Source organism: Macaca thibetana, chromosome 13, assembly GCF_024542745.1.
Source record: "Macaca thibetana thibetana isolate TM-01 chromosome 13, ASM2454274v1, whole genome shotgun sequence".
NCBI lineage: Eukaryota > Metazoa > Chordata > Mammalia > Primates > Cercopithecidae > Macaca > Macaca thibetana.
The window spans coordinates 52,576,842-52,643,334 of record NC_065590.1 but is presented as its reverse complement, the minus strand read 5'-3'; the positions used below and the strand labels follow the sequence as shown (position 1 = coordinate 52,643,334).

The 66,493-nt window shown below is 38.3% G+C and overlaps 1 protein-coding gene across 3 annotated transcripts; it reads left to right on the top strand.

Moving 5' to 3' along the window:
- Window positions 1–25,052: 25,052 nt before the first annotated feature.
- On the top strand, window positions 25,053–55,548 carry C13H2orf73 (chromosome 13 C2orf73 homolog). 3 transcript variants are annotated; one of them, XM_050753764.1, is made up of 5 exons: window positions 25,053–25,192; window positions 29,007–29,211; window positions 37,900–38,053; window positions 53,807–53,922; window positions 55,026–55,548. In XM_050753764.1, the coding sequence occupies exons 1-5, from the start codon at window positions 25,167–25,169 to the stop codon at window positions 55,383–55,385; spliced, it is 861 nt and encodes a 286-aa protein (XP_050609721.1). In that variant the 5' UTR covers window positions 25,053–25,166; the 3' UTR covers window positions 55,386–55,548. The 3 variants fall into 3 exon arrangements, 2 of the variants coding, with proteins under 2 accessions (XP_050609721.1, XP_050609722.1); XM_050753765.1 differs by lacking the exon at window positions 29,007–29,211 and having other exon boundaries at window positions 25,123–25,192; XR_007718712.1 differs by lacking the exons at window positions 29,007–29,211; window positions 37,900–38,053 and having other exon boundaries at window positions 25,070–25,192; window positions 55,026–55,051.
- Window positions 55,549–66,493: the final 10,945 nt, after the last annotated feature.

The window sequence follows — 66,493 nt, the reverse complement described above, 5'->3', positions numbered from 1 at the left end:
AGTCTAAATGAATCATACAATACTGTCCCCTAAATTTGGCCTATCACTTTGGAAGCTTCACATGTAACTGATAAAGCAACGGAGAATATAAAGGGGTAAGTTTTTTTCTATAGCATAAAATTATATTAAAAGAGGCAGACCTTTAATGCAAAAGACTGGGGAATTTCCAGTGTTGTAGGCATATACTTGCACATATTCCATGATTCTCAAACTTTTTATAGCAATGGAATCCTTCCTTAAACCAACATTTTATATAGAATTGAATACACAAGTTTTTAGAAAAGCAAAAACAAAGCACAGCTGGTGTAATTAAAGTGGGGATAGGCATCCCCAGAGCCTTGCACACTTGGTGTCCCTCTCTCTACTTGGACAATTTCAAATACCTTGCTAGTACACTTTGAAAACCACTGTTCTATTTAAGGAACAAATCTCTATTGCTATCCTCCATGGCCTGGAGAACGAATGCAGGCCTCTTTCTCTTCTACCTACTGCAAGATAAGAAATGAGGAGAGATGAAGGGGGCGGAGTGAGTTTGTTCATTGGAAAGGTTAACTCCTTGATGATAATATTGAGATCAAATGTATATAAAACAACATGACATTAGGGAATGACTTTCCAAATAAACAAAGGACTAAAGAAGTTTCCTATTATTTTAATACCATCATCATGTTAAGTATTACATGTGTGAAATGTCACACAGGAGAATCTATTTAAATATTATTTGGATTTTGCTCTCCTTCTGTTTCCCCACTCCTGATTCAAGAAAGGTTGACAAGTCTTTGTGTTCCCTTATTTCAGGGAAAGCTTTGGGTGCCAGATCCCCCTGAAGACAACCTTTCTTCTATAATTTCATTTTAAAGAGGGCATTATCCTGTGGGTCGAAGAGAAAGACAAATGCTGGGCTCTTAGGGGGTAAAAGAGAAGCAGAAGTTGTGAGAACTAAAGAAGACAAGGAGATTATCCAAGACTTTGGAAAGGAAACAAAGGCTGTGGATTTCCCAAGTCCTGGAGACCTGCACCTTTCTCCCCAGTGGCACCTCTACCTATAGCTAAACCTGAAAAGGAAGCAGCTGTAGTTCCCAGAGAAGCCAGATCCCAGGCCCAGGGGCTCTCAGCATTAGCAAGATTCCTGTCCCCATAAATGCTTCAAAGCATCCTACAAACACCAGGGTGGTTACAAGGGGCCACGGTGGTTTGAACAGTGATCATAGCAACTGGTATGCGCTGGACACCAAGAGGTCTTTCCTTAATATTTTCTCTGCATATGACTCTTTGCATGTTCTTTCTGAGAGAGGGAACAAAGCACCAGGGATGACTAAGTACCCACCTCCAGATAGGATGAGGTTTGAAGCAGGCTCGCTTTGGAGAAAATAAAATAGACATTTTTTTCCCCCGCAAGTTTGAAAACAAAACCTATATCTCTCTACACAGAGAAAGGCTAAGTGATTGAAAAAAATGTATGATCTCAGAAGTGACACCAATATGTTACTTCTTATTATCCTGATATCCTTTGGTAGTTCCCTTCCCTGCTCTCTCTATAAGAAAATCACACATCGCTAGAACAATCTTCTAACTACACCAAATGAATCACACTAGTCAAGATTACTTAATGATTAGTACATAACTAAATTCTATTATTGGATGAAAAATGTACATTATAATTGAAAAATAGGTGTTCAGGAGTGGGTAGAAAGCAAGAGAAATCAGGATAAAGCAATATAAAAATATGGGGACCAGGTAACACATCTCAATGGTAAACTTAATATGTCAAATTTCATATTGAATTTATAGTGAATTTTTAATTTACATATATTTTAGATAACAAATTTTTATACATTTATTTGTATCAGAATTAGACATTTTAGAAACCAAGAAAACAATTAAGCAAAAACAGATACCTACATTTTAGTGACTATCAACCAGCGATATCAACACTCCATGTGCCCATGCTGTTCCTCTGAAGATGCAGTGTATCAGAATTAGGGGAGAAGTGTGATTTCTAAAATCATATTATTTTTCACATTTATACAAAAATATCTATCTTTTTGTTTTTGAGACAGGATCTTGCTCTGTTGCCCAGGCTGGAGTGCAGAGGCACAATATTGGTTCACTGCAGCCTCAACTTCCTGGGCTCAAGTGATCCTCCCACCTCTGCCTCCCAAGAAGCTAAGACTACAGGTGCATGCCACCATACTAGCTAATTTTATTTTTTGTAGAGGCGAGGTCTCACTATGTTGCCCAGACTAGTCTCAAACTCCTGGACTCAAGTGATCCTCCTGCCTCAGTCTTCCAAAGTGCCAGGATTATAGGCGTGAGCCACTACTGTGCCCGGCCTTTTTTAAAAATTTTGAGATAGAGTCTCGCTCTGTTGCCAGGCTGGAGTGCAGTGGCACGATCCCGGCTCACTGCAACCTCTGACTCCTGGGTTTAAGCGGTTCTCCTTCCTCAGTCTCCCAAGTAGCTGGGACTATGCGCACCACCACGCCCAGCTAATTTTTGTATTTTTAGTAGAGACGAGGTTTCACCATGTTAGCCAGGATGGTCTCGATCTCTTGACCTCGTGATCCACCTGCCTCGGCCTCCCAAAGTGCTGGGATTACAGGCGTGAGCCACTGCACCTGGCCAAAATGCTGAGTTTTTAAATCAAGAAGTTCAACAGAATCTTCTCGACTGGAGGAAATGTGCCAGAAAAAAAAAAAAAAAAAAAAAAAAAGACTCTTTACCGGTAGGGCACATAGGAAAAACAGGGGTGTAGGAGGAACGACAGGGGTGTAGGAGAGAAATGAGATTTTTATCTGAGGAAGGGTGTGGGCCTCTCAGGTTGAGGAGAAGCAATGCAAATTTCATCCGAGAGTGGGAATCGTTAAGTTCAGGGAGTACCCTCTTGCCTGAAGAATGCAGCATAGCACCTCACAGCACAAAGGCAGAAAACACTGAAGAAGGCACGAACAGGCAGTGGGTGGAGACAGACAGCAGTTATCGCTTAGTTTGACTTTGCTGCAAGCTGGTCACCATTTTTTATGACTAAGTATTTTTAACTTTGTCTACTGAAGGAATTTTTCAAAAGCATGTATCACTAAACTCATAATTAGGGACAACAGAAAAACAGAATTCACTTCTAAAAATTAGCTTGTAGTTGAAAGTATACAGGCCACAAATGTATTTTATACAGTTTATCTCCTTTGTGTTGATAAAAAATGTTCTCTGTTTGGTTAAAAGGAAACATTTTAATGTCTGGAACTAATTTGAGGAGCTCAAAACAGGCAGCATGGTATAGTAGAGAATGCTCTACTCTAGGAAGCAGAAGACTGCATTCTGGCCCAGGCCATCCATTGATTACCTGTGTGTCTCAGGTTCCTCAACTGCAAGTCAAGAAGTTAAACTAAATCAGGATTTTGTACAGGATTCCACTGAGCCACAGGACTCCCAGGAGGTGGTACCAGGAGGGCTACAGAAAGGTAGTCAGAAAGATGGGCAATTTGACCTTGGCTCAGGACCCCGATCCCTGCTCCAATCAGAGTTGCTCCACCCCCATCGCTTCCATACATTAGGATTGTCCATAAGACATCTTTTGAGAAGAATTCTGCCTCAAAGAAATCAAAACAACTACAAAGACACTGAATTTAATATCTAGGGTCTTCTTTTCTAAATGTCTATAAATGCTGAACTCAAATGCAGTTCCTATTCTCTTCATTACTTCTGTCAAGCCCATGTGGTATGTATACTTTACCTTAAGCTATTTTTGTTGAAAACATGCATAATTCATGAAAAGTACTATTGGAAAAAAAAATTCTTCTTCATAATGGCTCCCATAAAGGTCCACAGTGGCTAAGGTGGTTAAAGTCTTTTTTTTTTTTTTTTGAGACAGAGTCTCACTCTGTCACCCAGGCTGGAGTACAGTAACATAGTCAGGGCTCACTGCAGCCTCAACCTCCTGGGCTCAAATAGCCTTCCTGCCTAAGCCTCCTGAGTAGCTGAGACTACAGGTGCCACCAGTAATCCAGCCTACTTTTTTAAAAGTTTTTTTTGTAGAGACAGTGTCTTGCTATGTTGCCCCAGCTGGTCTCAAACTCCTGGCCTCAAGCAATTCTCCTGTCTTGGCTTCCCAAAATGCTAGGATTATAGATGTGAGCTGCCATGCCCTGTCAGCTAAAATATTTCTGAAATTAATTTTCTGTTGTCTTTCATTCCTATTCTTATCTTACTGTGATAAAAAAAAAAATGCAAGAGGAAATACACATATATAATTTGTGGGTTAATCAAAAAGTGTTTTATAAGCATGTCTTGGAGATCTTAACCTAACATTTAGAATCATACGTAAGAACTACTTTTCCTTTCCTTAACTAGTTCAAATGGTTTTGAATAAAACTGACATCTGAAAAATTTTTAATTTTAGAATTAAAAATTCTAGTCACTGTGTGATCTCTTTAGCTGGTTTTTCTATAGAAATAGAGTGTTTTTTATTTGCCTTTTAGAGAGCCTGACTTATGCTTTATTCTCTGCTGGAAATATCAGTATACATTTTTGGTTGGATGTTCAAGGTACTTCTTTCATCCTCAAACCACATATTTCTTTTATTAGTTTTATTTTCCATGTTGGCAAAATGGACTTTGCAAGTAGCAGTGAATACAAGCCTGTAGTACAGCTTTTTCTCTCATTCCCATTTTTTACAAAAATTAGAAGACCTATAGAGAAAATGAGAAGAGGCAGGAGATTTATTGTACTGAAAATTTAGTTTTATTTCAAAACCATTATAAAGAGCAAGAGTCATAGTCATTTCATCATTTGTAAACATCAAGGCAGAATTTCTACCAAATTCAGTGCAGATTAATCTGCATTAAAAATATGCCTGCAACGGTTAACCAGGAAATTGACAAAGTGAGCAGATATTGTGTAATATTACATCAACCAGAAAAAAAAAAATGGAGCAGAAATCATTCTACTCATCAGGGATGATTTTCTGAGGCAGCAAAAGAAGAATCAACCATCCTCTCTCTTCCCACATCCCAACTACCCCTGCTTCTCCACTGAGTGGGCTGACATGACTCGTAAGTCACAGCACATAGGAATGAGGTCACAGGTAGTGGGATAGTGGGTAGTGCCTTTTCTCAAAGCACGGAACTGGAGGCACAGAAAAGAGCCTCAGTGGCAGAGCATGCTAGAAATTGCATTGAGAGATGCTAACAGCAATAACAGAACTATAAACAAAAGCAAAGGGGTGATTATCACAAAACAAGGATAATTGTTATTCTGGGTTAGAGGAAAGGTGTTGTGTTCCAGGACAGGTACATGACGGCTTCTCAACTAGCTGGTGGTCTTATGTTTCTCCACTTGAATGGTAGCTCCATAGGTGTTCACTTTATAATTATTTAAACTCTACAAAATATTTTACACATCCTTTCATATGTACATTTCATAGTTTTTTAAAAAAAATGTTAAGGCTCCTAGAAATCTCATAGCAAAAAACCTCTAAAACACTGGATTACAGTAGATAGACCATTCTAAGGTTTTAGACCTCAGGAATACTCTCTATTGGCAAATGTCAGTATATTATCAGTCTCCTCATTAAAAGATGAAGAAACAGCAAACAAAAACCAGCCTTGTAATTCACAAAAAGCACTATACAGCCCAAGGTAAAGGGTGCATTTTCCTTTAAAATCAGAGGAAGTACATACCTCTAAAAATTACTACACAAAAAATATTTCAGGAAACATCTGCTGATGTCCATTGTATATCCTGAAATGCATACAATAAAAGTTGATCTCTGTGAAACAAGAGAAGGAAGACTTTAGGAAGAAAACGTGCAGGTTAAAATATATAGATGAAGGAATATTAGTTGAGATGTGAAGAGCATAGACTGAAGAACAGGCAACACACACATACACACACACTTAAAGACAAACTGTAGGAAATACTAAAGAGAATAGAATTACAACCCATTCTGGAATTAGCAGCTGATAAATTGAATTAGTGTACATAGAGCTCTGGCTGCCAAACCCAGTTGGTTTCAGAATTACCTGGGGAGCATTTTAAATATGTGTCTTACCAAACCCCACCCTAGACCTAATGAATAAGGATCCTCCATTGTTTTTGTCTCTAAATCTCGATGCTAAAAAAAAAAAAAAAAAAAAAAAAAAAAACCCAAATAACTGACAATCAGGCAGGCTTAGAAAACAATGGTGTAGAGAATAAACTTTAAAAGTTCATCAGGAGAGTAGAAGAAGGAACAAGAAATAAAAGTGTGAGAGGAAATAATTTGGAAGAGAGAGTACGTATCTAAAGCACCAATAAATCAGTGATAGACGCTCCTGGGGGAAAAGTCAGGATAATTGAAACAGAAGGAGAAACTAGCTGTGATAGAAGAGAAACTTCCTTGAGTTAAAGTATATGGCCTTGACAAGGCTGGGCACAGTGGCTCATGCCTGAATCCCAACACTTTGGGAGACTGAGATGTATGGATCACCTGAGGTCAGGAGTTCAAGACCAGCCTGGCCAACATGGTGAAACCCCGTCTCTACTAAAAATATAAAAATTAGCTGGGCATGGTGGTGGGCACCTTTAGTAGTCCCAGCTACCCAAGAAGCGAAGTCAGGAGAACTGCTTGAACCTGGGAGGCAGAGGTTGCAGTGAGCTGAGATCGTGCCACTGCACTCCAACTCGGGCAACAGAACAATACTTCGTCTCAAAAAACAAAACAAAAGAAAAATAAAGTATATAGCCATAAAGTAAACAGTACAGTATTAAATTACACAGTATAAACAAAAATGCTTTAGGCATTCCACCTCAAGAGGAACCTAACTTCTACCCAGGAACTGCTGTTTCTCTAATCCATTCACTCCCCGCCCTTTTAGACTGCCATTTCATGCTTTCTCCTCACTCCTCAAATCTCCACACCCTCTCCTTGACTCGACGTGACCTTACTTCCTACTTCCATCAGAAAGAACTTCCATGAGCACCTTGCATTGCATCTGCCCACCTACCTCCATCTGTGCCTCAGTTCTTGCTCTATCATCCTATTACCATAGATGAATTATTTATGATCCTAATTAAGGCAATGCCTGGATCCCATATCCTCAAAGACTCTGCTCCAGCAGTCTCCCCATCGCTCCTCCATCATCAGTTTTTGTTTCTTACTGAATGCCTCTCTCCCCTCATACATGCTATTATTTCTCCCTGTCTTGGCCCATCTGGCTATGGCCACATATTTCTTCCTTTTACAGATGAAATCCTCAAAAAAGCTGTCTACACTTGCTGAGGTCTAACTCCTCCATTCTCCTTGAACCTGTTCCCATCATGCTTTTGCTCTCCCACACCCACCAGTCTACCAGCCTCCTCTTCCATCATGATTTCATTTCAAGGCTGCTAACTCCACTGACCAATTGTCTTGTCTTCCTCTTACTTAAACTTATCAGCACTTTTTTCACTTGGCTTCTCGGACATCACACTTTCTTGGGGTTCTGCTTTCCTCAGTATTCGTATCTTTTCAGTCTTTTCTGGTGATTTCTCCTCATCTCTCTAACTTCATAATGTTGGAGGGCCACAGAGGTCAGGCTCTGGACACCCTCTCTCCTTCACCTATACTCATGCCTTTGGCAATATTATCCACCTCATAACTTTAAATACTACATGCATGTTGACAACCCTAAACTTTACATCTACCACTTAGGCTTATTCTCTCAACTCCAGATTCAGATAACCAACAGCCTACTCAACATTTCCAATTGAACATCTAATAGGCATCTCAAATTTCAATGTTCTACATTGTGCCACACTTCCCTCCTTAGCTGATGGCCCCTCCCACAGACCTCACACCTCAGCTGATGGTCCCTCCCACAATCTTCCCACCTCAGCTAACGGCCCCTCCCGCGGACCTCCCACCTCAGCTGACGGCCCCTCCCACAATCTTCCACCCTCAGCTGATGGCCCCTGCCACAGACTTCTCCACTTCAGTTTATTGTAAACACCCCAACTTTTGAGATGTTCAAGGCAAAAATTTTGAAGGTATCTTTACCTTTCTCTTGCTTTCATGCCCCTGTTGTCTCTATCTTCAAATGTCCATAATTTACTTAAAAGTAATCCAGTGGGGTAGAGGGAAGAGGTAGGAGGAGAACGGGACAGAAAATAGAGGTATAGATGAAACAAGATTGAACATGAGTTGAGAACTCATGTTCTAAAATGGGTACATGGGGATTTATTAGACTATTCCCTATTCTTTTATGTTAATATTTTTTATAATACAAAGTTATGCTGACTCTAACCATTTCTGATTACCTCTAAGGTGGCAGCACTGACCCCATCACCATCATCACTGTCATAGCCTTCATTATAATTAAACCCCTTGCCTCTGCCCTTCTTCTGTCTATTCAACACAGCACACATGTGATGCTGTTAAAACGGAAACCAGATCATGCCACACCCCAGCTCAAAACCTCATTGCAATCTATTTTACTCTCAGTAAAAGCCAAAATCATTACAATTGCCTACCAGGCCATGCACAATCTGGCCTCCCCTTATGTCTTTGGACCCATCTCCTTCTACTCACTCTCTCTTGCTCACTCTGCTCCAGCCACATGGAACTCCTTGCGCTTCCTTGACCATACCAGGCAAACTCTGCTCTTAGGCCTTTCCACGTATTATTTTTCTCTCACTTAAATGCTCTTCTCCTAGATATCCACAGTTATCACTCCCCCACTTCCTTCTTGTCTTTGGGTGAATGTCACTTTATCAGCAAGTCCTGCCCTGATCACCCTATTTAAATTGTCAAACATTTACTCCCCAAACTCCCTATCTACTTTTCTCCTTTACTTTCCCTATGGTGCATATCACCATCTAATGAATATGTTTTACTTATTTGTCTTTCATTCCAACGTAAGCTACACTGGGGCAGGAATTTTTATAAGAATGTACCTTACTACGTCTGTAACACTGAGAACAGTGCATGAACATAGGGAATGATCACTAGTATCTGTTGAATTAAATAAAAGAAATACTCCTCCAAGAGCTTAAGCTGACAGAAGTCAGAACCCATATTCATGATAAATTTAAAATGATTAAAATTATACTATAATAATTCCTCACATAATCCAAGCATATGCTGATTACAAGAGACAGACTTAAAAGTGACAAAAATGACGATCATTCATAATCTAGTGACAAACCCTGGACTGAATCTTCTATGGTAAATAACTAAAATGTTGAACAAAATACATGGAACAATTGTTTTTGGACACAGGGCAATAGCTAGCACAAGACTGTGGTCCCCGAGAAAAGGGAAACAAAATAAAGAGCCCTACAAGTGCCCTAGTTTTCTGGACAGAGGCAGTTTCCACATGGCAGGAGCAGGAAAGGAGAATTAAAACAGTGCCTCCAAACTGCAGGAGCAAGAAAGGAGAATCGAAACAGTGCCTGGAGATGTTGCTGAAGAGATAGAGAATGGTGCTAAAAGAGACTGAAATCCCACAAAGTTGTGCAAAGAATGCCTGGAGAACTGTAAAAAGAAGAAAATCTCACAGCTAACAGGGAGCTAAGAGAAGTTCAAGCCAGAAGTAGATAGTTCTCTGTGACCATTCTAGATCCACCCTAGGGAAGATGAAAAATAGCACTTTAAGGGATCAAACTGATTAACCAGTAACTGCTGGCCAAAACAAAGCACAACATTCCTTACAGAAAGATTTTTTTAAAAATCTGGATTCTAAAGAATATTGAAAGTATCTAGCGTTAAATTTCTGAATGAAAAAACTGAAAACTGGCAATGTAGAATTCTATATCCACTGAGATATGAAAAGGAAGACAAAATTTAAACTTGAGCAGATAAACCAAATTTGGAAAAAACTGTCAGACCTGCACTACAAGAAATGTTATATGAAGTTCTTTCAGTAGATGGAAAATGACACCAGATGGAAACTCAGATTTACATAAAGAAATAAAGAGTACTAGAAAGGGTACATATGGGAATAAATTAAGAAGACATTTTCTTCTCATTAAAGAAAATTGAAGACAGTAGACTACTCACAACAAAAATAACAGCCATTTATTGATGGGCTTATAATACATACAAAAGCAACATGTATGACAATAATAGTGTAAATGATAGGAAGGAGAAATGTAAGTATTCTGTGGTAAGGGTCTTGCACTATACATAAAGTAGTATAATTTGAAGGTAGACTATAAGTTAAATTTCTACATTGTAAGCCTTAGAGCAATGACTTTATAAAAAGTTACAGCTATATGTTCTATATCTGCATTGAGGTGAAGTTTACACAGGTAGGTGTGTGGGTTTGTGTGGACACACACATAAATATTTGTCAAAATTCATTAACTTATAATCATAAACTAGGTACATTTTATTGTATGTGAATTCTACCTCAATAATGTTTGATTTTTTTTTTTTTGAAGTGGTCAGGCAGATTTGAAAACCAAATAAAATTTTTTAAATGTTTCAAAAAACATAAATGCTAAAGTTATAAAATTAGACATCATGTTAAACAGATTAGATACAGCCAAAGAGAATATTAGTGAGCTGAAAACAAATTTATGAAAATTGCCAAAATACTATATAGAGAAACATTGAAAAATTGAAATAAAGTAGAGACACAAAAGATAGAAGGAAAAGTCTTAAAAATGTCTTATCAAATTCGAAGAATAAAAGGGAAGAAACAGGATAAGTAATCATGGTGATGACAGATAATTCTGCAAAACTGACCCAAAAAAACTAGAATCTGCACAGAAAGCACAACATATTCCAAGATAACACTTTTAAAATTCATAAACATGTTATAATAAAATTGTAGAGCTTAAATAACAAAGGCAAAATATTTAAAAGCAGCCAGAGAGAAAAGATAGATTACCAAACAGCAATTGGTTTTATAGCTGATTGTTCAACAGCAACAATGGAAGCCAGAAAAAAGTGGAATAATATCTTCAAGATCTTACTATAGAGTAACTATCAACCAAAACTATCTTTTTAAAATGAGAGAGAAAAAAGAATGAAGACGTTTTTGGCAAACCAAATTGTGTGTATGAGAGTCTTCATGGAAACTATAGTTTTACTCTCTGCAGCTTTTTGCATATAGTTTTGTGCATCTAGTTTTGTGTGCACTTGTAGTGTTACATATATGCATAAAATGTTTATTACATAAGATACAGAATATATAGAAATAATTCCATATATGTACATAGAATTATGTTTCATATGTATATATAGTCTAGGTATAAGTATACCTCTAAATAGCTCTACCAATAGAACTTTCTGTAATAATAAAAAATGTTTTATATTTGGGCTAATACCATTGCCACTAGCCACATGTGGCTATTGAGCCCTTGAAATGTGACCTAAATTTTTAGTTTTATTTAATTTTAATTAATTTAAACATAAATAGTTACATGTGGCTAGTGACTACAATACAAGAAAGCACAGCTATAGACTGATGGTGGGAAATGGAAGCAAATCCACTGAAACTGGACAGTGATTGTTTCCAACTGGTAGAATTTTGCTTTATATCTGTATTTATGCATTCCTTTTATAATATGAAAAAACTTATTTAAAATTATGCATTACATTTCTAATACCTAATTTGAAATAAGTAGTGATTTTACCAGAAAATTTTAGAATTAAACTTTAATAGGGTAGAAACTGAATTAGCACTTAATCCTTATAGTGTTTTATCTCTGGATATTTTCATGCCAACAAGGAGTCTTGCAATGGAAACTTCATTTTTTTACATTCTTTTTTCTTTTTTTGGTAGAAAAGAGACATGTTGTCCAGGCTAATCTCAAACTCCTGGCTTCAAGCCATCCTCCTGCCTCAGCCTCCCAAGGCATGAACCACCATACCCAGCCAGAAACCTCATTTTAATTTAAGTAAATCAGCTTTGAGTTTTCACATTACAATAAAATCAGTAGTTTCCTTACAACAATATTTCTTTTGCACTATGATGGATCTAGATAGGATTATTTGTGAAAAATGCAAGAAAAGATATTCTATCTCAGAGACATAATGGATTTATACTCTGAAAATATAAGTTAAAATGATGAAACTTTCACTCATTCATCTAATTGTATATCATAATTTTAAAAAAGAAGGATCTTTGGGTTTGTGGTTGCATACAATCTAACAAATATTTTAATAAAGTCAAAAATAAAATTAGTTTAACGGTTAAGATGAAGAAAGCATTTAATATTAGATTTTTAGGAAATTGGGAGGACACACTCTAAATTCTTCCAATTTGCCTATGACCTCCTTACCATCCCTCTCCCACACCAATTTGCTTGAATTTAGCAAGAGTAAGAATTATCTTAATGGGTCCCATTAGTGCCTACAATATGCAGTCTGCATAATACATTTGAGACATCAGCATTCTGGTATTTAGGCTGTAGCTTAACTCTGATTTTAAAAAGAATGCCAATGTTCCATTCATTGTTTCACCCATTGTTTGAAAACAGAGTGGGGGAAAAAAATGAGCTATTTTCAAATGTCAGCAAACCCGGGTAACTGTAAATGTTTAGAGCTGTCAATCCACGGCACATCACAGAGGTTTAATTCAGCAGTATGTGTATAAGCAAGATCACTGCCAGCCATGAGTTCAGACTACTAATGCAAGTTTAATTTCTACTTTGCATATCCTTTAGTACTACAAGTTTCACTACATTTAAAAAATTAACCATATGCAAGGAAAAAACTTGGGTATGTTAAAGGCTCTCTTCATTCGATCACATTTGAAAGTATCACTTTGAGATATTACAAAACAGATCATTTTCATGATAATCATGTTTTTCCAAACCATAATGTGCATTATTTTTTAAGTGGAAGACTTAAATGCTAGCTGTCCTTAAGTAGCCCACAATTTGACTGGGACACAAGATAGTCACAAACACACATCTAGAGTAAAATTCTGAGGTAATAAACAAATGATGCTATGATACTATAATCTGTGTGGTGTAAATCCTAAAATTGAGGGTCAATATTGTGTGTTGCCTTGACATCTGGTGTAATTGGGAGGGCCTCAAATGGTTTTCCTGAAGTTCCCTAGCCCCCAACTCTGTTCCCATGAAAAAGGTTCCCTACCCAAACAACCCTCCCTGCTTATCACTAAATTCAGTTCCTTACCAGCCTGCAGAATTATTTAAAGAAGCCAATCACATCCTTGGGCGGAAACTGCAGGTCATCCCATTTTCTTGATACCACACAGCCTGCTTCCCACAGCTTCTGGTTCCTCATTCTGTTTTCAAATGCAATCCCCATGTGGCCCTGCACGGCGTCCTCTTCCCCTTGGCTATTAGTATGTGTGATTAATAAACTGCTGCCAATCACATCTGCTCAGTGTCAGGTGTCGTGAGTTTAACCATTTCCCCTAACACTAGGGCAGGAATCTCTCCCTCATCAGCAGGGTGGATAGGAGGTGATTAAAACAGAATATACCTCATAATTCTGTAAGAGGTGTAGTTTTAGAAAAAGACCCTTATAATGGCTGTCTGAAAGGTTTTGTGAAAGAGGTTGGTCTGGATGGAGATTAGTATTAGGATCTTACCTCTGGGATTCTCTGCTGAAGGAGCATACAGGCAAGAAATGATGACAAAATAGTCAACAAAACACTGATTTCATTAACTAGACAAAGACCCATTGCAATACTAAAAACTTGAGTAAAAACTAACTACAGAAATTGATTTAGGGTAGGAGGTCAAGACGAACTATCTTATTTCTTATACTCTCTGCCTTGAAGTCTATACCCTCTCTCCAAATAGTTGTGTGATTATGGATGACTGGTCCATCAGCTCCCCCAAGGTGCAGGTAGGACAAAGAAAGTTGAGATGAGGAGGCCAGCTAAGACAGGCCCTGCCTGCTTCATCTAATCACTGGACACAGGAAGTGAGAAAGGGCAAGATTGTGTACCATCCCTGAGCACAGACCTTTAATACAATGAAAATGGTCCCAGTCAAAATCTGCTTCTTAATATCTGATTAGCAAGTTCGTTCTCCAGTGGAATGAAAGTGGGTAAAGAGAGGGATGCCAGAAATGAAGTGACAGTTTCCTTCTAATCCATGAACTAAGGCAAAAATAAGTCCATTCCCCACAAATAGGATAGAACATACCCCAGAAAAGTTAATTAGATCAACAAACAGAGTAAAGCAGAAATGAGGATTGTTTGTGGAAAACCAAAGTACAGTTTGGAGCAAGGAATCCAAACTGTGGAGGTGTGGAACCAATGGAACCAGTGTTAAGATATTCGTATCTTTTTGACTGTGTGAAATCCAAAGCCAGAAGAGAGCTAAAAAACCACCCAAGAAAAAAACATGAAGTCTCATCATAAAGATGAAATCTTTTTTGCCTATCACCAACGTCTCAGGATACCCTTGGTAAGTCCAATCTCTGGCACTCACAACTTCAAGTGAACAATTCCAGAAGCAGGGGGATACCAGTGGGCTGGAGAGGAAGAGAGGGGTCTGTATAAAACTTAACGAGATGCTTTTGCCATTCATTCAGGAAATATCTACTGAGAATATGCCAGGTACCAGGTACTCTGCATGGCGCTAGGCACAACAGAGAGGAGTAAAGACAATCTCAACTTTTAAAACACTTATATTCTGTGAAAATACTGATGGATAACAAGTCAATGAGCACTTGCTTTGTGCCAGGAAGTATACTATGGACCACCTTATTTTTATCCTCACGAAAACTCTATGAGGAAGGCAGGGGCTATAATTATTATCATTTTATAGATAAGGAAGTATCAGAAACATACAACTTGCTCAAGGTCATGCAGCCAAGAAGTGGCTCCAACTCCAGAGCCCAGCTTGTAACTATTATGCTATAGTCCTTCAAATACTGAATGAGAAGCAAAGAGAATATTAAAAATAGGAAGTAAAATTCAGTTCTAGCTATATTCAGTTCAGAAAAAAAGACTAAGAATCTAGGTTTAAAAATGTTCATAGAGAAGGTAAAAATAAAAAGTTTCAAGAGTAGTAGCCATAAGAAGTAACATAAGCCTCATGTTACTATATATGAATAGAAAGTGATAGACGATAATAAGTTTGGAATATGACCTATGAAATATGCGCAAGATAAAATTAAATAACTTAAGTTTCCACTACTTACATAACTTCAAGCATTCATTAGGAAAATAACATACTTACAATCATTATATTTTACTCTTGTGAGGTTTTCTGCTCTCATCCAAATTAACCAAACCACAATCAAGTTAAAGCAAAAGTCTAAAATTAGTTCTTTGGTCCTATATTCTACATTATTCAGGCTCATGTTTAGAGAGACAGATATGAGTTTGGAATAGCTGAACTCATGAGTGGGCTCCTCAGCCTGATATTCTTACAGAAATGAAATGTGGTTTAAAATAAGGATTAATAGCAGGCTCAGCAAACAAACAGAATCTAAAATATAAACAAAAGAGCAAGGGCAAGCAACAGTTTTGCAGGGGAGGCTGTTACCAAAGTGCATGCTGATGGAAACATAGTTTACACACCGGAAGTTGTCTCCTCCTGGGAAACTAATCCCAAGAGGGTGAGGTTAGGACATTAGCATAGCCAGCTACTGGATTTCATAATGATGACGTCTCCCACTTGTTAAGCAAGGGCAGTTTAATAAAGTTCTTTCGTATGTAACTGTTCCTTCAAGCTTGCTATGTAGGTAGGGTAAATGGTAGCATCCCAGTCTACAGATAAAGACAGAGGCTCAGAGAGTTCAGACTTGCCAACTGTCTCAGGGATGATAAACAAAAAGCCAGCCCCAAATCTGGATTTCCAACAGGAGAATCTCCTGCCCTTGTTCACTGTGGTGGCTTAGACAACAACAGCTTGCAAGGCTTAGACCTGAGGCAACAATAGCCCCCCAGGCTTTCCTGTAGTCTCCATAAGGTTGACTAGCCATGACCTAGGTGAAGCAAGGTCTGTGATGCTTTCCATATCTATTCTCTACATGACAAAAAATTGTAGAGATGCTGCATTTCTTTCTAATGGTCATTTCTTTTATAAATAGAAAAGGTTTTCTAAGATTTCTTTTCCTGAATCTTACAACTCATTATTGAAGTCTTAGAGGTTGGCAGAGAAAGCAAGAAAAAGAGAAGCTCATATCAGCTAAACAGTTGGCTCCCAGGCTTACTATAAGAGGATAAAAAATATGGCTAAGTTTCCAAACTCTTGAAAAGCTTATAAATGCTGCAGTAATTACCTATAACTTAATGCCATTATAATTAAATGCCATCATAATTAAATAAGGGGAAAAGTGTAGGCTAGAATAATAGTTTAAAAGAAATGACTTGCAAAACCTTTATTTGCCACACCATTTTGAAAAGAATGGCATAGGTCTAGGAGATACTTGAGGTAAACTAAACTAACACTTATTAGTGTTATACTTTTCTTTTTAAAAGTTATAATTGACAAATATTCATGGGGTACATAGTGATGTCTCAATACATATAATATATAGTATGCACTTTTCTACTTAAAACCTCAACTGTGATTTCTTTTTAGGCATATTCTTTTAGGTCAAAACCCTCATTGTCCTTTAAATGAAATCTTACCTCCTTACTTCACTTTTTCTACAGAAGGAAAGAATTTTTAAATTTATCATAAAGTCCACCCATCCATATCAATATCACTACCATTGTTTACCAGTTCAGTGGCATAGTCTCAAAATTGTGGCACCATAAAAAGTCATGAGTCAGATTCATGGTGATTTGTGATTATGTGCTTATTCTTGGCTTGTTATTGTCTGTTTTACAAACCTTGCAACCTAAGCTGCTGCATGTGTGTCAGAATGCACTGTGTATGACATTTTGCAAGCAGATGGAGCACACTCACTCCTCCCAACAACCCCATCATTGAATGACTATCATATTCTCCTCCCCTATTACAGCCTTCCTATCTCAAAGCCTTCCACCTATCATCCATGGACTCCTATAACATTGCTGACTTCACTTTATCTACTTATTTTTACCCAATTTCATACCATAGTGTTCCTAACCTTTTCTAGTCTACAGTAAAAAGACTCTATTTAGGATTTTATGTTAATTTTTTTTTTTTTTTTTTTTTGAGACAGAGTCTCGCTCTGTCACCCAGGCTGGAGTGCAGTGGCACAATCTCAGCTCACTGCAACCTCCATCTCCTGGGTTCAAGCAATTCTCCTACCTCAGCCTCCTGAGTGGCTAAGACTACAGGCACCTGCCACCACACCCAGCTAATTTTTGTATTTTTAGTAGAGATGGGGTTTCACCATATTGGCCAGGCTGGTCTCAGACTCCTGACCTTGTGATCCACCTGCCTCAGCCTCCCAAAGTGCTGGGATTACCTGCGTGAGTCACCACGCCCAGCAAATTTTTATTTTTATGCTTTACAGCAAGAGGTAGAAAAACTAGATATAGAGGCAATGAGGTATAAATATATAGAGAGAGTGGTCTAAAAACAAATCTGGCTGTATTGCTTTCTAGCTGCCCTTAGACAAGGGGAAAAGGTGGGGAGAAATAATAATTACTGGGTACCTATTTTGTACCATGGGACTTACATATATTATCTTATTTGATATAATAACCCTACAAGATAACTTCTTCTATCCCTACTCTGTTAGGGTCTTCTTTTTTTATGTTTCAAAGATTAACAAGAGAAATATTGAATATTTAAAGCTCAAATAATTTAAGTAACTTGCCTAGAATCACAGAGCTAGGCTTTAAACTCAGGTTTTACCCCTAAGTTCAATAAATATTAGTTATCCTCCCCCAGGAAAAGTACAGAGAATGGCAATTTGTATTAATCAAAGGGATCAAAAATAGATTTTCTGGGCAGAAGTTTAAGAACTTACGTTTTTTTTTTTAGCTTAAAAGGAAGTTCTAATTGCCATTTTTAAAATGAGATTCTCTAAGTATATTGAACAGTTACTATCCATTTCCACAAAAAAACACTTAGAAATTAAAAGTAGTACATATTTTGTGGGATATAAAGGATTTTCTGTGTCTGTCTTATTCACAGGACCTATTTGGAGAATTTTTTTTTTTTTTTTTTTTTTTTGGAGACGGACTCTCACTATGTCACCCAGGCTGGAGTGTAGTGGTGTAATCTCAGCTCACTGCAACCTCCACCTCCCAGGTTCAAGCAATTCTCCTGCCTCAGCCTCCCAAGCAGCTGGGATTACAGGTACCTGGCACTATGCCCAGCTAATTTTTTGCATTTTTAGTAGAGACAGGGTTTCACCATGTTGGCCAGGCTGGTCTTGAACTCCTGACCTCATGATTCACCCCCGCCTCAGCCTCCCAAAGTGCTGGGATTACCGGTGTGAGCTACCATACCTGGGCCATTTGTAAGATAATTTTTTAGGTGCCAGGAATTTCAAAGAACAAACTAAAATTTCATGTTCCAATGAGAATAGGCCAGAATACAGAAGGTACTCCAATACAGAAGGTATATACTGGCTTGGCTATATGTTAGCTAATAAGATACAGTGATGACCTACAAGGAAGATGATCACATCTCTGGACTTCTTCAAATAGAACGAGGAAAATCACTTTTAAGAGAAGCTAGGAGACATAGAAAACCTTCAAAACTAAAGAACTTAGGCTAATGATATGGTTTGGCTCTGTGTCCCCACCAAAATCACATCTTGAATTGAAATCCCCATGTTTCAGGGGAGGGTCCTGGTGGGAGGTGACTGGATCATGGGGGCGGTTTCCCAAATGATGTTCTCATGATAGTGAGTTCTCATGAGATCCGATGGCTTTAAAGTGTGGCACTTCCTGTCTGCCTTCTCCTGATGCCATGTAAGACATGCCTTGCTTCCCCTTCACTTTCCACCATGATTGTAAGTTTCCTGAGGCCCCCCAGGCATGCAGAACTGTGAGCCATATTAAGTTCCTTTTCTTTATAAATTACCCAGTCTCAGGTAGTTCTTTATAGCAGTGTAAACACAAACTAATACAGAAAATTGGTACCAAGAGAAGTGGGGCACTGTTATAAAGATACCTGAAAACGTGGAAGCAACTTTGGAACTGGGTAAAGGTCATAGGTTGGAACATTTTGGAGGGCTCAGAAGAACACAGGAAAATGTGGGAAAGTTTGGAACTTCCTAGAGACTTGTTGAATGGTTTTAATCAAAATGCTGACAGTAAAATGTACAACAATGTCCAGGCTGAGGTGGTCTTGGATGGAGACAAGGGAGGAATTTATTGGGAACCGGAGCAAAGGTCACTCTTGCTGTGCTTTAGCAAAAAGACTGGCTGCATTTTGCCCCTGCCCTAGAGATCTGTGGAACTTTGAACTTGACATTATTTATGGTATCTGGAAAGAGATTTCTAAGTAGCAAAGCATTGAAAATGTGACCTGGCTTTTTCTGAAGTGTACAGTCATATGAGCTCACAAAGAGATAGTCTGAAATTGGAACTTATGTTTAAAAAGGAAGCAGGGCATAAAATTTTGGAAAATTTGCAGCCTGACCATGTGGTAGAAAACAAAAACCCATTTTCTGAGGAGAAATTCAAACCCAAGCCAGCTGCAGACATTTGCATAAGTAATGAAGAGCCAAATGTTAAGACAATAGGGAAAATGTCTCCAGAGCATTTCAGAGATCTTCATGGCAGCTCCTTCCATCACAGGCCCAGAGGCTTAGGAGGGAAAAATGGTTTTATGGGCCAGGCCCAGGGCCCAGCTGCTCTGTACAGCCTTAGGACACAGCACCCTGCATCCCAGCTGCTCCAGCTACAGCCATGGCTAAAAGGGGCCAAGGTACAGCTCAGGTCATTGCTTTGGAGGGCACAAGCCCCAAGCCTTGGCACCTTCTATGTGGTGTTGGGCCTGTAGGTGCACACAAGACAACAGTTGAGCTTTGAGAGTCTCTGCCTAGATTTCAGAGTATGTATGGAAATGCCTGAATGTCCAGGCAAAAGTCTGCTGCAGGGGTGGAGAACTCATGGAGAACCTCTCCTAGGGCAATGCAGAGTAGAAATGTGGGGTTGGAGCCCCCATACAAAGTCCCCCACTGGGGCACTGTCTAGTGGAGCTGTGAGAGGAGGACCACCATCCTCCAGACCCAGAATGGTAGATCCACTGACAGCCTGTACCGTGCACTTTCAAAAGCCACAGGCACTCAACACCAGCCCAAAAAAGCAGCCGCAGGGGTTGGACCCTGCAGACCCACAAGGACATAGCTGCCCAAGGCCTTGGGAGGACAGCTCTTACAGCAGCTTGTCCTGGATGTCAGACATGGTGTCAAAGGAGATTATTTTGGACCACTAAGATTTAATGAGTGCCCTGTTGGGTTTTGGATGTGCATGGGGCCTGCAGCCCCTTTGTTCTGGTCAATTTCTCCCTTTTGCAATGGGAGCATTTACCCAATGCCCATACCCCCAATATATCTAGGAAGTACATAACTTGCTTTTGATTTTACAGGCTCATAGGCAGAAGGGCCTTGTCTCAGATGAGACTTTGGACTTGGACTTTTGAGTTAATGCTGGAGTAAGACTTTGAGGAACTGTTGAGAAGGCATAATTGCTTTTGAAATGTGAGAAGGACATGATATTTGGGAGAGGCCAGGGGTGGAATGATATGGTTTGGCTCTGTGTCCCCACCCAAATCTCATCTTGAATTGTAATTCCCACGTTATCAGAGAAGGGACCTAATGGGAGATGATTGGATCATGGGGGCAGTTTCCTTATGATGTTCTCATGATAGTGAGTTCTCACGAGATCTTGTGGTTTAAAAGTATGGCACATCCCCCCCCCCCCCCCACTCTCTCTCTCTCGCCACCATGTCAGATATGCCTTGCTTCTCCTTCACCTTCCACCATGATTTTAACTTTTTTGAGACCTCCTCAGTCATGTGAGACTGTGAGTCAATTAAATCTCTTTATGAAAATGAACTAACACAACTAGTGATTCCTAACCTTTTGAGAATGGTATCACCCCAGCCATGTTTCATTTTCCAATGTTCCTTCTTCAAGAAGCTAAATATCCATAGCCATTCATTCAACTCATCTTCACCCCATGACCACTCTATTTAAAATATCACTGCAGTATGGAAATGGCCCTTCACTATTTTCTCCACCTAAGACAGGCTTTTTCATTCATCCTTTCTTTGGTCACACAAGATCTATACAGGCAACCATATTTGGGATTATTTAAAAATAAACCTTAAGTCATGAAATCATAGAGGGGCCAGATTAATAAAATATAAGCCCTCCAAATTCATAAAATACAAATTTCTTCATTCAATCAGGTAAACTTGCAAACTAGTGAGTTCTGATAATTTTCTGGTAACTCAGGTTGTTTTAATTCTTTCAAGAGATCTCATGGAATTAAGATTTTAATTTATACATCTATATGAATGTAAACATACCCATGCATATATCCAGGATTTGTTTTGTTTTTTTGTTTGAGATGGAGTTTCGCTCTTGTTGCCCAGGCTGGAGTGCAGTGGCACAATCTTGGCTCACCGCAACCTCTGCCTCCCGGGTTCGAGCAATTCTCCTGTCTCAGTCTCCAGAGTAGATGGGATTACAGGGACCTGCCACTAGGCCCAGCTAATTTTTTGTATTTTTAGTAGAGACGGGCTTTTGCCATGTTGGTCAGGCTGGTCTCAAACTCCTGACCTCAGGTGATCTGCCTGCCTCAGCCTCCAAAAGTGCTGGGATTACAGGTGTGAACCACTGTGCCCAGAATATTCAGGATTATTTATATCAGAACTGATCTATATGATTTCTACTAGAGATTTTTACCCTTTAGGAACTGTAACAACTTATACTTACTTATTTCGTAATATGTCTCTCTTAAAAGCATGCTACAAATCAATTAGCTTTGAACCTAGACCAGAGGAAAACACAGGGTCCCTTTCATTTCTGTGATTTATTTGAACCCATCCATCCTCAAAGATGGGCGGACCTAACACTACCATTTTTCATTCCCATTATCCTCAAATTCATGTCTATTCTGGTTTGATAAAATTTTTATAGTATAAGATAATGAAACAAAGACAATATAATGCATGCACTTAATGAATCTTCTACTCTACTAGTTATAAAAACAGGAAGACTAACAGCTAACTCTTAATGAGTGCTATGTGCCAGGATAAGTTCTCTGAACATATTTTCTCATTTAATCCTTACAATACATGTATACGAGGCAAATAAATTGTCTTTTAAAAATAGAACTAGGACTAGCTTTTGTTTATGTTGTATTTTTGAGATTCTCACCTGTATCACACGCACATCACTGAAAAAAGAACTGAGAGGAAGCTGGATCTCCCTAAGCCTCAGCTTTCCTATCAGGTTATACAACTGTGTCATTCTTTATTTCTGGAATTTTCCTATGGTTGCAAAAAAATGTTGAAAATTTTCTACATATATAACATTTTGGATGTGCAATTTTCATCTTATTGTGTTCCCTCACATATGGTGTTCTTGCTCAAAGAGCATCAGTATTTTTAACTTGCACAATATTAGTAACTACTTTGAATTATTCTTCGTTGACAAGTATCCAAATATCTATCACAAATTAGAAAATTACATGTATTATTTAGGCTAGTGTTTTCATTGATCTTTCAGACAAATTTTCCAATAGAATCACTGTATTTTACATTTGGAAGAGATCATGAAGACAATTTAATATGAAGTTATCTTTGTACAAGTGAAAATCTATAGCGCAGAGAGGTTTAAGTGTCTCCCCTAGGTCAATGCTTAGTTAGTAGTAAAAACCACTAATGGCAGCCCCGTGCTTTTTCTGTATAAAAACATTAAAAGTTATTATAAAATTCCTATTTTTATGCAGCACCCTGCAGAGGATGCACCAGGAATAAATAATTGGCACATTATTATACTATCAGTACTGCAATGTAATAGTTTATCGGTTGTATAATGCGTTCATATATCATTGATGCTTTGGTAACAGTTTTTTTTTTACTGTATGTCTTATATCCTTAACTAGATTGTGACTTCCCTGTGGTTGGCACAATTTCTTTCTTTCTTTTTTTTTTTTTTTTTTTGAGACTGAGTCTTGCTCTGTCACCCAGGCTACAGTGCAATGGTGCAATCTTGGCTCACTGCAACCTCTGCCTCTTGGGTTCAGTGATTCTCCTGCCTCAACCTCCCGAGTAGCTAGGACTACAGGCACGTGCCACCAAGCCTGGTTAATTTTTGAATTTTTAGTAGTGACGGGGTTTCACCGTGTTAGCCAGGATGGTCTTGATCTCCTGACCTCGTGATCTGCCTGCCTCAGCCTCCCAAAGTGCTGGGATTACAGGCATGAGCCACGGTGCCCAGCCCACAATTTCTTTTCTAAATGTTTCTCATAGCTTTTAATAAGTCCTAGACATATGCAAACTACTTAACAGAGACTGACATAAATGTATTTAAAACTAACACCATAATGCTCATTAAGAGAGGCAAATGACTCTAATCCTGTATGGATGCAGGTGAACCTGTCAGGCTGAAAGGAGCAAGTTGAGAAAATGCCCTCATTTCTTATCAAGCCTGAGACTGTTCCTGGGTAAGTGGTTTTAGGATTTGAAGCGATTGGTGAAGGTTGAAACAGAAATTAGAAGGAATGATAAGGGAGTTGTCTAACCCTCAAGGACATGTGGCAGCATAGCAGATCAAATTGATCAATAAAAATAATGACAAAGCACTTACTAAGCATCGGGCCCTGCTCTCAGTACTCTGCCTGTATTAAATCATCACCTCACAACAACCCTAGGTATTTTCCCCATTTCGTGGATGAAAAAAATTGAGGCTCAGAGAGGTTAGGTGGTTTGCCCAAGTGAACTACCTAGTAAGTGGTAGAGCCAGGTTTCAAACACTGACTGCTCCCAGGCCCTAAGCTCTTAATCACAGTGTGATGGTTAGGATAAGACCAGGTAAGCAGGTGGTGGTTAATACAATGCCTAACAAATGCATGGTCCCCTAGTGGAAGCTCAACTGATATTAGTTCCCTCTGCTTTCCGGTTTTCAACCCTCTCACCCCATATTTATTTACTCATCCACTCCTCACTCACCAAACACACACACACAATGACACACTCACACACAGTCCAGTCTTTAACAGCAAAGTCCACACTCAGGTATCTAGGTCACTAGGTGTCAAATCTATACATATATTCTTCTTCCTGATAGGATTTCAGGTCACATACATAAAATGAGTCCTAGGACCAACCTCTGCTCTCCCCATCACTCTCCAAGGTGAATGTAAATACACACACGAACACTGACTCTGGATTCCAAACATATGCATATGCATAGCCTAGTATAAGGCAGTATTCAACTCCGCACTTTTCGTTTTCCGTTATCCAGGGAAATGCATGAGTTACCATGACAGATGCCAAAGACTTTTGGCTCTGGTAGTGGAAACTGGGAGGCAATGGTGAAATAAAGTAAGAAATTCCAGGGCCAGAAGGTGGATGCAAGTCAGCAACGGCTTTTCCCAGGAGCTTGCTCTTTTGGGGTAAGTGCTACACGTACAAGCCCCAACCCGCTGCATAAGCCACCCTATTCCGAACTCCGCTCAGGCTGCAACAGATGCACACACTGCAGGAAGCGTCATTTGCAGGAGATGAGTGTTCCCTTGCTCTATTTTAATCCTGGCAGCCCAGCCGGGGAAGGTTTTGTCAGAAATGGTGGAAAACAGTGACAACCAAGCTTTCTGGAGTAAAGGCTAGGCAACTCAGGAGCAACGAATCACGACTCGCACAGTATTTAATAATTCAAGGGAAAACAAGTATCCTTTCCGCAGGCCCGCACTTTTGCAGCCAGCTTGGGCGGCCGTGGTAGCGCCTGGGCCACGACCTTCCGGGCGCGGCGGAGACGCGAGCAGCGCTGCCCGGCGGCTCCGGAAACACCCCTTCCCCAATCCTCAAGGACCAAATCCGTCCTGACAAACACCCCTCCTGGCCCTACAGTGGGAAGGGCAAGTTCAAACGCAGGGCGTCAAGCCCACACGCCTAGAGACCCGGCCAGGCATACCCCGCCCTCTTCGCTGCGCAGTCGCGCATGGTGAGCAACAGTCCCCACCAACCCCGCTTACTGCGCCTGCGCACTTCAGGGGTGCCCCCACGCCCCTTTCCGAGGCCTAGCGCCTGTCGCTTAGCAACGCGCGAGTCATAGTCGCGGCGCTTTGCGCGCGCTTTTCCTGACAGGGCTGCGTCCTTGTTCTTCCCGGGAGGCTCCTCGCTGCCTGGTCCCGTAGAGGCCCATGGAGGGAAAGGAAGATAAGCATCAGTAAGTGCTGGAGTTTCGTGTCTTATTTCCCCTTCCAAAAACTATTTTCCTCCTTCAGGGGGAGGCCGGGGTCCAGCACGGACAGTCCAGGCCAAGCTCAGACAGTCCTCTTGCTTCTCTAATTTCCACTTGGCTGAGCGCTTACAACAGTAATTTTTAAAACACACCGTTTTACTGAGCACATACTGAGTGTCAGGGACTTGACTTGCATTACTAAGTCTAAAATTCTTGAAGTCATCCACAATTCTCACAATTATTAGCAGATTTTGTAGGCTTTACCTTTAAAATTATCCAGAATGTTCACCACTGTTCATCACTTTCAGTACTGTCCCCACCCAGTCCCAAGTACCAGCTTCTCTTGCCTGGATGCTGCAACAGCCCTCCAGTTGGTGGCTTTGCTTTTCCCTTTCCCCTCTGCAGCCTCCTCAACACAGCAGTCAGAGCGGACCTTTTACAGCCCAGGTTAGATCGCTGTTCTCCATCCCACATCGTAGAGTAAAAGCCAAGGCTCCTCCAATGGCCTATGGAGTCTACACAACGCGCCCTTTCCCGTTTCTTGCCTCCCTCTGACAGGACTCTGCTACAGCAAACAGCCCTTTCTGCTATCATCTGCAGTGATAAAGACCAACATCAGCAGCACCTGGTTGTTAGGAATGCAAATTTTGGGGACTTCCCACCCCCGAGACACACTGAATCAGAAACTCTATGGCTAGGGCTCAATAATCTGGCTTCCACCAAGGCATCCAGGTGATTCTGATGTACCTTAAATTGAGACTATTAATCAAGGTAGTACATGCAGCTAGTCAGGAATGATGTGGAGCCAGTGATAACTTCTTCCAAAGTCTGTATTTTTGACCCTAGAACAATGGTTCTCACATTTGAACGTGCATAAGAATCAGCTAAACAGCTGGTTAAAACACGTTCCTGGGAACCAGCCCCAGAGATTTCTGAGTTTGTAGTACTCACTAAAAACAAGTAAACAAAAAACTAGGTACATAAAGGAAATGGGGTCCATAAATTTGTATTTCTAACAAGGTCACAATTGATGCCAGTGCTGCTATTCCAGTGCCCATACTTTTAGAAGCAGTGCGCTAAGGATGGTTACACTTCTGCTGGGAAGCTTTGGCAATTACAGTTCACTCTGGTGGAATGCTTTTCCCACAAATATCCACTTAGCTCTCTCCTCCCCTCCTTTTTCAATTGCCACCTTCACAGTGCAGCCTCCACCCTACCTAAAAATGCAAACCTACCTCCCACATACATGCACTCCCTTTTCCCATACCCTATTTTATTATTGTCCTTAGCACTTAACAGACTATGTAATTTACTTTCTCATCTGCCTTTCCCCCATCAGAATGTAAGCTCTATGAGGGCAGGAATTTTTGTTTTGTCACTGCTTTATTATCAGTGCCTCCAACAGCACCTGGCATGCAACTCAATAAATATCTGTTGAAACAATGAATTATTCAATGTTATTCTCCTATCTCTTACAATAGGTATTGTTCCTACCATGCAAATGAGACAAAGGCTCAGATATGGCAGAACTGGGCTTCCAGTCCCTGTCTGACTCACTTCAGAGCCCATCAGTGTTTTTATCTGTGCTTTTCTTCTGGCAAGAGATTGCTAGAATCATGTATTTCACGCTTACTTATCAACCCATAGGCATTCATACCACACGTGCTTAATCAAATGAATTTAACTATATAAGCAAATAGCCCCAGTCCTTTTCTTCAAGGACTTGATCACTACAAGAGTATATTGTTGGGTGATAACTATGAGAAACAGGTGGAACAAACTGATGCCAGAAGCCTACAATAAATTGACCTACAATAAATCTACCTTTAAATAAATAATTATATCTCTGGAAAGGTAATAGAAAAAGGTTGAGAAGTTTTTTGCACTTTACCAGTAATCAGTTTTTCCAAATCCTTTGCAGAAAGTAATTTTTGGGAAGAAGGAACTAGAATCCGAGGATTCTGAATGTTGCTTTTATGTGTACTGGAGGGGTGGTTGAGGGTATTCAAACAAAGCCAGAGTAAACAACTCCAGCAGATTCACCAGAAATATGTAAATATTATAATGGCAGTCCATTTACCTTGGATGAACAGGATGCTTTTCCTGATGTTGGGCACGTGATGAATTCAACAATCTACACCTTCATGGAACTTATTGACTAGTAAAGGATATTTGTAGTGCTTACTAAAAACAAGTAAACAAAAAACTAGGTACATAAAAAATTGTGGTGTTAATAAAAGAAATGAACAAAGTACTAAAATAGAGAATACATGTGGCAGGGGAAGGAAATCTAGGAAAAGCTGCTGAGGAGATGGTTTTAAGCTGAGCCCTAAATATCCTGAGCCAGCTGTGCTGGGAGCTGGGAAAGAGCTGTCCAGGCAGAGGGAAGAGCATGTGCAGGTGCCGTAAGGGAAAGAGATTGATGTGTCCCTGGAACTGACAGAAGGCAGTCTGGTTGGAGGGTCTTGAGTGAGGCTGAAGAGATTCACTGGGGCAACTCACACAGGACCTTAGGAGTACAATTAGGAGGCAGTATTTTATTGCAAATGAATGGAAAACTACTTCAGGGTTTTAATTGAAAAGTGACGTAGGCCAGGCACGGTGGCTCACGCCTATAATCCCACCACTTAGGGAGGCCGAGGCTGGCAGATCACGTGAGGTCAGGAGTTCAAGACCACCCTGGCCAACATGGCGAAACCCTGTCTCTACTGAAAAAAAATGCAAAAGTTAGTCAGGCGAGGTGGTGCACACCTGTAGTCCCAGCTACTCGGGAGGCTGAGGCAGGAGAATCACTTGAACCTGGGAGGCAGAGGTTGCCGTGAGCGGAAATAGTGCCACTCCTGCCTGGAACAGAGTAAGACTCCGTCTCAAAAAGGAAAAAAAGGAAAATGATGCGATAGAAGAGATGGACCTGGCATTCATTTGAAGGAAGGCAGGTGTTATACTTTAAGGGCTGTGTGTAAGGTTAAACAGTGCTACCTGCTTTCTCTGTGAATTTGGGGTTTCATTGACTCACTTGCTGTGGGATCACGGCTTTGATTTTAAAAGCTTCTATGTAAAAAGTATTCAAATTCATATATTTCATTCTTTATTTTTCAAGCAGGTGAATTTTAAAAATACTGCCTTTTATAATTTCAGTTTCTCCTTATTTGAAAGGAGAAAAATCTGATAAGCTGTTTCTTCTTGTACATTTTTAAAATATTTTATTTTAGTAATTTTCATATTTGTAGCAGTGTCCTTATTAGTGGCAAAAAATGAAGAGATTTATTTTGACTGCCATATAGTGTTCTTTTCTTGAAAAGATAATAATGGTGCTCCTTTGGTAGCTTTAAGTTTGCCAGACAAGCTTTTGAAAATTAACTGGTGTATTTCCTTGTCCAGATAGCTGTTTACTAGGTCAAGGGGGGAATAAAGCCATTCTCTTGGTAATAAAACTTTTAAAGAAGATGAGTTAAGTATATAGGATGTAACTTGTCCACACGCGTAAGTACTGCAAACATGATTTGGAAGCATAATCCAATCACTACTCTCTCTTTACTCCAAGCAAATGAGAGGTGGTGCACTGCACTCGTATATTATAATGAGTAATCATTATTAACACAAATCCCTTTATCGCTTATATGATTTAGAATTAGAAAATGGCCTCCTACATTTTAATAGCACAAACTCTTTTAACTATTAATACAGCCTAAATTGTCTTGACTGATGTTTGTAATATATTTAAATCTTATTTTATGTAATTTTCACTCAATATTTTAATGGTTACTTGGGTAAATGATTTACTATTTGTGTTTTTCAGACATCATAAAATAGAGGATGCTGCTATAGCATATGTAACTGAAAATGAAGAAATTAAACAAAAAAAACCTGGAAAAAGCATGCAACATTCAAAACCACATGTCGGAAGAGGACGTATATATTATGCTAAATTCATTAACACAAATGCAAGAACATACAATGAACCAGTTCCCTACATAGATCCCAAAAAAGGGCCAGAAATACAGGTTGGACAGATGTTCATTGTATACAAATAGAGATTTAGATTCAGACGCTGTTTTGCAGAATAATTTGGTCACACTATAAAGGATGAGACCATCTCAGAGTAGTACCTATCATAATGCAATAGTTAAAAGCAGTAACCTGGAACTATTTTGGCACATGACTTTTACATATAAACAATACAGATACAGGGAGGGAATCTAAGTATTGTTTCCCTAGATTGGCTCAGATTATCGCCACGAAGTAGTGCTTTGGGGTTACTAAAGAAATTTCAGGTATATATTGTATTTACAATATATATTCTAATATAAAAATGTCCCATGATACTCAGTAATTCACATACCTTCTGTAAAATAATAATCATTTATTGAAAGCATATGAAGTTCTAAGAATGAGCTAAGTGTTTTATATAAATTATATTCTTTAATCTCTACAACAATTTTTACGAAGTCTTATTGGAAATAGTTTACAGATAGCACATATTCCGATGAGGTTAATTAACATATCTGAGATTAAGTAATAAGCAAATGTCACAGTCATATTTCTGACCCAGGGCTATTGGTTTAGCCAAACCACACTTCATTGACTGTACCATGCTAAAAATATTCCCTTATCTTTTTTATAAAGTCAGGTTTGTTGCAGTATAATTTATTGTATTAGTTTCCTATTGCTCATCTTACAAATTTTCACAAACTTAAAAGATGGTTGAAAGCAGCACATATTTATTCTCTAGCTTAGAACTCCAAAATCTGTCTCACTGGCTGTTGCCAGGCCTAGTTCTTTCTGTAGGCTCTAAGGGTGTATCAGTTTCCTTGCCTTTCCCAGCTTCTAGTGGCTGCCCACGTTCCTTAGTTTATGGCACCTTTCTGTTCGAAGTCAGCAACACAGCATCTTCAAATCTTTCTCTGACCCACTCTCCTGACTCTGTCTTATAAGGACCCTTGTGATTAGATTGCATCCACCCAGATAATTCAGGATAATCTCCCCATCTCAAGATCCTTAATCACATCTGCAAAGTCCCTTTGCCATGCAAGATAGCATTCACAGATTTGGGGATTAAAACATGAACAATCTTTAGGGGCAGAGGGAGGGAACATTATTATACCTACCCTTACATAGTAAATTAGTTACCCTTGTAGTGTATAATTCTCTGAATTTTGGTAAAAGTGTAGTCGTGTTACTCCATCACAGTTAAGCCATGAATCATTTCCATCACCCTCAAAGGATCCCCTATGCCCTTTTGTGGTAATCCCCTTCCTGTACTCAAACAGCCACTGATCTGTTTTCCATAGTTTTGCCCTTTCCAGAAAGTCACGTTAATGGAATTATACAGTATGTAGCTTATTGAACCAGTCTTTCAGAATAAAGCACTTGGGATTTGTCCATGTTGCTGCAGCATGTCACTAGTTCATTCCATTTTGTTGCTGCAACACACTTGCCATGTGACTTTGGGCAAGTCATGCTAAGCTTCCATTTCCTAATTTATATAATAAGGATAGTAGTTGTCCCTCATGGGGCTTTTGTGAGAATTAAAATATTTTTGTCAGTTATTGTTCTAGACACTAGAGATACAGCAGTGAACAAAGTAAATGGGGAAAAACTCCTGTCCTTACATAGCTTACATTTTAGTGAGGGAAAAGATAAAACAAGTAAGCTGTATTCGAATGTTATATGGTAGTAAGGGCGGCATGCAAGGCAGGATAAGGAAGGCTGCAGGCAGAGCTGCAATTTTAAATTGGTGGTCAGAGAAGGCTTCACTGAGCGACATTTGAGTGAAGACCTGAGGGAGAGTGAGGGAGTAAGCATGTAGGAACCTGGCAGAAGAGCATTCATAATGCACAAAGGAAGCACTCACTAGACATTAGCTCTTAGTAGCAGCAGAATCCTAGTCTACTGCTCTTTGCAGTGATGGGGACTCATTTGCAGCTGAGAGCAGGATTCTATGAGAGAAGACCTAGTACAGTGCTGGGCCAGGCAAGTGTTCAACAGATGGGATTCAAAATATGTCACAGCAAAGGTAATAATTTCTCATGTAGGTTTTTTCCAGCATATTTGGAAAAGGAAATGTGTACCATCTAAATGGTCTCAGATCACTGTGCCAATGTCCGCCTCCTCCTACTCCACTTCTTTCCTCATCTCTCTGTGTGTTAGGTATAGTGATTTAACATTTAGATGGAGATTGCTTTTTGTGAGCTCTCTTCATACTGATAACATCTGTTCTTGTCATAGACAGCACACCATGGTGTGAATGTGAGATCTTCTTGGGGCAGGAATTCCTGTGGTTAAATGTACTTTAATGTCATGAACTAAACCCTTTTAAGAGCCATATTGAGAGTACTTCATTTTGTATACTTGCTTATGCTCTCGTACCAATTATTTCAGATTTTAAAGAAATCAATTGTTATTGTTAGACCAGACCTACACCAGGGAAATTAATTTGGTACCAAAATCCAGATTAGTGAAGTTCTTACATTTCTTGTAATGGCTCATGAATGACTCTGAGCTCTAGTTCAGGGTTGAATTTAAAACTGTTCACTGAACTCATCCTTACATTGGCAGTACTAAGAAAAAGAAGCTGGTTTGAGAATAGAAATATGAAACATAAAAGTTTAAAAACTTAATCCCAACTAATTTTCTCTTACTTCTTACTCTATTGGTATGTTGGAAAAAAAATGAACAAAGGTGTTAAGAGCTACTATCCGCAAGACTAGGTGACAGAGCAGTAGTAGAATCATTATTAGTGCTGAACCTTTAGGAGATGGTGAAAGTGAGTTTGAGATGAAGAGCTCAAAGGGAAGCTGTCAGTGAATACTAATGAGGAGAGTTACAGAGAAAGACTGAAGATATCACTGAGTTACAAGCATGTCTGATTTGGGTGTGGCAGGAAGGGAAAGTTTATATTTTAAAAACATAGCCTGGGCAACATGGTGAGACTGCATTTATTCAAAAAAAAATTTTTTTAAATAGCTGGGTGTAATGGTGTATGCCTGTGGTCCCAGCTACTTGAGAGGCTGAGGCAGGAAGATTGCTTCCACCTGGGAGGTCAAGGCTGCAGTGAGCTGTGTTCACGCCATTGCACTCCAGCCTGAGTGACCAAGTGAGACCCTGTCTCAAAAAGAAAGAAAATAGGCTGGGCACAGTGGCTCACACCTGTGATCCCAACACTTTGGAAGGCCAACGTAGGAGGATAACTTGTGCCCAGGGGTTTGAAATCTGCCTGGGCAACATAGTGAGACCCATCTCTACAAAAATAAATAAATAAATAGCCAGGTGTGGTAGCAAGCCTCCGTAGTCCCTGCTACTTAGGAGGCTGAGGCAGGAGGATGGCTTGAGCTCAGGAGTTCAAGGCTGCAGTGAGCAATGATCGTGCCACTGCACTCCAGCCTGAGCAACAAAGCAAGACCCTATCTCTAAAAACAAATTTTAAAATAATAAAATAAAAAACAAAAACAACAATGAACCTTAAATCTACTCATTTCTAAGTATCCAAGGATTAATAAAGAACATATATTTCACATATTTGTAAACTGTTCCTTTAGGATGACAGGTTTCTTTTTAAAGGTCAGCTTGGTTAAGAAAAAAACTGGTTGACGGTAATGCTGTCTTTATAAGAGTAAAGAATATAAACTTGCCTAAATATTTTAAATGACACCTGTTGTTTTATGTGTTTTGCTAAGAGACTATCTTTAGGATGCAACACGAGATTGGTTGGTTTTATTTATTTACAAGATTTTTAAGATTTCGTACATTTCTACCTAGGAACATAAAATTGGGGATGCTAGAAAAAGAAAGAAGTTGTTTTAGCTCAGTCACTTCCAAAGAAAACTAGTTTGATTGTCTTGTATTTTTGGCTGGGTGCGGTGGCTCATGCCTGCTATCCCAGCACTTTGGGAGGCCGAGGTGGGCGGATCACGAGGTCAGGAGTTCGAGAGCAGCCTGGCTGGCATGGTGAAACCCCATCTCTACTAAAAATACAAAAAATCAGCTGGGCGTGGTGGTGCATGCCTGTAGTCCCAGCTATTTGTGAGGCTGAGGCAGGAGAATTGCTTGAACCTGGCAGGCAGAGGTTGCAGTGAGCCAAGATCATGCCACTGGACTCCAGCCAGGGCAACAGAACGAGACTCCGTCTCAAGAAAAAAATAAAATAAAATAAAATAAAAATGTTTTTAAATATTGGTACTTTAAAAGAGATTATACTAGGTTGGTATTTTCAAAAGTTTATTTTTCAGAGCACTGACCCTTGTCTACATGCTTGACAAAATAAATTTGCAAAGTCAAATACGTTTTGGAAAAGCTGTATTTTTATAAACCTTTCTCAGAGCTTCACAATTCACATTGGTGTATAAAGGTTCTGAGAAATCTTGTGATAAACTTATTTAACTTTGTTTTTCTCACTATTTCCCAAAGTTACTTAACTGTGGACACCTCTTTTGTATAACACCTATTAATATGCTGGAGAACTAGTGTTCCACAGAACACAATTTTCGAATTTTTTTATGGGGGGGTACATCATGAACTGCTTAAAAACATTTTTTTAAGCACTCATAACATCTATAGCAAAATAGAGGTGAATTTAGGTACAGTGTAACCAATGTGACCTTAGCTGCCCTAGTGTCTGTGATAGTACTTCAATTTTTTAAAGCCACTGAGCTCTACCAACAAAATGTGATTGTTTATGTGTAGGTTTTGTCAAAAGCCCACATTTCCTTGGGAATCCACAAAGTATGATTTTATGTTCCACAGATGACCACCACCAGCCATCTTGGCTAGGCCACTGTGGCTGTGGAGCTTGGCTTATGACCTCTTACATTCGCTTAACTGGTTTCTCTAAGATACTTCACTTGCTTTTACTACTTCTCCTCTGAGGATTCTCCCTTAATTTCCCAAAGAATGGAAAATAGGTAATCTTTACTAGAACATCTCTGAAAGCTTAGGGGTACTAGGAGTATAACATAGAGACTGCCTTGCACTGGCTTCCAAATGTGACTAAGGGACCTACAGTGCAACAGCTACTGGCCTTCCCAGAGCTGCGGGTTAGAAGAAGCCCCGTCATCAGGAATCTCCAGGCACCTCCTGACCATGGAGCCCAGTGACTATCATCCTGGGGCAGGAAAGAAGACAGGCCTTAGACTGGGAGGGATAACTCCTCTCTGGGTCCAAAGTTTGAGTTAAGCAAAATCCCCTCAACAATCTGCAAGATATGGTCTGTTGCTCAGCGCCTAGACAGAGCCATCACGCTAGGTAACTTCCCAGCTTATTTTGTCATAAGTAACTGTGTTAACCCCCCACAATCCAATATAAGTGATGGTACACAGAGCAGTAAATTTTGTGTTAGTCTTTCCTTTCAGTATGAGATAAAGATAAAAACGAGCCTCCATCTATCTCTTTCCTTAATCTCATAATCTTTTATGAGTAAATGCTTGGACCAAAAAGGCACGCACATGTTACATGGGCACGTACGCACTCTTACTCTTCCAGGAACAAACCCAACTTTTTAGGCATAAGGAAGACTATCCAGAAACATGAAAGATAACCTTTTTTTTGGACTGTAAGATTTCACTCAGCTAAAGTGAAGATGCATCCAATTTATAACACTCATCAGAATACTTTCACAAACTGCAGAGTCTTAAAGTCACCAGTCACATTTTAGCAAAAACTGTTCTCTATTTCCTTTATATTTGTGAAACAAAGAACATTTTGGCAAAATTCTCAGTTTAAAAGAAGTTTGCTCAAAAGATGAAATTATCTCTCTGCCTTAAGGGTAACTTTGCATTACACTTTTAAGAAAAAATTATAGCCAGGCATGGTGGCTTATGTCTATAGTCCCTGCTACTCAGGAGGCTAAGGTGGGAGGATCACCAGAGTCCGGGAGTTTGAGGCTGCAGTGAGTTGTAATCGCACCACTACACTCCAGCTTGGGTGATGGAGGGAGACCCTGTCTCAAAAAAATAATAACAACAAATAATAATAATTAAAGCCCATCAGCCATTTCCTAGTGGTTTGCTCCTCCCAGAGTCATTTTTCCAGTAACTTGAATATTAGCAAAATAAGTTTTTGATCAACAAAAGTAGATGATATAAAGTGTTTGTGCATGCTTTACAATCTTATCATAGAACTTTCTCAGGATACTTGCTGCTATGGTTTGAATGTTTGTCCCCTCCAAACTCATGTTGAAATGTAATTTCCATTGTAACTGTATTAAGAGGTGGGACTCTTTAAGAGGCGATTAGGTCATGAAAGCTCCACCCTCACAAGTGAAATGAATACCATGATAAAAGGGCAAGTTTGGTCCCCTCTTGCCCTCTTTTTGCCCTTCTGCCTTCCACCATGTGAGGATGCAGTGTTCAAGGTGCCATCCTAGAATCATAATAACCAAACCTGCCAGTGGCTTGATGTTAGACTTCCTAGCCTCCAGAACTGTGAGCCAGTAAATTTCTGATCCTTGTAAATTACCCAGTCTAAGGTATTCTGTTATAGCAGCACAAAACAGACTAAGACATGCACTTTGAGCCTCTATTTTCACTTCTTCAATAATTTAATGTGGTTTGTGCTTACCTGGTTTTGCATTCCACAGCCGGTTTGATACAGCAGTGCAGCACAGAAATTAGAGGTGTGCACAAAGAGTTGGGGGTTTGAATTGTGGCAGTGCAGCAGTCTGCTAGTGATATACCTTGGGGAAGTTACTTAATCTCCTGGCAGTTTTCTCATCTGTAAAGTGGGTGTGCCTGCCTCATAGAATTGTGATGAGCATTAGACAAGACCTATAAATCCTAGACCTTGGGGCATAATAAGCACTATTATAACTGTGAAGTGGAGTGGAGAAGAGCTGCCAGAAGCAGGCGCTCTGACAACAGTAGGATGTGACTATTTTCAGCCAGATAGTGAGAAGACACCATCTGTTTAGTAATCTGTTCTAGAATTTTCCTAGGATCTACATCAAGTAGTCTTGATTTTTAAAATTCACCTTTTAGCCCATTCTGAAAAATGAAGCATTAGCCAATCTATTCTCCAAAATGCACTAGTTCCTAAATTTCTGTGATCTCTGCAGAAATTCCCCTAGTTACAATTACCAGTTATTCCATTACTCCTGCTTACAATTTGTCATTGGCCAAAAAACTGGCACTCTTATAAACTGACAAAGTGAAGTCCAACTCTCTCATCAGCTCTTCAGGGCTTAGTTCTTTGGTACATGTTCATCCCATCTTTTACAAGTTAACCATAATTTTCCTTAACAACCTCAAGTTGAGTAGTTCTGGCTTTCCTGAACAAGATTCTTCTCTCCAAATGGTTAGCTGGAACACAAAAGATAACCTTTTTGGGGGCTGTAGGATTTCACTCAGCTATGAACAATTTTTCTAGAAAACCTTATTTTTGCTGCCTTTGACAATTGTATAAATTATAAATTTATACAACTGTACAAATTTATAAATTTCTTCCAAGTTTCTTGACAATCTTCTGACAAGCTGACTCCATTAATTATTTTTTAAATCGAATGTTGTATATGTCTTTTATACGTGCCTGTCTTTTTAGAAACTAAGCTCATTTGAGAGCTGACTCCCTATGCAGCCACACAGGCTTTTTTTTTTTTTTTTTTTTAAAGAAACATCTCCCTTTTTGCATCAATGTAGCCCCAATTGTATTGTCAGAATTTTACCTATTAGAATTGCATATTCATCCCCCTTGAATCATAGTTTAGAAGTCTTTGGCTATGGAATCATAGTTGATTTTTTAAAAGGCAGACTTGCTTCCTTATAGCCCATGGTAGGTGTTTGATTATACCGAAAGTTACTTTCATACCTTAATTGTATTCCGGGAACTCCTAAGTGTCATGGGTTTCTCAAGGGTTTTCTTACTACCACCTAACAACCAGTTTTAAAGTTTTGGTCAGAATTAAGTTGACTAATAGTTCCCCTCTGTACTCTCTGAACTTCCAAGAAATCAAATTGTCATACAGGCTAATGAAGAATCTTTCAGTTTTCCCTTTCTTGTATACTTAGGTTTTAGTACTAAAATTCAGTAACATTGGAGAGATTTCCCCTTAAAACAAAGTTTATCAAACTGAGTCATTAGTGAACCATAAATCATTGAGTTGCAGTCAGCAATGTGAAATGAAATAGGAAAGCAATAAAATAGAAGAGAAAAATAGCTGAGCACACTGCATATATTAAGAATAAGTATTTTGTGAAACTTTTGTTTCAGTTTTATGTATGTGTAGCATTGTGCGCTCTTGTATGACATAAAATGTATTTCATGGTACAGGTTAGGGACTAAAAACTCTAAAAACCACCATTTTTAGATGATAATACATTATTTGTATTGTCATAATGAAAAGTTTAGAACATAATTTTTTAGAATATTTAAATATATACATACATGTGTACATATATAACAAAATTGTAGTACAAAACAAATACAGCTATTTTGTTGACTTTTACCATTTTATTTGTTGATGGAAGGTAGCTTAAGAATTTAGCAGCTGTATTTTAGCTAAAAATACGTGACAACTCATTTTTCAGTGCCTTCAAAGAAATACATTTTTTTGTGAAAAGATATCTAGATTTCAGAATTCCACATTAGTACCAGGATATCCACTAACTTGTTAAAGTGAATTACTGAATATCCATAGACATCAAGCAATAAATGAAAATGCCCTACAGTATCCAATATTGTGTTTCCAATTATTTTCTATGAAGGGTGACTGGTGGTCACATGGTAAAGCACTGGAACCTGTCTTCCTACCACCTTATGACTCTAAGAGTACCCAGAGGAGTGACTTCCAAAAACCAGCATGTCCACTGGTTTTGCCAGTCAAACACAGCAAGATGCAAAAGCCTTCTTGTGGAATAGGTAAGGTTTTGCAGTGGCAAAAACCTTTTTTGTTATCTCAAATTATTGCTGTCAAAACTAAGATGTATTAGATGTCCTGACACCTCCTGAAAAAGTTACTTCTTTACAGAAGTTGAAAATATACACACAGCAAGTGCAGCCCTTGGGAAGTTTGTTATTTCTTCCTAGTGGACAGTTCCGTCTCCAAATAGTTAATGTGACAGAATGAAAATTGTACTGATCATTAATAACATCAGCCTCAAAGTCAGAAACTTAGTAGCATTCTGCTGGTTGTTGCCACCACATTTTAATAGTTATAACTATTGTCACTTCAAAGAAGGTAGTTGATGAAGGGGGCTATTAGATAATCTGTAACAGTGACCTGTCATTTAGAAATATAATAAAGTTTCCACTTCTGGTTCAGGATAGTAGACTGAGCACACATACCTAAGTTCCCTGCCTTCCAAGACCCTATTACTATAAATAGTAACAAAGCAATAAACTCCTAAGGGTGAAGATAATAGAAGGAAGAACTTCCTGGAATGTAGAAAAGACTAGAAGCCTACTGACAGATAAAAGAGAATAAAGAAGCAATAGCTAGAAGGAGATGCGCAAAGAAGAGACAATCTGCCTGGCCAAAGCCCTGACTGAGCTACATGCCGAGCCAGCAGGCATAGTGGAAAGCAAAAATGAAAAGCGAGTAGGAGACAGAGAGTTACTTCAAAGCCTGTCCCTTAAATAAAGGCTCCAGTCATGAGCACTCCATCCTATCCCAATATTAAGACTACTAGAGCGCAGCATCTTAGCCAGATGTCAACTACCACACCAGTTATTTCAGTAAATCAAGCTGATCCCCCATCCCCTTCTTATGAATGGACAACCAAAGATTAGAATTATGCCAATTAAAAAAAAAGATTTGGAGGATAAAGGCAGGGAAATATCACAGAGCATGAAACAACAAAACAGAGTCTTCGAAAATGAGAAGGAAAGCAAAACAGAGGATCTGTTTGGGAAATCCAACTTTTCTGGAGCTCCAGAAGATAGAGGAGTAAAAATGAAGGTAGATAATTAGCAAAACATAACATTTCTTGAGCACATACTATTTGCCAGGCACTTTATGGAGCTTTCTGAATAGTAACTCATTTAATTCCCACATGAACTCTATGCAACATAATAGTGTAGTAATACTGTTAATATTCTTATTTTTCAGATAAGAAAGTGTAGGGAGGCAAAGTTTTACCTCTACCCTCTTAGTGTTTTTGGCTGGGCTTGAGAATTAAATTGACACAAAGATCAACAGGAGAAAAGCATACAAATTTATTTAATACAAGTTTTACATAGCAGGGGAGCCTTCGTAAGGAAATGAAGACCCAAAGACACAGAAACAACACATATACTAAATTGGACAAAGAGTAGAAAATTATAAAAATGGGACAAGGCAAAGGACTTTGGGCTAGGGTAATTGGGTAGAGAAGTGACTAGGAAGATAAGCGTGAGTTGAACAGGTTTATTTGTCTAGATTTCCCCTCACCTCAAATTCCTGTGCTTGATGATGAGAATGATGCTTTCCTTCTGGTGTAGGAAGATATCTTTTACACAGGAATTTTATCTCCTGCTTTTGGGAAAGAGAAGGAAGGTCAGACTGTTTTTCTTGCATCTGCTGTTTTTCAAGTGCCGTTAACTCAATACAGTCAATATGCCAGAGTGGCATTTTAGAGTGGCATGTTCTGAACTCCTTTGGAAGCAAGCATGGAGTTGAAATAACGTGCCCAAGGCTACACAGTGAGTAATTGGCACTTACACCCAGCTAACCTGACTCCAGTACATATACTTTTAACCAGTACTGTACAGTACTCTACACAACCTCTAAAATAGTAAGAAAGTTTCCCTACATAAAATGCATTAAAAGGGTCTACCGAGTGCTTCTAAGTATGAAGGGGTAAAAGATGCATATCATTACAAAATTGCAACAGAAGATTCTAAAAGTTTCCATAAAGGGACAGAAAAATAAGCCACCATCTAAGAAGTAAGTATCAACATGGAATCAGGCAGCACTGATGCAAGAGTACAATGGAGTTAATATCTTCAAAGTTCTCAGGGGAAATACTTTTTGACCTAGAAAAGGGAATTTATTTGGCATGGATACTAAACCATTTTTTTTCAAGTGGCACTGGGCATTACACCCACTGAGAAGGACATGAAGTCCTGGCACGACATGAGGTCCTGGCACAACCTTTGACCCTTAAATGAACAAGATATATGTAATTATGTAATACTATGCATGCTGTTTAGTAGTTTTCAACTTTTAGGCTCAATCTATAGACACAAGTTTAAATATGGTTACAGAACAGAATGTATCTTAGCATCTTTAATAAGAAAAGTCAGTGCACAACGATAGAAGATGAGAAGTAGAAGAGAAGAAGGGTGCTAACATCATTATTTGTGATATAGGTAATCAAGAGATACTATCCAGTGGGGGTGAAACAAGGAATAGATGTTTAAGGTGAAAGGTCAAAGGAACCAGTCTAAAAACCAAATTTCTCTAACCCTGGCTTCTTTACTGAGCTTCAAGTTCAGATATCCAAACACCTACTTAACATCTCCTCTTGGATAGCTAGTCACCTTCTCAAACTTGATATGGCTGGAATAGAATGCTTCATGTCTCCCATCCAAACTTACCCCCACGAGTCTTCTCCATCTCAGTGAATGCCACCTCCACTCTCCCACCAGGTGCTCACGTTTTGATAAGCTAGAAGGCATTCTAAAACTCTCTCCTTTTGCTCCCTGCCCCTACATTCAATCCATCAGCAAATCGTGACACCTCTCTCTCCAAAACAGACCCCAAATCTACTCCTTTCCATCTTCACTGTAAGCAATGCAGTATAGCCGCTATTACCCTGCTTGCTTTCTTCCTCCTCTTTGTTTTCTGCAGCATTGTCAAAGGATCTTTAAAAAAAAAAAATGATATTCTCCTCCTTTAGATTCTCCAGTTACTTCTGTTCACAGAATAAATTTCAAATTCCTCGGTATGGCCTACACGGCCCTTTTTGATCTGTCAAATTTACCTGCATTATCTTCTATTGCTCATGTGAGGATTTAGAGGCACAGAATATAACTCAGACCAAGGAGGTAGAGACACTCTCTGAAAGTCAAGCTTGTTTCCAAACCAGATTTATGTCTATGTACTTGTTACTATATTTCCATATTCTAATTACATATTCTTGTGAATTAAAATCTGAGTAAGAAAACAGTTGTTTCTATAAAACATTCAAAGTTGAATGTGCAGACTTGATAAAAGGTCAATTGCTAACTTTTAAAAATGCTAATTAGGTATAGGCAAAATAACAAAGAGGAGTTGGACTGAATTTTTTAAATCTTGAAGGATTCTGCATTCATTTTGCTTGAAATGTGTCTTTACGTTTCATTCTATGTCAAAGAAATAGAAACTGGAAGTGATGCATTAGAAGCATGGTTTGCACAAGAAACACAAAGTGGAATTCCAATCAGTGGACACTTCCTCAAAGACAATGGCTTGGCATGCCAATAAAAATTTGATGAACTGGTTAAAATATGTATCTACATATGGCATATGATTTTTTTTTTTTTTAGTAGAGACGGGGTTTCACCGTGTTAGCCAGGATGGTCTCGATCTCCTGACCTCGTGATCCACCCGTCTCGGCCTCCCAAAGTGCTGGGATTACAGGCTTGAGCCACCGCACCCGGCCGGCATATGATTTTTTGCTTTAACTTTCTTTGGTAGCCAACCAGTCCTTTGCATATAAGGAGCAGTTATGGTACTTTCCTACTCAAATTGAAGGGATGTAGAAGAGTGGTGAAAGATGATACTGGAGAGATGGGCTTTGTTCTGGGTTCATAAGGCAGGGCTCAGTCATTTCATAAGGGATCCCCCAAAATCAGGGTCTGTAGATCTACTTAATTTGCCCAGAGAGAAATCCTCCAAATCTCTGCCTAGGATGGAGGACAGAAGATCCAGGAGTCCCTTAAAAGCAGTCCTCTGCAACATCACCTTGTCCCCCTGTTCCACGCTCCCTGCCTCAGAGGCATCTGAGGCCTCCCGATTCCGGGGCACTCCTAGAATGCTGTGGCATGAATTGGCTTAATTTTTACCCCACCCTCTTCCCCATAGCACTTAACTTCCAGTTTTCTGTAGTTTACTTGAGTCTATTGCTACTTATCCATCTGTTTTCCAGCTTCCAAATTTGTTAACATCTTCACTCCCATTTAGTTTTTTCCTTACGAATGTAAGCCCTCTTAAATTTCTGTAGTGTGATTGTACTGGGGCTTGGGGAAGGAATGGGGGAAATGCTTGTTGAATTTGCCATGTTTAACTGGAAATCACGGCAACTTGATTTCTATCAACACTCCTTTTATAATATTGGTTCAGTATTAAACTTAGTACTGTGTGAACCTGAACCCATTAAATTTAATCATCCTGTTTTGCTCAATTTATGAAGTGAGAATAATTCCTACTTTGCAGGATTGTTGTGAGAAACAACAATGTAAAGTGCCTAACACAGTGTTTGCTACATAGTAGACAATAAATGGTAACTGCTTCTATTATCAATAATTGCATTGTACTACGTTGTGCGTTGAGTTGAAATTTAGCTTGAGAATCTGGCATGGTTCTCTCTCTGTTCTTTTATTGGTATTTCTTTTTCTCTCTCTGTTCTTTTGTGGGCATTTCTCATTGCCAAGTTAATTATTGTATCCTAGCGTCTAGAACAATGCCCAGATTCAATAAATATTAGCTAAATGATAATTATACATTCTTCAATAAAGTCATAATGTAAAGTAACGTATACTACATAATATAGGCCTGCAATTTATTCATATTTTAGGTATTTGGATATTAGATGAAAATGATTTTTAAAAAAGAAAATGTTTTAATGTGACATTTAAAAATAATCTATATGTGCCAGATTTTTAACTATAAGCATATGAACATAGAAAAATGTGCATATAAACATGCACTAATACCAATTAAAAGTCATCTCATAGTCATTCTGTTCCATCAGCCCACTTAATTACGCCTGGACTTTGGCATTTCAGCAATGTTATCTTGTGCCGATAATTCAAAGCGCCCTTTATGTCTTCTACCACACACAATTTCCTGGCTGCCATCCACAGTCAGTTAACAAATGGCTATGCTCCATCATATTTGAGCGCCTGTAAGAGTAAGTGTTCACATTTGGTTTTATATAATAAAACTTTATAAATTGGAAAGCCTAATCTAATTTGTGAATGGGGTATTTCGTACATAAATAAAACCTTGCTGATTATCAACAACTTGATATTTCAATGTTCTTTGGAATTGCAAATTCACATATAGTGGTAAAATTCATTTTCTAAAATAGGTTTTAGTTTGTGTTGCTTCTTTTGCACCAAAATGTAACATAACGATTTTTTTGCTACAGTTATGCTGGTTTTTTCTTTTTACTGTATTTTGAAAATCTATACTATTATTTTTATATTAATAGTCTTTTTATATAAGATCAGAATACTGAGAAGAGTGGGATTTAAGAGGAAAATATTACTGATGAATGATCTTTAAGCAGACACAAAGAGTTAAGAAAAGAACATTTCTCAAAGTAAAACTGTTAAGTTCTCACCAATATAAGAAGCAAATTGTATGTTTGAATAAATCCTGGCTTTGTTGATAAAATATAAATGGTTAGATAGCAACTTGTTTAGAAAATTCTAATTTTAATTAGATCAAGTTTCCAAGAAACAGAGAGTGGATTTCAAACATTCTTCATGGACTTTGCCTTATTTTTTGCAGTTCTCATCTAACAAGGCTTCTTTCAAGTAATTACTTTGGCTACAATTTGAATTCTTAAGTAGAGTAACCACTAAGCATCTGAATATCTTCTCTGATGTTTTCATGTTTAGATATTCCTCACTATTGTGGGCTTCTGTAAAAGTCTCATATGCTTTTATTTATTTATTTATTTATTTATTTATTTATTTTTTTTTTTTTTTTGAGACGGAGTCTCGCTCTGTCGCCCAGGCTGGAGTGCAGTGGCCGGATCTCAGCTCACTGCAAGCTCCACCTCCCGGGTTTACGCCATTCTCCTGCCTCAGCCTCCCGAGTAGCTGGGACTACAGGCGCCCGCCACCTCGCCCGGCTAGTTTTTTTGTATTTTTAGTAGAGACGGGGTTTCACCATGTTAGCCAGGATGGTCTGGATCTCCTGACCTTGTGATCTGCCCGTCTCGGCCTCCCAAAGTGCTAGGATTACAGGCTTGAGCCACCGCGTCCGGCCTTCATATGCTTTTATAAATGAACATAGTCGTTATGTCTAATTTTAATAGGTGTAATGTCTGAATAAGGAATTTCCCTCTATAACTCAGATTACTTTCTCCCCCATTTATTTCCATGAAGAAAAAAAATTTTTTTGAGACAGAGTCTCTCTCTGTAGCCCAGGCTGGAGAGCAAGTGGCGTGATGTCGGCTCACTGCAACCTCTGCCTCCCAGGTTCAAGTGATTCTCCTGCCTCAGCCCCCCAAGTAGCTGGGATTACAGGCACCCACCACCATGCCCAGCTAATTTTTTAAAAATATTTTTTAGTAGAGACGGGGTTTCACCAAGTTGGCCAGGCTGCTCTTGAACTCCTGACCTCAGGTGATCCACCTATCTCGGCCTCCCAAAGTGCTGGGATTACAGGCGTGAGCCACTGTGCCCAGCCAAAGAATTACTTTTAAAGTTATTATTTGTGAGATTGTGAGAGGTTTTAGATTACTATTTAAAAGATTCATTTTAATTGATTTAACTGACTTCCTTCTGAAATATTGGTTTTAGTTATTTGCGTAACAAGCCACCTCAAATTTAATTGCTTAAAACAACAATCATGTTACTAGCTTAATGTTCTGCAATCTTGGCTGAGTTCAGCTGGGTAGTTCTTGGTCTGGTCTTGGTAATGGTCACTTGTGTGGCTGCATTCACTTGGCAGATGGACTGAGGACTGGACTCAGCTGGGATGCAGGAATGGCTGGGCCTCTCCTTCTCCATGTGGTCACTCCACGTGGTTTCTCCAGCAGGGTAGCTGGACTTCTTACTCCCAAGAATGCAAAAGCAGAAGCTGTAAGGCTTTCTTAAAGTTTATGGCTAGTATTGGCATAGTGTTACCTCTGTCATATCCTATTCGTTAAAGCTAATCATAAGACCAGCCCACATTTATGGGGAGGGGACTATACAAGGATTTGAATACTGGAAGGCCTGATTCACTGGGGCCAGCAACTTAACAGCCTACCACAATACCCTTAAACAGTTATTTAAATGAGAGTTTAGGAGTAGCCAACTCTTCACCTTTCATTGTCTGAAAATGTCTTTAAGTTACCCACACTCTTTAATGAATGAAAGCATAGCTAAATGTAGAATTCTGGGTTCACAATTAATTACCCTTTACACTTTGAAGATATTGTTCCATTGTCTCCTGGATTTTATTGTTATGTCAAGTCTGCAGGCAGTTCAAATTCTTTGAGGGTCATCTGTTTCAGTGTAAGATTTTTAATTTCAAAGAGAGCCTTTCTATATAAAAAGGTATTCATAGTTACTTATGATTTAAATATTCCAGTTTGAACATTATAAATTTTAAAAATGTTTCCTTAAGTCTTTTAAGTATTGTTTCCTTAAGTCTTTAAGTATTGTATAAAATAAGAATAGCATCTTTCACTTGTTTGACATTTAACTCAAGTTGAACAAATGAAATATATCTTAACAATGACTCATTTACGAAACATAGTCAATTAATTTCTGTTAGCATTTTAAATTGCAAGTTTGTTGATTTAATCATGTTCTGTTTTCCAGAAGTACCATTCAAGCAGCAATCCATTATTGGGTATATACCCAAAGGAATATAAAGACACATGCATGCATATGTGTTCATTGCAGCACTGCTCAGAATAGCAAAGACATGGAATCAACCTAAATGCCCATCAACTGTAGACTGCATAAATAAAATGTGGCACATGTACACCATGGAATACTATGCAGCCATATAAAGGAAGGAGATCTAGTCCTTTGCAGGAACGTGGATGGAGCTGAAGGCCATTATTCTTAGCAAACTAATGCAGGAACAAAAAACCAAATACCACTTGTTCTTATAAGTGGGAGCTAAATGATGAAAACACATGGACACATAGAATGGAACGACAGACACTAGGGCCTATTGGATGGTGGAGGGTGGGAGGAGGGAGAGAATCAGAAAAAATAACTAATAGGTACTAGGTTTAACACCTGGGTGACGAATAATCTGTACAACAAACCCCCATGAGACAAGCTTACCTATATATAACAAATTTGCACATGTACTCCTGAACTTAAAACATTAAAAAATAATAGTTATTATATTCTGTTTTCTTCTCAAATACCTTAAACATCTTCACAAGGAAAACTTAAAGCTATGACAAAACATTTCCAAATACTTAAATAATTTCTATAAATTCAATAAAATCTAATAAATCTTATAAAACCTAATAAACCTTGTGGCTACTGTGGGCTTACTACCTATGGGGTAGCCCTGTTTCACAAGGAGAAGAAAAAAAAACCTAATAAATCTTGCAAAATCTTGTAAATCTAATAAATTCAGATATATTAAATATTTTAATACTGTTTATTAACTTAATCAGATTTCCCTGAAATTGACAGCACAACACTAGTATTTGATCAAAATTTTTTTGACATAGTGTACTAAATAACAAATTATAGATTTAATTTTCTTTGCTTTCTCTTCTGTATATTTGATCCCAGACCTTCCCAGAATTAAAAAGGTTTACCAACCATTTACCTTAGTAGTGTGTAAATCCCAGAATATTGGTTTTGAGTATTAATAAAGCATTATATTTGTTTTATATTTGTTTTGAAAGGAAGCTACTCTATAACCAGTCTTTACTTGTTACCCTATAAGAAAAAATGTCTGATATGCTATTTGTATTTAATCTGATCCATGGCTAGGTATCACTGTGATTATTACAGACAGTGTTAACTGACAAACAAAAATTGCATGTATCTATACAAAACGTCATTACAACATGATGTTTTGAAATATGTATACATTGTGAAATGGCTAATTAAGATGTTTGTTTCCTCACATACATTATTTTTGTGGTGAGAACACTTAAAATCTATTATTTTAGCAGTTTTCAAGAGTACAATACATTAACTATAGTTAACATGTTGTACAGTCATCCCTCAGTATCCAGGGGACTGGTTTCAGGACCCCTATGGATACCAAAATCCACAGATGCTCAAGTTCCTTATGTAGAGTAGTGTAGTATTTGCATATAACCTATGCACATCTTCCCATATACTTTGAATCATCTCTAGATTACTTAGAATACTAAATACAATGTAAATGCCATGCAAATATTTGTTATTGTGTTTTTTATTTGTATTATTTTTGTTGTTTATTTTTCCTGTAAAGTTTCAATCCATAGTTGGTTGAGTATGTGGATACAGAACCTATGGATAGAGAGTACCACCTGTACATCATATCTTTTAAACTTATTGTTCTTCTCTAACCAAAATTTTGAATCCTTTGACCAAAAAAATCTCCCCAGTCCTGCTCCCTCCAGAGGGCTTTTATTGATGACAGATTTTGCTTTATGCAGTTCATTTACTAAAACATCAGTATAACTTAAATTCATCATACATAGATCTCCTTGCAGTAGGTAGATGTAAACTCTGTTGTCTGAGGATTTTTCAGGTGTGGAAATTGCTGTCATATGATTTTAACCCAGTAGAAAGCATAGCATATACATCTCCAGTCTGGGGCAGCTTATTTGCCCCAACTGTCACTGTCACCGTCACCTTAGGCAGCTGTAATGTTAAACAATTGTCCCTGATTGTTTTGGATGAACACCTGGTCATGGGGTGAGGCAGGGGCAGGGTGGCGGGGGTGCATAATTCACTTTGAGGGTTCTGAGTCATGTCTATAAAGATGAACCCTGCCAGCCAGGTTAAATAATGACAGTTCTCTGAGTTGGTATTTGTGAGATACTCCAAACCCCTCCTGCTTCTTCCAGTAACTGATAGACTTCTGGTTTTCATCATAATTGCAGGGCTCTTGGTTTTCAAGGCTTCTGCAGAGGGGAGATGGGGGATGGAAACTGCATGAGTTAGAATATCATCAAACTTGCTTTTGTTATAAAGATTAAGCCATTTTTCTTGAATAAATGCTCCTTAGATTATTGCATGCCTTTGGTTAATTTCCAGAGTTCTAAAAAAGTTGATTTTGATGACTTTTGCCAGTGTATTCATTGCTTTTGTGGAGGAGCAGCTTTTTTAAAGGTCCTTACTCTGAAATTAGCACTGATGTTCTGTCCCATTAGTTTCCATGTTACAAATATCTCCTTCCAATCTGCCATCTCTATTAGCTTTGCCCATGGTGTCTTTTCGTCGAGCAGTTATCCTATGTTTTTTAATATAATCAAGTTTTTACCTTATGGGTTGTGTACTGGCTATTTTAAGAAGGATTTTCCTACCCTTGCGTAACAAACGTTTTCTCCTACATTTTCTTCCCTTGATTTTATACTTTTACCTTCCATAATTAGGTCTTTAATCTTAGAGTCCACCATGTGTGCACTATTAAATAGGGAATCAATTCCATTTTCCAGCATGGAGTCAACCACTTTTCTGAATACCATTTATAAAATAATCTGCACTTTTCCCATTTACTTATAGGACCTCCTTAATTTTATGTTAAGTTTCCATATATAAATGAGTTTATGTGCAAGCTCTCTGTTATGTTACTTAATTTTCAGTTCTTGGATCAGTACCAAAATATTTTAATTATATGGATTTTTATCTGGTATTAATATCTGATACGGAAAGTCTCAATTATTTACCCTTTCAGAGCTGATCTATTTATGGGATTTATTTTTCTATTTAAACATTGAAATGTATGACATTCCTCAAAATATCCAGCTAGAATTTTTATTGGGTTGTGGTGACATTATATATTAATTTAGGAAAAAGTCACCACTAAAAATACTATCATCCTATTCAAGAGCATAGAATGTCTATTCAGTTCTACTTTTAGGTCTTTAACAGAATTAAAAATTTTTCTCTACAGAGATCTTGTGAATGCTTTTTTAATTTCTAGAAACTTCAACTATATAGTTTGTTTCTACTAAGAATGTATGTTATTATTATATCTTCTATTACTATATATAATAGTTACACTATTGTAGAGAAATGCTCTTGATTTTTTATTTTTATACATTTATCCAATGTCTATTTACTTTGCCATACTCTTATTCTCATAATTGATGGACTCTTGTGGGTTTTCTACTCAGGTAATTATATCACCTACAATTACTTTTTTTCCCCCTTTGTAATCATTACACTACTTTTTCTTTTTTATAGTATTCACCAGGATCTCCATTAATATGTTAATGGATAATACAATAGTTATCACTATTGTAAAGAAGTGCTCTTGATTTTTTATTTTTATATATTTATCCAATGTCTGTTTACTTTGCCATACTCTTATTCTCATAATTGATGGACTCTTGTGGTTTTTTATTCAGGTAATTATATCACCTACAATTACTTTTTTTCCCCCCTTTGTAATCATTATACTACTTTTTTCATTTTTATAGTATTCACCAGGGTCTCCATTAATATGTTAAACAATAGAATTTTAGTTCCGAGTTTTTCTGGGTATAATACTTAGAATTTTCTGTTCTTTAATCCTTATCTTTTTCAGGAAACAAAAATTTTTGTTATTTTCTTCCTTATATCTCAGACATCCTCTTTGATTTATTTCTAGTCTTACTTGAGTTCTTCCTCTAGTTTTTCAAAGTAGGTCTGTTTTTTGGGGAAATCATCTGAGGCCTTCCTTTCCTCCCTGTATTTTTTAAATTTTGGCTTCACAGTTAAATGAAAATTTGGTTGGATATAAAAACTCTAGGCTTAAAGTGCTTTTCCTTTTAATATTAAAAAAAATTAATTATCTTGTGTCCAATGTTGCTATTGAGAAATTTGATATTAACCTGTTGTTACTCCTTCATAATTTACCCTTTGAAAGCATTTATAATTTTTCTTTATCCCAGATGATCTTAAATTTCTCTATTAAATGTCTTAGATGCAAGTTTTTCCTTTATCTGTACACTGCAGGATTGAGAGGAGAGTGAGAAGCCCAGCTAGGGTGTAAAATTTAAGGAGGCACTCGCTCCCAGGGTCATGCAAGCGCCTCCTTAAAGTTTTGCATCCTTTGTGCCTCATTGCCTCATCTTTCTCCGGCCCCTGCTACCTGTTTGATATTTTGTGAGCTCTTTCACTCTGAGGTGTTTGATCTTTAATTCTTCGATATATATCATTATCATTTTCTCAAATATTTCCTTCCCTTCCCTCTACTTCTTCTTAAGAAGTTCTGGTGTTGATACTTCCACCTTCCATGCCTCTGAACTTTTCTTTAATATATTTCTTTATCCTTTCCTGCTGCCTTCTGGGACAGCTTCTCAGTCTGATTTTCTAGTTCATGATTCTTGTTGTTTAGACCATCTATTTTCTTGTTTCAACTGTTATATTTTTTATTTCTAATATTTTATATTATTCCTTTTTATGACCTGTTCTTGTTCATATTAACAATACCTTCTTCTGTATCTTTGAGGATATTTGTTATGCTTATTTTAAATTCTTAGTATATTGGTTCTGATAATTCTGCTTCACACAGTATATGTTTTAAAATTTTCTGTCTTTTATAGTCAAATTTATGGTAGATCATGTTCCCCTAGGGGAATCAGTAGCCCTCTGCAGGCAAAGGCTGAAGACCAGGGTCTGGTTTGTGTGCCTGCCACAAAATTTAAGGAAAGAAAATGAGGCTCAGGCTGGAGAGCTTCCGGTACCAGAAACCCTATTTTGACCATTGTTAATTACTGTCACTCTACTAGGCTGGTCCTCTAGTCAGGAATCCACCCTACCAGCCTTAAATTGTTTTTTAAAAAAGGCATCACTGAGAGAGGGCAGTATCTTGATGTTTTTAATTCACCAGCATTGATGGTTGCTGGGGGAATGTTGGAGGAAGAAATGCCCAAGGGGGCAACATGTACCCGTTTTCATCAGCTCCTTATGCTGGAGGGACTTCTGTGCTCTTCTGATATGACTGTGTTGACAACAAATGACTAGGCAGTTGCTGCCAGTTTCTGTGGCCCTGGGCAAGCATGATCTTCCCAAGGCAATGTGAGGGAAAGTCAAGAGCAGATTTTAAAAGCTCTCCCCCAACCTATTCTCTCTTGGCTACATCTGACCTTCCTACCCTCCAGCCCAAACTGCAACTAACCCTTCATACCAGCTCACTAAAGCGTTTGGGTTTCTCACAGTTTTTTTTGATCGCTCTGGTTCCTGCTTCCTTCTCCCTTCCATGGTTTCTCCTTTTGTCAGGATACAAAAGAGCTGGCCCTTTGCTAACTTTGAAGACTCCATAATTTGACCATAGCATCCTAGAGACTTCACAAACGCTGCCCTTAATTTTCACAATGCCAAAAGCAAATTATTATTTTCTTCATTTTAGAGAGGAGGAAATAGAAAATTTCAATGAAGTTCAGTGATTTTTTTCAAAGTCACAACTAAGAAATGTGGTAAAGCCAGAATTCGAAAACATGTCTTATTCCCAAATGCATGCTTTGGATATTTCATTACCACCACTTAATTAATGCCTAAATTTAGAGCTGCTTCATTCTGTCTATCCACGAAGTTATGAAACTGTGTCCGAACATACTAATGTTCTGTGAGTTGGACCATGATATTCATCAAAAAAAAAAAAATGGTCATCTTTTCCCACTTGGTGGAAAATAAGTTATGCATAGAATTTTCTCTGTGTCATGCTTATTAAATCTTTGCACTGCCTTTTTCTGTGTTGTAGCAAGTCCTAAAAGAAAGGTAATGATTTAGTAGAAAATGAGTTTTGAGCAGTTGATTGCAATTAGAAATCAAGAAAATGTTAACAGTTAACTTTTTTTATACTGCTAACTGGGAAAAGATTGCCATTTTGTATCATGTATAAGTATTTGAATACTCATCATTCTTGCTAATAAAGTTAGCTTATAACAATGTCTGAATATCAAAGTGAATTCGTGAATGCTTAATAAATGTAAATTTACTAACATTTTTCTTATGTATTCCTCTAATTTTAAAGGTGTGATTTTTAAAAATTAAATTTTTTAATAGTTAATATATGCATATAGCACAAAATTCAAATGGTACAAAAAGATATACAGTGAAAATTGAATCCACTTCTCCCCACCTCTGTCCTCCAGTCACCCACTTCTCTTTCCCTACAGTCACTGTTACCAGTTTGTTACATAGCATTTTGTAGATATATTAGGTGTACATAAACTCTTACATACTTTTTTTTTTTTTTTTTTTTTTGAGATAGAGTCTTGCTCTGTCAACCAGGCTGGAGTGCAGTGGCACGATCTTGGCTCACTGCAACCTCCGCCTCCCAGGTTCAAGCAATTCTCCAGCCTCAGCCTCCTGCGTAGCTGGGACTACAGGTGTTCACTACCACGCCCGGCTAATTTTTTTTTTTTTTTTGTATTTTTAGTAGAGACGGATTTTTACCATGTTGGCCAGGATGGTCTCGATCTCTTGACCTTGTGATCTGCCCACCTCGGCCTGCCAAAGTGCTGGGATTACAGGCGTGGGCCACTGCGCCCGGCCACATACATATTTTTTTAAGGGAGAAATTTCTGTCCTTGATAGAATTTTACTTCACTAAACTCTTTTTATTGCCAGCAACAGTACTGAAAGTTGCTCCGATTCTTTAAATAACCTTCTCTGCTGAAAGTAAAACTGAGTCTTAAAAATTATTTAACATGTTAAACATACGTGGAGCAGAGACCAATATAATGAACTCATATACTCATCAACCAGACTGAAAGATTATTTAAAAGCGATTTTTAAAGGATTTCATACTCTTGCAAATTTTTCAGAACCCCTGTTATTGGGTGAAACGAAAAAGAATTATGTGTTCAACTACAACTGCAGCAGCCCTAGAGTCTTCCAATGGACCCCATTAGTGCTAGCTTCAGCATACAATTTCTAGTCCATGGCCATAGCCACTGGCCAAACTATAGATTCAACAGAGAATTTTTCATACTCTTTCTAGTAGTGAAAAGTTAACAAAATATAGTTGTGCTTTCCCTAAAACGTATTGGTATCTGTGTAAAAAGCATATCTAGCAGTTTTTGTTTTTTTTTTCTTAATGAGACAAGATCTCTCTTTCACCCAGGCTGAAGAACAGTGGTGCAGTCATGGCTCACTGCAGCCTTGAACTTTTGGGCTCAAGTGATCCTCCCACCTTGGCCTTCTGAATAGCTGGGATTATAGGCACATGCCACCATGCCTGGCTAATTTTTTGTAGAGATGGGGTTTCACCATGTTCCCCAGGCTAGTCCTCAAACTCCTTGGCTCAAGCAATCCTCCTGTCTTGGCCTCCCAAGGCATACTGGGATTACAGGAATGAGCCACCATGCCTGACCATATTATTATATTAATATTAATTTTAGTTTTAAAAATTACTAATAATTCCACATGTGGGGCTAATTTGATTATTTTGATTTGGTTACTTTCATGAAGAAAGAATGGTGAATCCATTCTATTTATTATTTAGATGTGTATAAATAATCTTGCATACTTAAAGAATCTAGTTTTGTTACCATATTTTATAAAGCATGAATATTATTAATACTGATTATATTTCCATAAACAAATCTAATTTTTTGTCCTGACTTCACAAAATCTTTTTTTTAGTTCCACTTGCCTCTCCTGGTGCATCAGCAGAACTTCAAAACAATTTTATAGAATATATCTCTTTTATACATCAATATGACGCCAGGAAAACTCCGAATGAGCCTCTCCGGGGAAAGGTGAGACAGTATTTAGATTTATTTAATACTTTAAGACAGAGTAGATTTATAGAACTTTAAGCCTTTTCAAGTCATATTTATCTTTCTAAATGTCTATTTAAACAAACTCCTATAGTTATTAATAGGCTAGAATCTTAGCCACATATCATAGGAAAATGTGAGGAATAATACTATCCTGGTATGGTGGTGCCACCTGTAGTCCCAGCTACTCAGGTGGGTGAGGTGGGAGGATTGCTTGAGTCCAGGAGTTCAAGGCTGCACTGAGCCATAATTGTACCACTGCATTCCAGCCTGGGTGACACAATGAAACCTCATCTCAATCAATCAATACAAACATTTGAGTCAGTCTTTGGAATTTGGTCTCCTTAAATTATTGAAATAATTTGTATAAAAAAAAAATCAAGGCATGCTGGGTACAGTGACTTGATGCCTGTAGTCCCAGCTACTCTGGAAGCTGAGGTAGGAGGATCACTTGAGTTTGAGGCCAGCCTGGGCAACATAGCAAGGCCCATTTCTAGTAATAATAATAATAATATCAAAGCAGTTTGACAAATGTTTTGATATGCTTAATACATGTGTGTGGCAGGGAGATGCATATAAGGTTTATAAAGCCAAATAGAAATGTCATTGTCAATTATTGGATTGTTTTCCAACTATAGATGTTTGCTTTCATATTTCATTATTACTTATCTGTTCATTAGCATTAATAGGCATTTGGGATGCAATCATAAATTCTTAGGTCTGTGAACTATAGTTTTTGTTGTATCCATAGCAATCTTTAGAGCAAGAAATGAAATTTGATGTAAATAGTCTTATACAGTCCAAATGATAAAAATGTTGAGAATGGGAGATGAGCTGCTGCTTCTTTGATTTTATGCTTTTTTCCTTCCTGTTCATTTTCTGATGTACCCTATTTTATAATTTAAAAGGTTCACCCATATATGGTGGTGTCTTGTTTGGGACTAAGGTGACACCAGTGAAGAGGCAGAGAAGTGCCTGCGTCACTGACTAGGACTTGAGCTAACCCACAAACTCAGTTCACAGCTGCATCTTCCAGCAATCTGTGTTCTCCTGGTTAATGTCTACTTTGTTTTCTTTTCCAGAGACATGGAGCTTTTGTACACAGAGAGATAAAACCAGGGAGTAGGCCAACAGTTCCTAAAGGAACAGAGGTAGTACTGAACGCTCCAGGGTCACGTTCATCAGAACAGTCCGAAAAAACAGAGAAAGGAAGCTCAGCGGAAAGCAGAATGATCTCACCAGGTCTCTGCCAACAAAATTCCCAAGAGCTGTTAGAGACTAAAACTCACTTATCAGAAACAGACGTCAGACAGGCAGCCAAGGCATGCCCCAGCAGTCCTGAGAGCAGAGAAAAGATCGCAGGCGCCACTCAAACAAATGTAGGAGATGCTCTTTTCACTAGGCACAAGCCTTTAAATCCACCCATTAAAAAATCAGAATAAATTACCTTCTTTAGATAAAACTATAATCCCTAGAATATGGGGAAATTTCACAATCATCATCTTGGCCCTCACATTTACTTTTCTGTTATCAGTAACTTCAGAACATACAATTTATGTAAATGGAAAAAGAGAAAAAAGACAATTAAAATACAACCAAATGTTACTAATAAGTGTGGTCTCCAATAAGTGGAGTGAGACATTATTTCTCTGTCACATTCTTCATAAACACAACTTTGTTTTGCACAATAAATGAACATAATTAACAAATATAATAAGATTTTTAGAAGAGAGGCCCTGTTAGAAGTTAAGTGTAACGTCTCTTGGAATCAAACAGAGCTTTGGAATCAAACAGAGTTGTAATGTTGGCTTTACTTCATTCCTTGAGCTGTGTGACCTTGGGTAAGTAACTTAACCTCTCTAGTCTTCAGTTTTTTCAACTGTAAAATTAGCAAAATAGCAACTTCATAAGATTATTGAGGATGTGATTATGCACATTGATCAATAAATGGTCAATGTAATCATATCATCACTGCTACTATAATTCAATTTTCTATTTAAGGATAATGTTCTCTTATATATTTAAATTTTCCTCCTTATTCTAAAACTTAGAGCTCCTCCATATATAATTAAGAGTGTGAAAATCTAAAAATACTTCTGCCAGTACAAGATGCACACGCAGACACATACACACTTAATTCAAAGACGCGTGGGTACTTAGAATATTGAAGTATTTTCTAAATTGTTTTCTTTTTACTCAGATTATTTCTAACACCAACTCAGCCTTTGCTTTTTGGATGAGTTTGGTAAGGATTAATTCCACCTTGCTTTTTGGATGAGTTTGGTACTGATTAATTCTTCTTCCAATTTGGTGTGTTTTGTGTGCTGCGATGTATTATAAGATATGTTATATCGCATACAAGTGGAAGCAAGTGGAGTATTCCTCTGCTATAAAGAGTGTTTACAAATTTCCATGGGGGAATATCAGCTGCTCACTATTATCTGCAGTATTGATAAGACTACAGCTATATCTTTATCCCTTTATTCTCCATTAAAGAAATTGTAATACATTGGAAAATAATGAATATCATTGTTATATATTTTTTTGTGTTGGGGACTTCTAGTTCTTGCCACATATATATCTCCAATATATATTTTGGAGATCTTTCCTTGTCAACACATGTAGGCTACCTTGTTATTTTAATAGCTCCATAGTCTTCAATAGCATAGGTGTACTACTATAAAATTAGAAAAATAAGAATGCAAGTTTTGGCATGAGGGCAGGGAAGGGAGAGGTTGTTAGCATGTTTGGAAAAATATCTTAAAACCTAGGGACTTGAATTTTTATCCTCATTGGAACAGGGATGGAACCTTATGTCTTCCAAAGTAGAAAGATAGAATTGAAATCTGCATAAAGCTAGAACTCTCGAATGACTGGCCTGTCAGTACAAGGCAGACTCCACTCTACTCATATAACCAGGAAGATAGCAAGAAATTTTGCCTCTGCCTGGAGCTATGGATAGTGAATAAACTCTTTGTGAAAAAGTAAAACCCCAAGCTTGTAGCATGCTCCAGTTAGGAATATAAATTTACATGTAAGACTTCTCTTAGGACACAAAACCAAAAAAATCCTGCTGGTGATACCACTGAAGTACCTGACAAAAGCAAATGCAAAACCCCCCTGGAGAGACAGTTTCACGATCAGCACAAAAAAAGGAATCCCTGCTAAAGATAGCCCCAAACAAAAATTACAAATCACACCAAGAAGAAAACCAAACTGAGCAAGAGTCTGCAGTACAAAAGAATAACTGTAATTTCAAAACTGGAGATAAAAGAATTAAAACATATAATTTCAAAACTGGAGATAAAAGCATTAAAACACTTTCAGTTTGAAAATCCTTGGTTTTTTTTTTTTTATCTTAGAAAATTTTATTATGTTGCCTTTTCTGTTATTTCCATCCCTTCCATTCTTTCTCTTCCCTCTTTCTGGAACAGCTGTTAGCTGAATGTTAGAACACTTGGATCTGTCGTCTGTGTCTCTGTCTGTGTGTGTATGTGTGGTGTTTGGTTTTGAGACAGTCTCTCCAGAGCCAGGCTGGAGTGCAGTGGCTTGATCTTGGCTTACTGCAGTCTCCACCTCCCAGGTTCAAGCAATCCTCCAGCCTCAGCCTCCAGAGTGCTGGAATTACAGGTGTACACCACCACACCTGGCTGATTTTTGTATTTTTAGTATAGGCAGGGTTTTGCCATGTTGGCCAGGCTGTTCTCAAACTCCTGAGCTCAATTGATCCGCCTACCTCAGCCTCCCACAGTGCTGGGATTACAGGCATGAGCCACCGTGCCTGGCTGTCATTATCTTTCTCATGGTACTTCACCACTAAGTAATGCAAGAATTCCCTGACACTTTCTACTAATTTGCTTTTCAGCCTTGTCCATTGGTATGCCAGACCATTTGATGAAACTTAGCATTTGACCATCTATTAAACTATATATTTAATGTCCAATCTATACATGTTTCCTCAATACCTGACTCTTCCTCTATTGTGGATATGATCATCTCTCTTAGGATATTGTAGTTATGCCTAAAATGTTTTGTTTGCTCTCCCATTTCTATTAACTTTTGTCTGTTGAGTGTGAACCTCACACTCTGGGTATTGTACTTTTTCCCAAATGCTTTGGGTCTCTTAATTGTCTACTCTCCTTTTATTGTAAGGTTTCCAGGTTATTATCAGTATAAAATGTTTCTGTTGACTATAGCCTGACTTTGGGACAAGTTTGGGATGTAAACAGGATCTGAAGATGATTTGTCTGATGAGCTCTTTGGTCTTCCTGGGGGTCGGTAACTACTTGGGCATTACGCTCCTTCTCCAGCCCCAGTCTATGATTTGATTTCATGCCACAGTTACCCTGGCTTAACACAGCAGGAGAAGAGAAAGGGGATGACTGGTTTGCTGCTCCACATGCAGTTCCCTAATTTTTCAAGTTGATAAATGGCCCAGGGCCTCTTCTACCTCTTCATATTCACTGACTCTAGGCTTGTAGTTCTATCAGACCTACCATCAGGTCATCTCTACATGTTAGGCTTTTGTTTCCTTTAGTTTTGTTCTTCCAAACATGAGTTCTTTGGTAATATCTTTCAAAATTTATTTTAAAATATTTTTTTTTCTGATAAGTTTCCCTGTTTTCTAATTCTATTAAAATGGATTTCATTATCTATATTGATCTACATTCATTTTATGGACTTTAGAGGGCAACAGGGAGCAGCTGTGTATGATCAGTCCACCAGCTTGAGTCAATCTCTAATTTTCTTTCTAAATCATTTGCAAACTCAGTACTTTAACCATTAGGAAATAACACATTCTCTGCAACAGACTTCATAGTTGACTGACAAATGTCACTGAAGACTGACACAGTCCTTGTGTCCCCCACATAATTTAGTTAGAGGAGAATGGTCTGGGGTCATACAGCCCAGTTAGTGGTTCCTACCACAGGCTAGGTTGGTTCTCAATCTTTTCAAATATAAAGGCATCTTTTCTTTATTAAAGTAGAAAGTTTATGGTTCCTCACAATGACTGAAAGTCATTGAACTTTCAGTATCCATTGTGTGGGAAATGTATAATAAAATGCAATGATGATTTCCAGGTTTAATTCTCTATGTTTTTTTAACTGCAAAGGGTGTCTCTCTCCAAAATGAATTCCATAGTCTATTAAAGTCATAACTGCCTGTCAGTACAAATAGTGCTCTTAAATTTCACAAGAATATTTGAATGTTTCCAACTAGTTCCCTCATTAAGTACTTCCAAATAATGATAGCCTTTACCAGGATACAAAATCATTTTTCAAATTACAAAAAATAAAAAAGAAAAGAAAAAATAAAACCAAACAAAAACAAAACCCATCATTTATTATTAAAGTCAAAAATACTTTAATGAAGGTGCTAATGGTTTCTAACATCACTATTAATAGCATAAATTTATATATGTTAAGTATTGGAGCATTTTAAAATCTATTATCTTATGTGACTCTTATAATAATCCTATGAAGCAGGGCAAATAATAATTGCATTTCACAGCTACTTACAGAGAATGTAAATGATTTCCCCAAGTCTGCAGTTAGCAAGCAACTAGGACCAGATCCAAAGTTTCTCAGTAACCGGTCCATTAATTCCCAGATGTTAACCATCAGGGCAATGCTGGCCCATAACAAATGAAAAAACAAGGATAGTATAAGGAAGCACCAAGACAAATAACTTCAATTCTTTTATTGAAGAGACTGCAACTTTACTGCTTTTTGGGATTTAAAATACTCTTTGTTAGATTCCTTACCACTGTAATGGACTACGTTGATGTTGGAAGCACCCATCATTCCGAACACAGATAAATGTTGGATAAAATATAACGGAAACGTTTGAAATATACAACTAAGCACTAAAACAAGAAATTAAAATCCTCAGGTGCCAGAAATGGAGAGAACACAAAAAAAGCAATGAGCTAGAGGTGACGCTAAATAAGCAACTGCAGAATTGGAATCAGAGGATGAACTTGGGGGCTGAGATTTCAATGCCTGAGCTGGAATGGGAGTGGAAGCCCCAGGTGCAGTGGAGTTGGGAGCTGTGCAAAGAGCCAGGATCCTAGAAGAGCTTTGCTGCTGTGAAAATAATTCTGGGCTATCTCCTCCCATTAGCCTGGGAATTAGGGGAAGTAGTAGATTCATTACCACCTAGATGACACACCTACCAAACCAAGCTATGCACAGGAGTGGGGTCCAATGTGCATTCATGAAGAGGAAATCCAAACCAAGAAAAGCAACAGAATACTGGTTTGAACCAGGGGAACTTGAAGAACCCTGTTAAAAACAAATAAGAAATTGCCCCATAGTGACAATTAATAAGCGTCCACACATGAGACAATGTGGAAAATCCCAAGATGAGATGGTTAAAAACAAAAACACAAGAGACAAGAACAAAAACTTCCCAGGAAAGGAGTTAGCAGAATTCATATGCCAAGAATTACAGCCAATAGAACAAACAGACTATATAAAGTAAGTATACTTAAAATGACTCAAGCCATAAGGGAATAAAAAGTATACAGAAACCTCTTGCTTCTGCTCTTACCATGTGATACACTGGCTCTGCCTTTGCCTTCTGCCATAATTGTAAACTTCCTGAGGCCTCACCAAAGCCAAGCAGATGCCAGTGCTATGCTTCCTGAACAGCCTGCAGAACCATGAGCCAATTAAACCTCATTTCTTTTTAAAGTAAATAAAAAGTATACAGAAAGATCAGAACACCATAAAAATAGGCACATTTGGAAGTGAAGCTATAGAGATTATATAGTTTAAAATGTCTAATTTTTAAAAAACTTAATTCAGTAGATTAAACATAGCTTAAGAGAAAATCAGTAAATTCGAAGATAGGACTTAAGAAATCTCACAAAATGCAATACAAAAAGATGTTTAAAATATTAAAAGGAAGACAGAGAATAGAATTTTATTAAGCATTCCAGAAGGATATAATACAAGGAATATGAGAAAAAATTTGAAACGAAAATGGCTATGATAGAGACTACTACTTGTTTCCCAATAGCCAGTCATCCCCTCTTTCTTACTAATAAAATCACCCATTTTTAGCTGGAAATTTGGCTGACCAGAATAAAGACAGTATTTCCCAGCTTCCCTTGTAGCTGGGTTGACTATATGACTATGTTCTGGGATATAACCTGAGCAGCATGTGCAACTTCTAAAAATGTCCTTGAAGGGAGGATGTAGGCACTATTTTCTTCCTACTAGCTGGAATGCAGCTGTGATAGTTTAAGGTTTTAGCCATCTTGCTGAAAATGGAGGAGCAATAAAATACAAGGATCCTTCAGCCCCTGACATCATAAAACACTCCTGGATGGCCTAATCTGTCTGAGAAAGAAATAAACTTCTATCTTGTATAAACTACTCGGATTTAGGATTGTTGTTTTCTTTAATCACTTGTAGCAAATTCTACTCCTAACTTATACAATGACTGAGCATTTTCTAGGATTAAAGAAAGATGTGAGTTTTCAATCTGAAGGAGAAAAATAAATTTTGAACTAGAAAAATGAAATCCACACATAGATACATAATAGTGAAATCACAGAATATCAAATGTAAATAGAAAAACCTTAAAAACAAATCAGAGATAAAAGAGCTCTTACCCATAAAGGAAAGACAACCATAATGTCAGCAGACTTTTCATTCACAACAATGGATGCAAGGCAGCAATGGAGTAATATCGCAAAAATACTGAAAGCAATAATGGTCAACAAAAAACTCCATGCTAAAATAAACTAAGTCAAGAATGAGGGTAAAATATGGACATTGTCTGACATACACAGAATAGTTATTGCAAGCACTTATATAATACTTATATAACTGTACAAGGTACTATTCTTAGTGCTATATAAATATTTTAACTCAGTAATCTCCACAACCCTCTGAGGTAGATACTGTTAATATAACCATCTTAGAGATGATAAAACTAAGATACAGGGAGGTTAAGGTAACTTGCCCAAGGTCACACAGCTAGTAAATAGCCAAATCGGGATTTAAGCCCAGGCATTCTAATCTAGACTCCATGGTTTGATTAATCACTGTGCTTCACCATCTCCATGACTAAGAGAGTTAGCTGCTCACAGATCTTCACTGAAACATTAAAAGATGTCATTTAAAAGATTTATATTAAATCTAGACAGAAAAAGTTAGGATGTAAGCAGAAAAGCAAGGCAAATAAATCAGTAAATCACACTGATTAACCTATATATTAACTATAAGGATGTTCTTTCATGAAATCATTCTGATAATAGATTCTAAGGGACATTTTCCCTTATAGTTTCTTCATTTGGCAAAACATATATATTTGACAACCCTATGTCAGTTCCCCCCGCCCCCAAAATTGGTAATTTTCCCAGTCTGTGAAATTCCAAAATCTGGAAATTATTGGTTTGATCTATTGTGAAACAGGATTTTTTTGAAAAAGCAAATTTGCAAGGTTTATTATTGTATCATACAAAAATATATATACATATTTATTGGTAATTGGGTATTTGTACTCATGATGTAGGGAGGGCAGACTGCATGATACCATTAGTTAGAATTGCTGTTCTCTAAGGAACATGGCCCTAGGAAAGGGTATGCTATAAATCAAATGTAAAAAAGGAGAAGAAAAACCCTTTCCACCACAGAAATTCATTGCCAACTTAATAAGATTTATGGAGGAAATGCTTTTGGTCAGTAAAATATATCAAGATGCTCTGTAATATTTCAGCCAAGAAGGCACAGTCCAGTGCTATCTGTGGCCATAAAAGCCAAAGATGGATTTCAAGAGATAGAGAAAACATGTTACGTTTTACTTACTTGCAATATTTTATTATAAAAATTTCTTCAAATTACTCTGTAAACTCTTTTTAAAGACTGTAGATTGAGAAAGTATTAGTTTTATTCTTAAGTAACCTGATAGGTCACATAATTTCCTCATTATCTAGTCAACTTTACACTAGGAGACATCTCCAAAAAAGGTCCCCAGAGTTCTAGCTGTTTCACAATCATAAGCAAAAAGAGTTGAAGAAACTTATGACCTAACACAATTGTCATGGCTAGAATAGTAATTGTAGCACTCACACATACTGAATTTCCACATTTGGTTCTTCTGTAAAAACAATTTCATTTGTTTGCTTGCTTTTGTTTTTGTTTCTTTACAGTAGTTTCATCAGCAGCTTATGTGTATTTTGTTGTGGTGGGAGCTGGGGATAGTGGGAAGGTACTTTTAAACATCAGGCAATAAAGTTGAAATTTCTTTGAAAGCCCTTACATAGTTTCTAATGTCTGGTATACATGGCTTTGTGTACAGTAATTCTTATATGTACTAGAAAATAACACTGAGCTAGAAGGACAAAAGGAAAAGCCCTGTTAGATGTCTGTCTGCTTGTAGTCTCCTCCATTGGGTTTCCATATGAGATTTCCATAACCCTAGCGCATGCCTATGCAATAAAGGATTAATCTGTCCCAAAGAGAGTTCTGGCCTTTGCCCTTGGATCCTGTGAGGTAACTTCTAACACCTTGGAATGTCCTGTGTAGGAGTATCTTATGTTTACTTGGGGGCATTGAGTCATGTCAGATAGTCTATAACAACAATGTGATTTATGGTGAGGGGTCTTGGGGCACATGGCATCAGCTTGACCTCTGGAGGGACTGGAGACTGAGGTCAGCCACACAGCTGTCAACCATGTCTTATATGACAAAGTCCAAAAAAAAACTCTGGACACCAAGGCTCAGGTAATTTCCCTCACTGGCATTACTCCATGCCAAATATCATCACACATTGTTGCTGACTCCACAACTCCACTGGGAGAGTACAACTGGAAGCTCATGCTTGGAATTCTCTCGGACCCTGCCCTATATGCCTCTTTTATTCGCTGATTTTAATCTGATTCTTTTACTGTGATAAACCATAATAATGTATACAAGAGCTCTGGTGTGAGTGAGTTCTGGGGTCATTCTAGCAAATTATCTAACATGAGGATGGTCTTGGGGACCTCATCCTTGAATTGGTACTGCATACATCATATACACGAAGCATACCAGGCCACAGGAGCCTGCAACCATCACACTGGGTCACAGAACAATTTTCCTCTCATGACAAGTACTTAAATCCTCAGTTACCAAAACACTGGGATAAGCAAAATGTGTCAGGAATTTGTGTGTGGGGTGTGTGTGTGTGTTTGGTGTGTCCGTCTGATGTGAAATGAACCTGGACTTACAGACATTTTGACTCATACCATCTAACAATAATCTTAGGAGGCTAAAAAAAAAATCCTTTAAATCACTGGGGAAGACAGCTTAGACCAAATGCTGAAAAATCTGGTTTCTAACCCTAAGGCAGGTCTTGGAGCAGTATTTCTCATCTACATGAACATCAGTTTTCTAGTCCATGAAGCAAGAACAATTACAGCAACTCTACTTAGGTTGTGGGTCATCTTAAGGATCAAATTAAGAAAGAAAATTGATTTGAAAGTGCTTTAGAATTTGTAAAGCAACCAGACAGATGTACAGTTTCATTATCTCTTCACAAGCCTATGAAAATTTGCACTGGCAAATTGAAATGTTTGCTTAAATAACCAGGACAATTCCTTGGTTACAGCAAAGTACTGTTTTGAAAGGAGGAAAAAGAATACTACTGAGTGCATTTGTTTTATAATATACAATTTCACAGGTCACAAGGTAGTTTGTCAATCAATGCTATGCTGACATTTCTCACCACGCCAATCACACCAAAGTTGCTGGAGTTATTAAAATAATTCAGTGAGGGGAATGAAGGGCATCCCCACTGCAGAATAGCCAAGTGAGATGTTCCTTCCTTCACCTTGCTTCTAACGTTATTGCTGGTGAATTCACACCGTACAAAAATATGGAGTAATTCTATACTACTTTAGTCCTATATTTTGGTCTGGCCAACTATTAAGAAAAAGAAGTCAGCCAGGTGTGGTGGCTCACACCTGTAATTCCAGCACTTTGGGAGGGTGAGGCAGGTGGATCACCTGAGGTCAGGAGTTCAAGACCAGCCCTGACCAACATGGTGAAACCCCATTCTCTACTAAAAATATAAAATTAGCCAGTTGTGGTGGCTTGTGCTTAAAATCTCAGCTACTCGGGAGGCTATGGCAGGAGAATCACTTGAACTCAGGAGGTGGAGGTTGCAGTGAATCAAGATTGTGCCACTGCACTCCAGCCTGGGCAACAGAGTAAGACTCTGTCTCAAAAAAGAGAAAAGAGAAAGAAAGTCAAAATCACATTTTTAGAGAAGGAAGCAGGGAAAAGTTAAAGCTCCCTGCCACCTTTACGAGAGTGTTGTGGAAATTATAAAATGTTACTCATAAAAAGTACCTTGCAAATCCATTCAAAGGTATATCACAATTATTTTAGTACTAAAAAAAAACATGTAAAGACAACTAGTAAACTTAGAAATACAGAACTGTTGCTGTACAGTTGACATGTCTTTTGGTTTTGCCATCCAGAGTTCTCTCAGCATCTGAATTGGGCAAGAACAGAAATAACTTGAAACACACAAATCTGAGTAGTTCTGCCTAGTGACTCCTAAGCTGGCCCTGGTCAGTTTGAACTGTGGGAAAAGGTGAAGCAGTCCATTGGTCTTTAGGAGAAAGTTCTGTTGCGGGGGCCTGCTTCCCTTGTGACATGCGTGGAGAGGAAGCCTGAATGGAGGGGTGGGCTGTGACCCACCAAGGCCAGGATAGCAGAGTTCCTGACGTTCTCCTGAACTTCCTGGAAGTCTTGAGAGGTGAGACAGTCCCTGGAGGGGTAGTCTGCCCCGGTCAACTTTGACGTACCCAGGGTCGCCTGCCAAGTGAACTGCTTTTATTGTTAGCAAATGTCACTCCACCCAGGGCAGGATTTTCAAAGATTCCTTAGATGAATGGGAACTTCTGGTTGCTCCTTGTTTTCTGAAGTGTGTTATGACAGGCATTTGCTCTGTTCCTTCTTTGTAATTCAGGAAAATTCCTCAGGGCCTAGAGGGTGACCTTTAACAGAGAGCAGCAGACACTGTTACTCTTTTCCAGGCACTGCAGGGCCCGATGGGTTGACAGGTTCATTTTCTCACAGATGTGTCCATGTTTTTAGGCTGTTTCAGAAGAAAGAGGAAACATGTCACTGCTCTATTTCCTTGCTTGATTTTTGAAGATGGGGAGGATTGAGAGAGGGAGGTGAGGTGCCGAGCTCAGCCACAGAGGAGAGCCCAGGAAGCAAGACGGTGTACCCTGCAGGTGCCACCACCAGGGCTGATGCTCTTCACCAGGGTGCTGGCTCCTACTGGGTCTTTACAGGGAAGGCAGGCCTGTCCTTATTCCACATTTGCCCAGAGTCATCTTGGGCAGGCACATCTGGGCCTGGCTTCTATTCTGGTGCGGTCCCAAGGGAATGCATTGATGAGCTTGGTCCTCGGTTCCGAGTGGCCCTGGGGAAGGGGCTATACCCCACTCCCACTCCACACCAAAGGCAGCCGTCTGGAGATTTCCAGCAGGGAGGCTGGGTGCCTGCAGGCATCACACCTGCTGTCACAGTTGTCCACGTCT

What these genes read in the sequence shown, in the direction of transcription:
- C13H2orf73 (XM_050753764.1), top strand. Translation starts at nt 25,167, where the DNA reads ATGGAGGGAAAGGAAGATAAGCATCA. An exon ending in GGAAAGGAAGATAAGCATCA is followed by an intron (nt 25,193 to 29,006) that starts GTAAGTGCTGGA and finishes TGTGTTTTTCAG; the next exon opens with ACATCATAAAATAGAGGATG. An exon ending in AAAGCCTTCTTGTGGAATAG is followed by an intron (nt 38,054 to 53,806) that starts GTAAGGTTTTGC and finishes TCTTTTTTTTAG; the next exon opens with TTCCACTTGCCTCTCCTGGT.